Below are 66322 nucleotides of genomic sequence, written 5' to 3'. Positions count from 1 at the left end.
CAAAGAACGGAAGAAAGCTCAACTTAATGCCAAGGCCATGCACATGTTGTTTTGTGCATTTGGTCATGGAATCTATGAAGGGGTTTCTTCATGTTCAAGTGCCAAGGAGCTTTGGAATAAGCTTGAGGAAATCCATGGAAACAAGAAAGAAGAACCAACAAAGGTGGTGTCTCTAATGGCTTGTGAAGAGCCCGAGGTATCTTCTAACTCAAATGAATTTAATTCATATACGTTTGATGAGTTACAAGATGCTTTTAATAGGTTATATTCGGAGTTTGAGACCATGAACTCCAAATATAAGAAATGATTTCAAAATTTAAAATCGAAAATGATTTTCTTTTGAAAACAAAAATAGATTTTGAAAGACAAAATGAAATTTTGAAAAAGGATTTAGAGCTTTCAAAAATAAAAATTGAAAGTTTTGAAAAAGAAAATTTTTATTTAAAAGTTAAGCTTGAATGCTTAACAAAAGAAAAAGAAATCATTTTAAATAATTCATTTAGTTCAATAATGACAATATGCTCATATTGTCATTATCATGGTCATAAGGAACATACTTGTCCTTTGAAGAAAGGAAAACGTTTTAAAATTAGGCAAGTATGGGTTCCAAAAGGAACAAGAGGTATTGTAACTAACGTTCAAGGATCCAAAGCAATTTGGATACCAAAATCTACTTAAATGTCTCTTGTAGGTGTGTGGAAGAAATTGTGATGAAAATGATGATATTCAAGATGCTCTAGCCACACATGAAAAAGGAATGGGTAACCTCTAAGCTTAATGCTTTTAATTTTGGTTATTTGGTTGCTCATTTGATTTTAAGCATGCATGAGTTTTGGTTTTAAATGATTATGCATCATTGTTTTAATCTCATGTATGTTGAAAAGATGATTATGATGAACATTTTAAAGTTATATTAATTTTTAAGAATTTTTAGTTCATCATAATAAAATTTTGGTCAAAATTGGTTGTAATGCAATTGATATCTCTCTAACAATTGATATCAAATTTTCAAATACTTTGATTTTACAAATTTAAAAAAAAATTGACCTAAATTTGAATGTTTATGCATGTGGTTTAAATGAAAATGATATCTCTCTAACAATTGATATCAAAATTTTCAAATGCATAACATTTTTGGAAAAGCTTTATGCATATGAACTTAATTTTAACAATTGGTATTGCATAAAGTATTTTAGACTTGGATACATTGAATTTCATGTACTACTAACATGTTTGTTATTCTTTGTTGAAATTCAATTTTGTTTAAGTGTCATTATCCTAAAAGCTTAATATTGTTTGAAATGCATTTATTGAGGGGGAGCTTTTGATTTTTCAAATGATTTTAAATGTAAAATTTACTACTTACTCTCCAAAGTTATTTTGAACATCAAAGATTGAATTATTTTTAATATAACAAAAAGGGGGAGAAGTTATGGTTTGAAAAATTCAATTTCTTAATGAAAAAGGGGGAGCTTAACATTTTCATATGTTTTCTAACAACTAGTATCTTTTTCATTAAACATTTTACTAAGGGGGAGTTTTGCCAAAAACAATTTTTCAAATGTTTTGTTATATCAAAAAGGGGGAGATTGTTGAACTATGTTTCGATATAACAATTTAAGGCAAAATGGTTTTTGGACTTGAATTGAATTTACAAAATGTTTTTGGACTTAATTGAATTTATTCAAAGTTTTTAAAAGGTTTCAAAAATAATTCAAAATCAATTAAAATTCGGATTTGAGCCAAAAATATTTTAAGGGGTTTCAAGATTGCCCAGGGGGTATAGATTCCCCCCCCAGGGGGTACAGATACCCCGGGAACATATACCCCCTGCAGGTTTTTGCCTCCGAGAAAAACAGAATGTTCAGGGGGTACCGATTCCCCCCTATTCAACAGCCCAACGGTCATAATATTTGAATATTATGAAGGGGTATCGATTCCCTATGAAGGGGTACCGATTCCCTCAATTCTGGGCAACATTTTTTAGTATAAAAATCATCCCCAAACGACTCCAAAACATCCCCAACGGCTATATACGACTTCAAACTCATTCCGAGCTATAAATACAAGCTGAGGACACTTGAAGAAGTAAGAGAACAACTATCCAAGCAATCAAACACAAGAGAAGAATTTTTCATTCTTATTTCATCTTTCTCTTGTATATATATTTTGTTCTTGTGAGCTCAATCTTGTAAACACCTACCTTAGAGAGGTTTTCTTGTTTACTTATTTTATCCTTTTGTAAAGGGGAAAGGTTCTAGCTTATCCCGTGTAAAAGCTAGGGAAAGGTTCTAGTTTAGCCTGGAAAAGCTAGGGAGTTGTAAGGTTATCTCTTTGTCCTCAAAAGAAAGAACAAATTAGTGAATTTGTTGGAAAATCCTTGGTGAGGAGCTAAGGTAGTGGACGTAGACTTTGATTGAGAAAGTCGAACCACTATAAATCACTGTGCAATTCTCTATCTTTCAATCTTCTTACTCCCTAAACACAAAACCGTTCCGACCCTTCTTTGCAAATCGTTCCGGTTGTCGTTTCGAGCTTCCGAAAATCCTAACAGTCTTCGTTCACCCCACTAGTGCCAAGACTCCGTAAGAATAAGCCCGATGCACCTATCATCATTCATGAGACGCTTCCTATCGTTCAAGAGGCCCCTGTCATCGTTCAAGTGGTCCCGCCCGTCGTTCAAGAGCCCGATTCATTTGGCGTCATATGTCGACATATTGATAAACCACCTCCCATGCCCGATATGATGGATGCATGTTGGCTTTCGTATGAGTTTCCGGCCAGTAACATTCCTCAGCAGGAGATGGAAACACTACCGGACACAATTACGGATAATACCCTTTGGGCTAAGACCGCAGTTGATTTTTATCTATATGAGCGGAGCAAAGGGTGTTATTCTGACCTATGCCAAATTGACGATGTTATTTATTTGTTTCTTAATCAGTCTTGGTGGGGTATTTTATTAGGGGTTGAAGATAATGGCTACCTCGAAGGGGGATAAGTATTATATTCTTCTTATATTGCATTTTGATTAATTTTTTTAAAAATTATTAATAAATTCACTAATATATTTATTTTTTATAAAACAACATATTGATGCATGGGTGTCACGTCTTCTAATAATAAGGAAATTAAAGAAAAGAGGTACTCGATGGATTATTTTGCCGACGTCTTTTCACGCAGCTCACTTGAAGGATCAGAGAGATGCTTCATATAAGTTGGCTAATGGAAAAGCTAAACTTTATCCTGCATGGTGGGAGGTCGATAAGGTTAGTATTTATTTTTTTGAATATTTTAAAGGTTTTCATAAATTTTATTTGATGTGCGCAATTATTTATGATTGTAGGTGTTTATTCCTATTTTGAAACATCGCCATTGGCTTCTCGTCGAGCTTCAGCTCCCATCCCTGAAGACAATGGTATATGACAGCATGTTGAATTACATACCATTATCTTATTTGAGATATATTATTACAAAGAGATGGAGCGATCATTTGGCTAAATACTTGAATGCGATTGATTATTGGACAAAATCTAGAAACAAGAAGCCAAAGAAGTTCAAAATTACAATGATCAGATACGAGACTGCGCCACAACAAACGCAGGGAGCCAGAGGGGATTGTGGTCCTCTCGTATGCTTGTCCTCTCGTATGATTGTGGTTTCTTTTCTTTGTTTAATTGAATTTTACATTGAAAGTTGATTTGTTACAATTGATGAGGAAATAAGATTTATTTTTTGATTAATTGATTTGTAAAAGTTGATTTGTTTAATTTGATTTGTAAATAAGAATTATTTTTTGCTTGTTTAATTGATTTGTAAAAGTTGATTTGTTGTTTCTAAAAAATCCAATCTACATTATGTTTGAAGGCAAAAAAGACCTGTTGAAGGTACAAATTCGCAATGCGAAAGTCAAATTCGCAACGCGATTTTTGGTTTTCAAATTTAACTTTTGCGTTGCGAATTTGACTATCGCAACGCTTATTTCGCGTTGCGAATTTGACTTTCACATTGATCGCAACATACAACATCAAGGTATATACAACATCAAACACATTCCAAGCTATAAATACAAGCTAAGGACACTTGAAGAAGCAAGAGAACAACTATCCAAAAAATCAAACAAGAGAAAATCCCAACATGATAACAACTGAACAGATCATATCAATGTTCAAACTCAAGTTGTAGATTTTGATTTCCTTTTGCTTGGCACCATATAAGATTTGGATTTTGATTTTCTTTTGCTTGGCACCATATTTGGATTTTGATGAGTATCGGAAGCATTTTGGACTTATGATTTGGGTGGTACTCAGAAGCATTTCGGACTTATTATTTTTGTTATTATTACAAGTTGTAGCCCTCAATTATTGGGATTTTTAGTTGCCATTTGTTGCATTTCTCGTATACCACCCAGATCATACGCCCAAAATGTTTCTGACGCTTTAAAGTTGACCAAAAAATACGATGGTTGGGATTTCCGTCGCGTTTAAAGTTGAAAAAAATAATGGAAATTAGGAATAATCAATGATAACATGCATATTGGCTTGGGCTAATATTTATAGTGAAGTCGAAATTTATATTGAAATTCAAACTCAAATTGAAATTTAAATTCAAACTCCAATTACATATGAAATGAATTTGAAATGCAGTGTTAAATTGAACATGGAAATTGCATAATTGATTCATACTGTTCAAGTAACATTCTTTATGAACCATCAAGCTAAAAAACAATATTGTTTGAGTTCAAAGCTGAGTTGTGAGTTGATGGGGTTGTCACACTTGTCACATGGTTAGAATAAAGTACTCATATGGAAGAGATGGATTGTTTTGTTATACACAGCCCATCTCATCTGAATGAAAATATACATACAATATAATCAAACCAAAACATACATACACAACAAATTTATACATAACAATGTTCAAATAATGTACCCATAAAAACGAAATTAATCCGATGAAAAAGGGGTATTTCTAACGAAGTCCGGAACATTATTTTTCCAAATAATGTACCCATAACAATGTTCAAATAATGTACCCATAACAATATTTAATTGATTTGTTCTTTAATTTTCAATCTGAATTTTGTTGAAGGTAAAAAAGACCTGTTGAAGGTAAATTCGCAACGTGAAAGGTAAATTCGCAACGCGAAATAAGCGTTGCGATAGTCAAATTCGCAACGCGAAAGTCAAATTCGCAACGCTTATTTCGCGTTGATCGCAACATACAACATCAAGGTATATACAACATCAAACACATTCCAAGCTATAAATACAAGCTAAGGACACTTGAAGAAGCAAGAGAACAATTATCCAAGCAATCAAACACAAGAGAAAATCCCAACATGATAGCAACTGAACAAATCATATCAATGTTCAAACTCAAGTTACTAATGAATGTCTAACTGAAAATATATGCATTCACACATAAAATACACATAATACAACGTTTGCATTTAAAAATCACCTAAGTTAATAAGTCCCAAAAGGTGAACCCGGTTGTGATTGGCATTTTGATTGCGATTGCGATTTTGATTTCCTTTTGCTTGGTACCATATGAGCTTTGGATTTTGATGAGGATCCATTTTTTGGTAGAGGAAAATATGATTGTGATTGCACTGGTGATCCACAGGTCAACCTTCATGACCACTCTCCTTGCACCGACTACATGTCGATATCCTCTTCTCTTCACCCTTAGACGGCATACGATCGTGATTTTTTGGTCGGGCAGGTAGCCTGCTGTCCATGACTGGTGGCAAAACTGTTTGTAAGACATCTGATATGTCCCACTCAGAAAGATGTGGACATGGGTAGACAATCTCGGCATAAGTCTGTCGATATACTTATGTAGTGTAGCAATCCATACCATATGCGCTTGAATCATCTTGGTTTAGATGAAGAGCAACTTTTATAACATGGCCACATGTATAACCAAATATTTTTCATTTCTTACAACTACACGTCTTTACATTTAGATCGACAAGCCCATTTAAGTTATTATCCAATACTTCAAACAAAGTGTTTGAACATGGTTCAACTCTCCAGGACGTTGACTTCACAACACGTTTCGTTATCTTTTTTTCAGTCTATGGTGTAACACGACGTTCCAATGTTCCTGTAAATTTAAATAAATAATACTTAGTAAAATATATGATAAGTTACGAATTTAAAGAAATAATACATGCATAGTTTTTTTTCTTGTAGTATCATTGTTGAATAGAGGCTCGAAAAAACTCCATTAACATAGTAATGGGTAATTTCCGGGAATGACGACTTAGAGCGTTGATTGATTTTGCACTATTAGATGTCATGAAACCATATCTTCCTCCAAGTTGATGTACTCTTGACCATCTTTCAAACTCGACATCTTCTAGTGTTTGAGCACATTGAGGCAAAACACGTCTTAAACAATTTATATGCTTATTAAAATCCACTTCCCGATAAGCTTTTACAGCCTTCCAGTATGTCCATTTGTGATTTTTTATACCAGCAGACATTGATTTTAGATTTCTGTACAAATGAACACCACAAAGTCCATGAAAATCATCTGGGAAACACCTTCTAACAGCGTTGTCAATTGAGTTTGCCCTATCGGATATGATTGTCAGATTGCTAATAGGATATATGCAATCCCTAAGATGCCCCATAAACCATGTCCATGAATCAAAGGTTTCAGATTTGCCAACCCTGTAAGCTATTGGCAGTATCCCATTGTTAGCATCCATGGCTACTACTAATAAGTTTACTCCAAGGTATCGACCTTTCAAATGTGCTCCATCAACTATAATAACTGGGCGCATGCAAGTAATAAACGAACGAATCTACAAAATCATATACACAAGAAATATAATCATTTAAATGTGAAATGTATGCAACTAACAAAAATGAGTCAACAAAATTATAATTATTTACTAACTGCAGCACCAATGGCGATAAACAGCAACTCAAAGCATCCATCTCTATCTGTTTTGATATGAGTTACCGACCCAGGATTTTTCAGCTCTAAATTGTGATAATAAGCCGGCAGTTGGGCAAACGATGCTTCTGGCGACCCCCTCAATAATTCCAAGGCATAACATTTGGCTCTCCAAGCTTGAGAATATGAGATACTAATCTTGAACCGAGCATTCATGTCAGTTATAATTTCATGTCCCTAATATACCCTTCCATTCAAAACCATTAACTCAGCCAGAAAACCACCCAACACCTTTTTGTTTGCCTGTCTATGGTGAGGAAAAACTTGGTTTCTTAAAACATGTATGTTTATCAATAAAAGTCCTAACTTGAAACATTTCGCAATCTTTTATCCTCTTTGCAATCATACGCCACGTACAGTTTTTGTCAATCATACACCTTGTTTCGAAACGATCTTTGCTTGATTTGTTAACTCTTAGTTGATAGACATCTTCCACACATTTCGTATACAAAGCTATCTTCAAGTCTTCCTTTGTATCAAAATAATCATCTTTCTTGATACGAATAACTTTTGTGTAACAATCAACTGATATCTTTACCAACTCTTCTTCCGGTATCTGAAGTAATTCTGGCATATTCCAGTTATACTCCCGTGTCATTTTCTTCTTTTTCCTTTCTTCGGGGACTTCTTCTTCTTCTTCTTCTTCAGGGTTATATGAATTACAGAATGGATGTTCAACATGTTCATTCATAGTCATAACTTCCTCCTCATTATCATCAATAATATCTTCCTCGGCAGCGGCTGTTTCATCATCAAAATTCGGATATTGACCAATATCAAAATCATTACATGCATGGTCTGTTTCTTCTTCCATCACATCATCAAAATACGAGTATTGACCAAGATCAAAGTCCAGGTATTGACCAAGATCAAATTTCGAATACTGACTAGTACTCACAATTTTTTATGTTGGCTCATAATCGTCTAACTGGTCAATACGAAAACCAGAATTTGGTGCTGAAAGTTGATTGGATTTGGATTAGGAAAAGGTTGTGGGTTTTGAGATTGTGTTTGATATTGTGTTTGGTTGGAAAAGTGGTGAAACAAAATTTTCTTGGTGATGAAATTGAGGTGGAACCATTAAATTTTGGGTTGAAGAACTTAGTTGATTACTACCCGCTACTGACCCAACTTCACTACTTCTAGGTTTAAAAACATATAATGTAACATCATCTCCTTGAGAAACACTAATATAAAAAATGAATCGTTCAATATCTTCATTGTCGGTTAACAAATAAACTTGACCTTTTCTCAGATAAGATAGCCAAAATCCACTTAGAGACTCTAAATTCAATTTATTTGCAACACGTAACATTAGAGTTTCATAAGTTAACTTTTTTAATGACAATTTTAGTTGAAGATTCAAGGGTAAAGGCACATATTGTAAAACACCATGAACATTCTCTCATGACCCTCCAAAACACAAATCTATCCAAACATGATCAACATTAGATGATTTCATTCTAAAAATTGTAAATTAATTTACTAAACAATCGAGCTATAAACTAGATATCATCACTAACTTAGAGAAAAACATACATTTATTAAGTTGATAGTTGATAATTTGGGAGAGAAATCATTGAAAAATTATATAGAAATAAAATTATGTAAAAAAAATAGAGATGGGGAAGGATGTCGTTAGATATAGGAACATATGTCGCTGGAGAGAGTGATAGATGGAGATGGAATGAGTTGCGATTTAGGGATTTAGGTTATGAGTTATTGTTGCTGCGTTGTTATATACCCAAAACATTTGTGTTGCGAAACTAAAACCTGTTGCGAAATTAAATTCGCGTTACGAATTTGACTTTCGCATTGCGAATTTGACTATCGGGTTATGAATTTGTAAAATCGCAATGCGATTTACATATTCGCGTTGCGAAATTGGAAACTGGGTTGCGAAATTGGAATTCGCGTTGCGAATTTGTTGGTCATTTAGGCATCCAAAAAAAGTTGGTTAAATTCGTATATTATAAGGCATTTTTGGTCACTGAGGTTATTTTCTCTTTATTATATTTGTATTTACTTTATTTTGTTAAATTGTAATTTTTTATTATTTCTCATTTAATACTTACTTTATTTTGTTAAATTTGTTGGACTTTTTTTTAATGTATTTCAGTTCATTTTATTTATTACAATTTAATATCAGTTATTGTAATTTGGTTATCATTTACCATTTAATACTTATTGTAAGTTTGTTGTATTTAAAATTATATTCAAATACCAAATTGTTATTAGTTTAATAAAATTTAATGATTGTGTTCATTTTTTTAATCTTTATCATCGATTATCGAATGTCATTAACTTAAAGTAAATGCAAATTAAAGTACAAGAATTATTATTTGATAAACAAATACATCATTTCCTCATCAATTGTTACTTGATGACAACAGAAGTGGACATGTTTTTCTAGTGTGTCCTGGGTTTCTACAATGCCCACATCTTCTGTCTTGTCTAGATCTTTCTCGAATATCCATATCGTAATGAATTCGATTGGATTTTGGATGACCATGCTCCCTCAATAAACTCAGATTTGGTACAATCGGAAGCCAATCTTGAACCTCATCAGGGTCTTTGTCATTACCTATGGGGGGAAACTCAAATTCGTATACCTTAAAAACTTCAGATAGTAGGTATACGGGATCCACAAAATGGTTATAGTCTTGACGTGTATGCAAGCAAGCTGCGATCACATGAGAGCATGGATACTTCAGAGCTTGAAAAAACCCACAGTCGCATGTTCTGTCCCTTAGATTTACTCTTAACGACACAACGTCAATCCCTTGAAGAGATCGCGGTAACTCTGTGACACGAAACATTTCATGCCTTCTAGAGAAGCTTGTTACATACATTCCATTTGATGTAGCAATTTTTTTTCTGTAGATCTGCAACTAATCTAGGGTGATAGACATGACCGCCTTGCATCCAGGTTTGAGCTTGTCCCTTGAGCTTCGCAAAAAGCGCCCCCAAACGAAAATATATAGTTTTTACCAAAGCCGCTACAGGTAAGTGACGTGCACCCTTTAAGGTTGAATTGATTGCCTCAACCAAGTTGGTCGTCATGTGTCCATATCGATATCCACCATCATATGCGTTCGTCCACATTTATTTATCGATGAGGCTAATGTAATCGTATCTTTCCTCATTCTTCGCCCACAAATCTTGAAGCATTTATTCAAACGTTCGAGGAAGAAGTTCGTAACCTGATCAAAAAAATGTATAACTTATTAATCTGATCAAAAGGATTGAAAGAAAACAAACTACATCAGTTTCACTTACCTATGTGCACAAGTAATTGACGTTCATCATTCTTTTTGTATCTTCCATGGTAGTTCGCAGCAATGTGTCGGAGATAATATCTATGTTGGACAAAGGGTGATTGTCACATTGGACCCAAAGACTCCATTGCTGCTTTGATCTCAGCTTCGCGATCAGAAATGACACAGATTTTTTCCCTCGTGATAACATGTGCACGTAAATTTCGGAGGAAAAAAGCCCAAGAATATGTATCTTCTCCTTCGACAAGAGAAAAAGCAACTGGAAGAATGTTGCGATTTCCATCTTGGACAACTGCCAATAATAAAACTTGCTTGCATTTTCCATACAAGAAAGTCTCGTCGATCTGGACCATAGGCTTGCAGTATTTAACAACATTAACGCACTGTGGGTAAGTCCAAAAAACCCGGTAGAATTGGCATCGATCGCGGAGAACTCGATCATTATGGTATGCATAAGAGGTTTCGAAGTTCACAATTGTCCCAGGATTCAACCTCCACACCAGCCTAAACCAGCCTGGAAGTTCGTTATAAGATGCATCCCATTCGCCATGAAATTTGACAATGGCATTTAGTTTTTCCAACCAAGCTTTTTTATAGGAGACAGTGTACCCATACTGCGATTGTATAGGTGAAATCAACACTACAACAGCTATATGAGAGCTTGCTTTTACCATGGGCATGATGGCTTGGCATATCACTTCAGAGTCCAAGTTGGGATGATCTTGGTTGACCCCTCTAGCACAACATGTGTGAGGACCATTGTATACTGTTAGTTCCCATATGTTGTTTTTCCTCTTCATTTTCGATACGCGAACCATCCATTTGCATCCGTTTTCGCGTCGGGCACAGTAGCATATATATATTTTTCGGTCGTCGATCGGTTTACTCTGGACTGAACAGAATTACGGATATTATAATTTTTTATAGCCATCACCGCTTCTTCTTTGCTTGAAAACTCCATGCCTAAAGATAATTCACCATTATTTATTAATAAGTAATATCCATAGTCACCGAGATGAGGCATATCCGCAAATTCTGGCTCGTATATTGCACCATAATCAGCTTCATACATGTATGCAGAAGGGTCAGTTTGTGCCACATTTCCTGGAACTTCATCATCATCGGAGTTGAATTGCGGTGATTTTGGGTGAATGAATAGTCCATTCTCAGCACCAGACTCACGAAGTGGTTCTTCTGGTGGAGATGACGGTTCCTCCATGCTCTCCACATTTAGGTCGAAGAACATATTACTTGCACGCCTTCCCCTTGAACTGGAAGACATATCGACATTGAGATCGAAAAAGCTCGCAGTCGAATGCCTTTCCCTGGAGCTTGAAGCCATCGTGTCAAATAGAAACTGGAACAGATGAATGCCTTCCCCTTGAACTGGATGCGGTGTTGCCATACGGATTGTTCGTGGACCCACCTCGGTACATATCGTAAGGAGTTGTGGATGAATGTCTCTTCATTATGACATTAAAATCATTACACATTATTGTAGTCGGGCTGTCAACTTGATCAACTTGTTCAGCCAGTCCATAGTGGGACCTTAATGATTGACCCCGAACAGCACGCACTTGAACAAAATGTGCATACATCTCAATAGCGGCATCTGAATAATTACTTTGAGCTTCAACCATCATTTCAACATCATCATTGTTCGAAAGTTCGAACGCTGTATAAGTTAATGGCAACAATGATGTTGGAAATTTGTACTGCAGCGACGACATTCTTCTACTACTTCCAACATGAATCTTCCTCGAAATCTTCGTTATCAGCTCCTCAAGAGTTATGTTTCTCTTGAATAATATTTTAACACGCTCATTTGATACGAAAACAACGTCGGTTTCATCTTCTCGAATTTCACCATCATAATAAACAATAGCTGAAAGTCGCGCCATTCTTTGAGTTTAAAAGTGCGGCAATATTATATCTGCAAAAAAATAACTGAAACAAACATGATTAAATAAATTATATATGAACGAAAATATAACACAATAAATTTTTACACATCAACGTAAATAATTTAAATAATATAATTTTATATTATTACCTGCACCATAAAACTATTTCGACGTATACTCTCGCTTTTCAATTTTACAAACATAAAAATTAATTGAAAATAATTAATATAATATTTTTCAAATATTCATAATAAATAATAAGTATAATAAAAAAAATTATAACAAAATTACCTTATAACGAAAAATCACACGAACTTCTAAATATGAGAAGATTGTCAAAATTATTGACTTGTTGACGGAATTATTGTATTAATTTATAAGTTAAGAGGAGAGATGTGAGGAACATAACCGGGGGAGAAGGGTATATATAGTCATACAAGGCGCGGTACCTGCACTGCGGTATATGTAATTATGGTATAGCGCGGATCAGGGTCCGCGCTAAATATAATTGTCTAGATACACAGATATAACGTGGTTCAGGAGGCGCGCTATACCCCACGTATAACCCAGTCAACGTATAGCGCGGTGCAGGGGGCGCGCTTTACTGCTACGGATGTTAGATCGAGAAATATAATCTGACCGGTGTTAGATCGGTAAACATACCGGTCACCAGTGATATTTCGGAAAAAACACCTATAGTGTATGGAGTGCTGAAAAATCATAGTTGTTTACTGTTTGTAGTGCTTATAGACTGTACAAATGCTAGTGTTTCACAATCTACGATAGTTGTGTTTCAATACATTTGGCTTTGTGCGTGTCAACTTAAAATAAAACTGTAGGTATGGAGATTCACACAAAATTACATCATATCTTTACAAAATCTGCACTTTAAACATCTCATAAATAATCATGTGTCCTAGTTGCGACAGTGTTATTGAATCATACGTTCATGTCTTAACAGACTGTGTTTTGGCTCAGCAAGTGTGGGGAGATATGCATTATTCAGTGGTCTTTGGAAGTTTCTGTTATGAATTGCACAGAGTTGTTGTATTGGTTATTTAGACATAATAATTCCACCAAACATTCGGAGATTTTAGTCATAATTTAGACACTATGGTACGCTCGTAATCTATCAAGGTAAAGTGTTAAGCATGGAAGAACTTACTACTCTCATACCCTCCCAATGACAGGACTTCACAACAGCGAATGCAAGAATGGGTGGTCGTCATTTGCTTTCGCCTATCTGATGGCATCCTTCAAATCATCGATTGTGAAAGTTAATGTTCATGCTCGATTTTTGCACACACACAGACAGTCTTGATCAGGAGTCGTAATAAGGGATAGTGAGGGACAAATTATGGGTGCTCGTAGGAGATGGGCACCGAGAGTTACCTATGCTTTTATGGCGGAGGAGCTGGTAATTAGGGGTGTACCTAGATGGGGCGGGGGAAGGCAGTCGTCCCTAAAAATTTCAAATTCTTATATATTTTAATTGTTTTTTTTTATTTTTTATTGAAAATATATTTTCGTACTCTAAAATTTTATAAGTTCACATTTCCTAACATAAAATTATGCGTCCATCATGCTGGCAAGTAGTCATGCAATACAGTTCACAATTGATCTGGGCTTTTTATAGACGTCATCATTGAAGGAGATTCAAAAAGCATCATCGAGAAGCTGGCTTCCTCTAAGTCGGATCTTTCATAAATCAATGCCTTGACTTAGGAAGCGCGACGACGAGCAGAAGTGTTCCATGCATCCACCTTTCGGTTCACTCCGAGAGCAAGAAAACGGCGGCCTATCTTGTGGCCGTCAATGACAGGTTTGACACACTGGGTCATTTTTTGGCAAAAGAGGCGCTCTGGTGTGTTGAACATCAGGCATCGGAGGACCGACAATGGTTAGACCCTCCATATAGAAGCATTGATCTAGGAGATTCCAATGCATTTTTAGGATCAAAGTTTCAATTTTCATTTCCTTGCTTAAGCATGTATCGATGAAGTTTTTCAAAAGAGGTGAGGAGTTAGAAAGGTCAGCCGCTGTTTTTAATTTTCCTTTTTGTTATTTGTCTTGGTAATTATGTTGTGTGACAATCTAATTTAATGTTAAAAAATAATAATTTTGGAACAAATACAAAAATGTGATAAAAATCATAACATTTTAAGTTTAGTGCAACCTAAAATGTTATATTTTTACTAACATTTTCGGTTGAACCTTAAATGTTACGAAGAATATAATATTTTCGGTTGAATTAAAAATGTTTGAAAATGGATAAATTTTAGGTTGTGTTCAACTTAAAATATTATAATTTTTATCACATTTTCAATTACATCCTAAAATCATTATTTTTAACCTTAAATTAAGTAGCACAACAATAAAATATTATATTTTTTTATCACATTTTCGATTACACTTTAAAACTACTATTTTTTAACCTTAAATTAAATCATGGCTCCTTAAACTTCCCCCTCTTGTTGCTTTAATTTACTTTTCCTTATTACATTTATTATTCAAGTTTGTTTCCCCATGTGTTAGTGGAATACACCTGGCTTCGTTGGAACCATTTCATTTTCTAATACTGGCTAGGGTGGCATTTTAATTAAAAAAATATAAATAATTTAAAATTGAGATGCGGCTTTTGCGGATTTATAATTAAAAATTATCGTTTATTTTTTCACTTATCAAACAACACCCAAATCAATAGTGAATTATTGTTTTTTGTCCCATGCAATGTTTAATAATCAGCTATAAATTTAGACTTAAAATGGCTATATTTTTTGTCCACTTAGAGGTGTGTTAATTAATAAATAGAAAGTTAATAAACATTTTGTCTGCTTTTAGATTCTGAATCTCTAGAGATTCTATGTACACGTGTCGAATTCTTCTTCTTCTTCTTCTTTGGGTTAATGAGTGATTAAAGTTAATTTTTAATGGTGGCAACTAATATAGTATTAAATTATACGATTTGAATTCCATATAAGTAAACTACAATCAATTCCATTGAACTTTATTTAACGTGTCAAATATACCATTGAATGTCTAGTTTTATCATTTATAATGTTAAACTTTAATTTTTCGTTTCAATTACACTATTAAGCTGTTAAATTTTAACGGCACGATGACGTGAATTGATCTTTTTGTCATTACAATGACGTGGACAAAATTAATCGTTTTGGCAACACCTATTGATGCCTCAAATAACATCATTTTATGCATTAAACTTTAGAGATATATCGATTTTATCATTAAACTTTTATATAATTTACTTTTTTAACGCTACATTTTTTTGACCGCCGCCGACAACTTCATGTAATACATGAACTATATCATGCAGTTATCCAAAATCGCCATATCAAATCTCAAAATAATATGACGATTAGATAGACAATCGTATCATTGAACTTACATCTTCAACAATCCTTTGTGTTCCCTCTCTCAATCAACATTTTTCTTTACCCATTTGTCAACTGTATGAAAATTATAAAGGTTCATAATAGGTTTGAGATTAGGTTGCATGAGCCGGTCTATCACATCGCATGATCATTTAAATTTCATTCAACGATTACATAATATATAAGAGAGACAGTTACATATCATACGATCGATATAACATAAATTTATTGTGAGTTGCAGGCCCTCAATTCTTCATTAAAATACGATATTCATTCAAACTACAAAAATATTATATTTATTACGATTTCTCTAAACCTATAAATAATTTTTTAGTTATCATAATAGGAAATTGAAAAAAAGTTGGGCCTTAATTCATGTTTTTATTGATATTTTAGATTTTTCTGAATCCAAAAGAAATAATATTTAAATATTATATTTAAATATTTTTGTCGATCATCGTGATTACTATTTTTATTTTCTTCTTCTTCTTTTTTCTTTAAGTTTTTTTTTAATTTAAAATAAGAATTTTCTGTGATACACTTTTATATGTTCTTATAGCACGTTTTTTCTCTGCTCTTGTGGTATGTTTCTTATGGCTTTTGGTATATTTTTCCGCATAATTTTCTGATCTTGTTAGTGTTGGCACAAAGATCCTTACGATATTTATTTTCTTATTGATTTATCGGTGATCACGTATTGTCAAATCCTATCTTTGGTAAAATGATGTTTGTCGATATAATTAGAATTATGTAACGAAACAGTCTGTCAAATTATTTGGTTTGTTCATTACTCTTTTATCACTTCGTAAAAATATGTGTTCGATAGAGAAAAATAGTTTTATAAAAGTTATTGAGTTCTTTAGATGTTAGACGTTATTCTCAATAATAACTTTCTTTAGGTGCATTACAATTTTAGTTTCTTCTATTATTTTTATTAATAAAATTTGATTGCCGTTGTTAATATATATATATATATATATATATATATATATATATATTACCGGGTTTGTAATAAAATTTTAGAAATAACGTGGGGTAGTCAGTGGCACTAAAGCTTCGCATTTTTCTTTAAAGAAATAAATGAAAAATTATTAAGGTTTTATCTTCATGACGCCCATGTCAATGATTCAAGTTTAAACTTAACTGAAAAAATATAAGACTTTAGAGGTAATTATTTCTTTATATATTTGAAAGCAAATGAACCCCAGCGGAAAACTTGTTCTCTGTTTTTCTAGCAGTTTCTTTGGGTGTTTCTGGTTTTCGATATTGTTTCTTCTCCTTCTCATTCAACTCAGGAAAAATCCACTTCAGTTTCTGTTTCAGATGATCAGAGAAAGGTTTACTTTTTCATTTTAAATTCAGTTGAACTTTGTTTCTTATAAAGAAAGAAGCCGTTGCAGTTTCAGTTTGTTGTTTAAATGCTTTAGAAAATGATTTCTGTTTGGTGTAGCTGAGAAAACTCTCGGCAAAATTCTGGTTTCTGTTTCTGGTTTTTGTTGCTTATTTTCAAAGCTGGGATGTTTTCCATTTTTTTCTGGTTTATGGATTCTGTTTGGTTGCTGAGAAACTGGGGTGAGGAGAAAATGAATGTTTTGTAGAATGGAAAAGCGCTGTTTTTGGTCACTAAAGCTGAGTTGCTTTCTTTATTGGTCAAATTTTCTTGTTTTCCCTTTTTTCTTTCTCAGAAACCAAACAGAACGTAAGAAATAGTGGATCGAAAGAGTGTTTCGAGCTCTCAAACTCATATCGCAGAAACTGAAAACATTTCAATTTTTCAGTGGATCAAACTCTAATTATTCTTGAATTCTGCTACACATACTTTTTATTGCCATTTTCATTATTTTAATTTTTAGTTTCTTCATTTAATTTCAGAAACACACATCCTTACAGATTCCCTCTCATTTTCTCATGAACATTATGCAGGTGAGTCAGCATCCCAAATCAACCAAACCACAAGGAAAAGAAAAAATTAATCGAATACTTCAATATAAGGTAAGCAACACAGAGTTTTTCCTTCTTATTTTATTTAACAAGAAATTTGAGTTCGATTTGTTTTGGATTTTCCTAGAAAGTTGGGAAGAAAATGAAGAAGTCAGAGTCGGATCATAGTTTTTACATAGAGAGTGAAGAGGAGGAAGATGAAGAGAAAGTATTCAACGGTGAAGCAGTTGATGGAAATGAATCGGATGCTTCAGATTCTTCGGCTGAAAATCAGCAGCAAATTAAGCCCGACTCGTACAATACTCCGTGGCCTCAAAGTTACAGGTCATTTCTCTTACTATATCACTGCAGAATTTACTGCTTTATTTTGCATTTATTTCGTGTTTCTCGGATTTAGGTTAAGCAAGCATGTTTTATAGTTATTTAGATCCAGATCGGGCTGACTCATCTACGCTTGGAGGTTGGGATAAATTTATGAAGAGTTTGGTGACCTTTAAACGTATTTTGTTTTCCAATTTCTAAATAAAAAATTAGAAGTTGGGAGAGTTATTTAGATACAGATTGCAAGTTATTCGAGATCGACTCGGTCAAAGCTCAATCAACACTCGAATCGAATGAACTTTACTCGATTTTTTAACGAGTTACTTAATACTCTACTTGAAAAGCTCGTGAACTACTCGAAAAAAATATTATATTATAATTTTAGATTTTTTTAAAATTATATTATTAAAAATATATTAAAAATACATTATTGATAATTATAAATTTTTAAAAATATATTTTTAAATGTAATATAAGATTTTTGTAGGTTCAAATTTGAGTTTGAGTTCAAGCTTCAATCGAGCTCAAAATCGAGCTTCAATCGAGCTCTTGAAATTTTTTGAGTTCGAGCTTTTTTGAGTTCGAGCATTTTCGAGTTCCAATATTATATTTCGAGTTTAAGTTAAGCTTAATAATTTTTAGCTCGCGAGTTTTCAAGTTGAGTCGAGCCTAATTTTAAATTTTTCGAATTCGAGTCAAGCTCGACTCGTTTACAGCCCTAATCATACGTATAAATAGAGATTATTAAAATATTAAAATTTGATTAATTTAATTAATCAAATCGGATAAATTTTTATATTTAAAAAAATCGATCCATCCAACCTCATCATGTCCACATCCCTATATACAAATATAGAATGATATTAGCTTATTTAAAAAAGTATGTATATCTAATTTATTGAGTGGTTTATTTTATTTTGAATAATTTTATTTACTTTTAATAATTTTTGTTGAAGTAATAATAATTATATAGAGTGAGACGAGATTTAAACAGATTGAGATGTAAAAAATAAAAGTCTGCGCCTCATTTTAAGCTTGGGATACGAAATCTTCAACAAGCATGGTTTCGGCCTCAAACCCTGGATGTTTTTGCGCGGGAGACTGCAAGCAAATGGTTAAGTGCAATTCAAACCTTAATTAAACTAAAATATATGTCAATGATTTAGACCTGGATGAGTATCCTAACATAATTCCAAAGTGACGTACGGCCTACAAATCCATTTTGCAATTATTGAATTCTGCCGCCTGTTCTTGAATCGTCCTCTACGGGGCCTATTGCAATTTATATCGACTTCATTTTTAATATATTTTTACATTGATAAAATCTCTAAATTATTTAATTTTAAAAATGCAAAACCAGTTAAGTTATTTAACATCTGATGCCCAGTGCTAACGGCTTCTACTGTTTTTGTTTTACAGGCAGTCCATTGATTTATACAGCAGTGTACCCTCGCCGAACATCGGGTTCTTGGGCACTCCGACGCTTTCAAGATTAAGCAGTTCATATCTTTCATCGTCGTTAACCAGACGACACACTCCGGAATCGTTATCTGCGGCGACGAAGCCATTGTTGCCGAATGTTGATGATCAAATACAGCCTCATGGACGAAGCTCTCACACTTTGCTGCCTCCGATCCCGTCGAGGAGACATTCCTCAAGATTTGACGGTAAAACATCCAAAGTCTCGCATGAAATTCCACTCCCTCGACAGTGCTCTTACGGTCAAGCCGTTCTCAATGGTTAGTTTTAATTCTTTACTCGTTTCCCCAGTTTTATCTGTCGTCGAAAATATCTCAAATCTAAATAATGAAAAGTGTAATCATCATCCACTTATTAATTAACTGTTATTTTTAATTAATATTTTTTTCAAATCATATTTTATGATATATTTTAATAATTTATCGTTAACAATTTAATAATAATATTAATACGATATGATTTAATCGAAATATCAAAGGGCCACATGCCATGTCGGGGTTGTCACAGCTTTCAACTCTAATCCAGGGGCTGGCGTTTCAATAGTGAGAAATAATGAGGTGCGGCAGTTTTAATATACTATTAAATAAATTTGTTATCAATTTTATTATTATTTTTTAATAAAATCAATAAAAATTTATTAAAAATATTATTATTTTTATTAATTTTGTTATTATATGACGCTTTATTGATTTTATTAATAAATTCAATAAAATATTATCGATTTTGTTATTAAGTTTTGTTATTATTGACACTTTATCGGAATTGTTAAAAATATTAAAATTTTAAATAGAAATAATAATATTTTAAAAAATTTTACTCATTTTATTAAAAAAATAATAACAAAATCAATAATTTTTTATTAATCATATATTAAAAATATCGCACCGTAAAACTTACCTTCAATAGTTATTCAAAATGGACCACATAAACCAATCAATTTGCCGTCACATCAATTCAATTTAAACTAAATTAGTCTGTCCCTTTTGTCACATCATTACTTAAAATATTTACCATTTTGGTTTATTTGGCTACGTCAAGTTTTTTCTCTCTTTCTTTTTTCCACTTTTGTTTTTAAATATGAAGCAATAAATTTAATATAAATTAATAAACACGTTATGATTTAATGTAAAAAAAATCAAGTATGTTATTTTAATTGTATCATTATATTATATTATTTTTATATTTATATTGATTAAATATCAAGGCCGACTCTGAGTATTTTTTGACCCGAGAAAAAATAAAAGAAATAGACCCATAATTATACAAAATCTTGTAATAAATTAATAGACACTATGAAAATATTATGGGCCTTGAGCGGGCGTCCCTCCTGCCCCGGCCCAGGGCCGGCCCTGTTAAATATGTTGTATTGGTCTTATAAGTTTATTATTATTATTATTATTATTATCATTATGCTAAAAATTAACAAATAATTAAAACTATCCACTAGCATTATAACTTTTAACTCCATGCAAAAAATATATATTTATATGTTTAGGCCATTAATATTGGTTTAAAGCAATGAAAATTTTACATTTACTTTAGAAAAAAACAATTCAACTCAAACCAAATGAAATGAAATATCGCTGCTTATTTTTGTTCCCCTGTTTATTTGGGTTGAATGCAGGGATTAATGTGCTATGTGGAGTGGGGATCCTATCAACCCCATATGCAGCAAAAGAAGGAGGATGGTTGGGGCTTATAATATTATTCACATTTGCTCTGCTCTCATTTTACACTGGCCTGCTGTTGCGCCAATGCCTTGACAGCCAACCTGGCCTCGAAACTTACCCCGATATCGGCCAAGCTTCTTTCGGCACCTCCGGTAGAATCGCCCTCTCTGTAAGTCTATCTCTTCCTTTGCTTAATTCTTTGGTTAATTACAGAAACTGAATGATCACTGATGTCAATTTCCTTTTTCCTTTATGGTGCAGATAATTTTATACGTTGAGCTATATGTAAGTTCATCTGGCTTTTCTGAAATAATGTTATTGTTTGTATCTTTGTTGATTAATCCAATGCTTGTCTAGTCACACTGGGGACACAGAGAAAATATGAGCAAAGATTCCTAACTGGTGTCCTACATTTTTTGGCTTTTTGTTTATCCATGAAGGGTTTAGTGAATTTGTGTTAGATATGTGTGTCCTACATAAGTATATTTTAAGAAAAGAATGAATAAAAACAACATATCCAATGACAACTTTTTTTACACATGGTAAATGTATCATTTTTCACATGCCAGGAAAAAAATAAACTCTTCTGTTACCATGCAGGTTACAACAACATTTTTGACATAGTCCTACATACTTATACTTGACGTTGTCCTTCATATACTCATTGAGTGACCTCAGTAGTAAAATAGAGTGTTATTATCGGTAAAGGTCTCGGGTTGAAGCACGTTTGTAGTGTGTGTGTTAATTGTCCATAGGCTAGAAATACATTCGAACAAATACTATACTGTAATCACCTCAGACTATTGAAAAAGAACATTCCCATTAATGTCCCAGTAATACACCATTTGTTGATTTTTTTTTCCCTGGCATATTTTATATGCAGGCTTGCTGTGTTGAGTATATAATTTTAGAGGGTGATAACTTGGCATCATTATTCCCAAATGCATATATTAGTTGGGGTGGATTCGAGTTAAGCCCGCAACGTCTGTTTGCTTTGGTGACGACCCTTGCTGTTCTTCCCACCGTTTGGCTCAGAGACCTCAGTGTTCTTAGTTATATTTCTGGTAAGACACAGATTGATCTATAATGGTTCCAAACTGAAAATCTATAATTCCTGTAATCTATGGATATATGGAGATTTACTGGAGGAATAATGGTTCGAATTAGTTCCGAAAACAATATAATTATTATGCAATATTTCAGAAACATAGGTTAAATCTTTATTCAACTACATTTTTGTGACATGATTTTGAGTGTATTGATTCTAAGCTGGTGGAGTGGTGGCATCAATCATGGTAGTACTCTGCTTGTTTTGGGTTGGTTTGGTTGACAAAGTTGGGTTCCATAACAAAGGGACACCCTTAAACATTGCTACTCTTCCTGTTGCTGTTGGGCTCTATGGTTACTGTTATTCAGGACATGCTGTTTTCCCCAACATCTATTCTTCAATGGCAAAGCCTAATCAATTCCCTTCCGTTCTTCTTGCCTGGTAAAATCAACTTCCTTGGATCTATCCATATTCGATTCTTCGATTTCGAAAAGTATTTCAATATCAATACAAGGATATAATCTTTTAAATATATGCAAAAACATGTTATTTTTTATTTATCTTCGTTTAATTTTTTTTTCCTTGCAGCTTTGCAATCTGTTCATTGTTGTATGCTGGAACTGCAGTTATGGGTTACACAATGTTTGGAGAAGCGACGGAATCACAGTTTACTCTTAATATGCCTAAAGATCTCATTGCTTCAAAGATTGCAGTGTGGACAACAGTATGTTTTCCCTGTCACTTTCCATCACAAGTATATATCACTTTCCCTTTATATCCCATCTGTTAACTATATATTTTTTTGCAGGTAGTCAACCCCTTCACCAAATATCCTTTTCTCTCTATATTTATACTAATCAGATTTTTTTAAATAGTCTGTAATGATTACAATTTACAAGGTAGTAATTTTTCAAAATTTTCTTAGCCTATAACAAAACGCACACACAGATGTTTGGCCTTAATTTAGAGCAAACGTATGCATTGACAATGTCACCGGTGGCAATGAGTCTTGAAGAGTTGATTCCATCAAGCCATCTTAAGTCTCACATCTATGCCATCTTGATTAGAACATCGCTTGTGATCTCCACCTTGATTGTTGGTCTCACCATCCCCTTCTTTGGTAATCCTCTCTTATTCTTTGTTTTATTCATTGGATGTTGTTACATATGTTATCCGGATTCATGTACGAGCAATGAACATAAGTATATATCCGACACAAATATTTTCAAGCATCAAGTTCTATTCTACATGTGTATGTGTGTATTGAATTTTTTTTTTTCAATTGTTGCAGGATTGGTCATGTCATTAATAGGATCTTTGCTCACAATGCTTGTGGTAAGTAACCACAATTGAATTTGGGTACATTACTAATTGACATGGGACAGAAGACTAATGCATTTTTTGATGATTTCTAAAATGGCAGACCTTGATACTTCCTCCTGCTTGTTATTTAAGCATCTTGAGGGGTAAAGTAACCCGTTTTCAGGTACAATAGTATATTTGATCATGTATATTTGATACATTCTCAGGCCCAACACCCAAACCTAAATCGAAATCTAACAAACTTAAGCTTCATTTAGTTTCAGAAAACAAAGATCATTTTCGTTTTTATTTTTCTTAAAATTGTTAAAGAGAATATTTTGTATTTATATGGATTTAAATCCAAATCAATTCATTAATTAAAAAGTTGTCTTTTTCAACATTTTAAATGAGAACTATTTTTTAATGATATATATTTTTTTAATTTTTGTATAGGCAACACTTTGTATTATGGTTATTGCAGTGGGAGTAGTTTCATCAGTCTTTGGAACATATTCAGCGCTCTCTAAAATTGTTGAGAATTTGAGAAGCTAAAAGTTTCAAATATTTACCAAGTTTAATCAACTTGAGCTTCCTTGTTTGGTGCAAGACATATTCAATGGTTTGCTGCTTCTGCAATTCCAAAGTTTTGAGTTTAATTCTTGAATGTTTATATCCCTATTTCAAGTTTTGATATATTCTTTTCTCATGTAATTTAAACCTTAAAATGTTATCCAATCAAATGGACTTCGTATGATTACTTTTATATGATTACAATTTACAATTAGTTAGTGAATATATAAATAAAATTATAATTACCTTGCTTGATTATACTACTTAAATATGTTAAATGAAGGTTAACTTATAAACTCTTTAAATCTCTCTTTAATCTTAGTTTGTTATTAGACTATAACAGGAAAACAAAAGGAAATCAAAGGCCAACTTACTTTGGTCATCATGTTTCTTTTTCTTGATTTTCTTGGGGGAGAACAACAACTCCAAGTATGACAAGCACCGCCACGAAGATGAGATTTGGAAGTTGGAATAACTATAATGACAAGTGTTGGGGATGAATTGCCCTCCCCCGCAATAACTTTTTAAGTACCTTTAGGTGTGATACCAATTGAAAACGTGGCTCATCAACCCATGATCATTCACATTGGCATAAATGAATTTATCCCATTTTCTGATTTGGCATCGTGCAAGTTTGGTGAAATAGCAGGAGTGTCGGCAGGTCAAAGGCTTGGGATGTGCACAATAGCGTATGTAGCATATATTCATATAAATATTCGTCTTAAAATTTAATATTTTTATATTAATTATCTATTTTATTGATTGTGCTCGTCATAAGATTTTTAATATATATGTGTTCATCCTCAAAATTACTTTTAGATCTATCATTAGATGTACAGCTGAAGACAAGAGAATTAGAGTTTAGGCAGCGGTGCCAGCTGTAAACAACGGTTGTGGTAACAACAACAAAAAGAGAGTTAGAGAAGATGAGAGATTTATTGAATTTATTAGATAATACTTAAAATTTCTTAGAAAGTGTTTATAAATATTCGTTAACAAAAAGTTTATTATATTATTAATTGATTTTTAGCCTCGGAATTCTCTAACTTCCACTTTTGTACCAATCGGGATGCCAGAGCATCTGGCCCGTGAAATAACCCTTTTATCATAGTACACTCATATAGATAATAAGAAATATCGGGATATGACTGTCCTTTTACATGTCCAATTACCTTGTGTCCTTCAAACATTATCAACATTATATAAACCCCAATAAATATTCCTTCTCCTCCACCAGATATACTTTATTTCTCTCCGCCATTTCATTACTAAATTGAATCATCATTTTTCCGCAGTGAAAAAAGAAGAAGAAGAAGAAAATGAAGCAAGAGATCAGCGACGGAAGCTTTTGCGACCGAAACGTGGCAAACCCTTGTAAGGAGTTCGGACGGTGGTGAAGCAGGCTGGTGAAGGAGCAAAGAGCAAGGTTATAACTATAATTTTTATCAGACAGGATAAGGTTTGCTGATAGCTCATTTGTTATGGACATCTCTCCCACGACATTTTGGTTTTAAAAAGGCGTTTTGAAAAAACCAAATGAACTTGCTATAACTTTTTTGGTCAATTTTTTTTAGTTTCGTTTCTTTTATTGGGTTTAAATTCAAGATTTAGTATATGTACATTTTCTTTAAAGTTAATTTAAATCGATAATATTATTAAGTATTTCAGTTAAAATATTTATTCATTTCTTTAAAAAAATATTTTTGTTATAATTAGATACAAGTGTAGGGTTAGGTTTTTGGTTGATTTAATTAAACTCAAGTATTATATTTCACCATTTGTCATTATATTTTACCTAAAACGAAATCTGATTTGATTTCATTCATAAAAATTCTTACTCGTACTCGCACTCGACTCAACATATATGTGTGTATATATATCATTTTTATTAGGTAAAATAAAGACTTGATTGAAAAAAATACAGAAAAAGTATTATTGCAATTAGCTAAAAATATGTAGGAGATAATCATGCACTAATATTTGGGTCGGGCCGGATTAAAGCTTTTTTACTATAAAATTAAATTTGACTTGATTCGAATTTGATCTTTTAAGAGAAAAAATTAACCCTATAAAATCATAATAGAACCATAAAATCTCAGTCTCATAAACATCCCTAATCCTAACTTATTGTGTTAACATTTTTTTGTTTATATTAAGAATTATATTTTAAATAAAAATTATAACCATTTATGTTAACTAATTAATAATATTATAAAAAGTAAATGTCAAAAAGAATATAATTTTAACAGTGAGATTGCATTATGAAAGGCATAGTCTTGGAAATTTTTACATATGTAACAGTTTCAGATGTCAAAAAAGATTAAAATTTTAAGTAAATTCACATAACTAGATTTTACATTTGTCGGTTGCTTAAACCTTTTGTGATGTTTAAAAGCCGAATTTAACGATTTATCATATATTAAACCTTATCCTACAAATTGATATATTAAATATGAAGTTTAAATAAAATCCAATGGAAAGATTTTTATGAACTTTCGTGCTAATATTTTTTTATTAAGGAAAAAGTTATTATATTTTTAAAGTGAATGTTGATATTCGAACTCACACAAAATGAGATAATATAAATATTTTTAATTACTCGATTAATTAATAGACCTCTTCATACTAATCTTTTTTTAATTTAATAATGAGGGTTAATCTTATTTTAGAAAAAAAAAACTATCACAACGATAAATTGATAAAATATTCTTAGATGATTTTATATTCTATCAATCAAAGACAATGATCGTACGCCCTAATCAAATGAACCAAACAAGTTTAATGTATCATTTTTAATAATATGACAAATGATTTCTATTTACATAAATAATCTTGTATTCTATAAATCAAATACCCTTAATATGTGTCACTATTTTAATCCTAATTATAGAGCCTAATGATAACATTTAGTTTTTAACATTTGCTTAAATAATTATTTTGACATCTATTTCCTTTTCTATAACATTTTATCCACTAATATTTCAATTTTTGGTTAACATAGTTGTAGATGCTCGTTTTTATCCGGGGCCGAGTCGAAGCAGACTCGAAGCAATCACAACCTAACCCGACCTTGAACCAGTTCCAGGCCCAATTCAAGCCCAATGAACGACAGTTGATTATAGAGGAAAAGAGAGAGGTTAATGTCAGTTATCAGCAGTTAACAACCAGATGGTGGGGGGTTAACAAGTGTGAAAGAAAAAGGGGGGGTCAGTTTTAATTGGGATTTAACTAGAAAAAAGAGAGGACATCAACGAAGGGAGATCACAGACAGAGAAAAAAGAGAGGAATGAGCAGAGAAATATATTAGCCATCACGAGAAGACGAGAAGCAGGAAACTCGATTAATTATCAGCAATTTCACATAGTGAAAAGAGATACAGAAGAAAAGCAAGGGTGATCCCACAATTCAAAAGCAGATAAAGCATTAGAACTGCAAGTATTTTCGAGGTACTCTTCTGGGATTTATTTTTGTTTCCAATTTCTTTTGCGTGTGTTTGTGTCATTTGGAGAAACTGAATGGGATCAATTTTGGGTTCGGATTTTATACCGTAGTAATTAGACTGTAAAAAGATTATTAAGGTTCCTATAAAATCCATAACACTAATTTGTAATGGAATCCCTTCCATGTTTTTTTCATCGAAGCAATACAAAACAAAGCAATACCAATCATTTCTCCATTCTTTGTTCTCATTTCTATTTCAACAGAACCAAGCAAGAAAAGTAAACAGAACTATTTCTTTCCCATTTCTACTTCTTGAGACAGAAATCATACCAAAACAAAAGATTTTAAATGGTTTTCATTTTCTACTTTCGTTTTATAGAGTTTCCAAAAGTGTATGTATTCGATTAGAAGTAAAATAGTGTAAAGGGAAAGCGGTAGTGTTACCTTAGTGGGGGTCGCCGCCGGAGAGGGGAAACGCCGAGTGAGGTCGAGAGATCCAAGATTGAAGGCTAGCATGGCGGCGATGATGGTTGAAGGATGAGGAGCGACAACCAGTCTCCTTTTCTGGTCTGTAGTGTGTGTAAGAATGAGAGGGGGGTTGAAGAAGAAGAGAAAAGTGAAGGCACGTGGGTTTAGTTTAGGTTATATAAAAGTTAGGTTTTATATAATATTATTTGAGTTAATTAATTTTTTAACCATTGAATTTGAGTAAGTTAGGCTATAGTCCCCTAAATTTGACTTTTATAAATTAGTCACTTGTAGGATTTAATTTTGAATTATTTTTTTTAGTTGTTTGTCTGATTTAGTTATTTTTGTAATTTTGTTTTGTTATTTGGGTGTAAATCCTTTGTTTATGCGCGTATTTCATTTAGGTCCTTGCGTTAGTTTTAATTTGTACGTCGAATTTTATGTGTATTTAAATTTAATCATTACATTTATGTATATATACTTTTTAAATTTTTAGTTTAGCGTGTTATGCTTTTGTTTTTTATATTTGAGTCATATTTGTACATAATACGTTAATATGCATGGTTTATGATTTTTAATTAAAATATGTATACATAGTTATTTTTTTTTTTTTGTATGTCACATTGTATGCTATTTTTTTTTTAATTTAATTTAGTTTAATTAATTTTGGTATGACATCCACTTTTTGCATAATTTGCATGATAGCCTCATTTGCATAACTCGACATATTACATAATTGGATTAAGGGTAATATCCTTTTAATTTAAAATTATTTTAAGTGGGCAGTCATAACTGATTTGAGGTCCGCTTTTAATGATTTTAAATTAAAAGTGTATCCCGAAAGTGAAACCAAAAAAAATTTGATTCGTCACCTAAAATTTGGGAACGAGAGAAAAAGAAATGTTCGTTTATTTAAATATATCGAGAAAAGGTTGTTATATCTTTAAGATCTGGTCTCGATATTTGTAAATAATCGAACATTCTTTATCTTTCTAAAATGACTTGGTAATTTTAATTTAATTTGTTTGAGTGTTTTTGAATGTTTTAAATTTACATTTTTTACTTTATGGGATCAAGAATCAAAATAAACTCGAATTTATAAAGTTCATCGCAAAGACGTTAATTAATCGACTAGGTACCGATTTAGGGCGTTGTGGGGGTGCTAATCCTTCCCTACACGTAACCGACTCCCGAACTCGGATTTTGGTAACGCAGACCTCAATTTGTTGTTTTAATTAAAATTAATTTTTATTTAAAATGACAACGCATTTTTGGGTGTCCAATCACACCCTAATCAAAGATTGGTTGCGACTCTTCGAACCTTATTTGTCGATCGTAAAGGAAATTCAAATTTTTCGAAACGAGAGGTCTTTTAAATCGCATATGTTTTTAAAATGAAAAGAGACAATTAAGAATTAATGTGGTTTCCAAAATCTCACCTTTTTTCACCCTTCAAGAAAAAATCGTTTCGACAGCTTGGCGACTCCACTGGGGACCTTTTTTAGAGAGTCAGGCTAATAGTCGATTAATTAATTGTCTTTGCAATTGGAAATTATAAATTCGTTTTAATTTGGTTTTTGATCCCTTGCTTTGTTTTTAATAAGTTTTGTTTGTATTTTGATTTCTTTAATTTAATTCGATTGACGATTAAATAGTTGTACTGATCTGTTTGTTAATGATTTCAGAATAATTGTGTTTTGGGAATTGATTTTGAGTGTTTTTATTGATTGTTTTTTCCGCTTTTCCTCACACACTGCACAGTTGCATTATCATAACATGAGCTAAAACCTCGCTCCGTCCTATTTAAGTAGGAGTGAGAGACTATGCCCTCGTGTGGTTTTCACCTCCGCATGGGATAGTGGATCGCTCCTGGAGCTCACGCCTTATGGTCCTCGTGATGGTAATCACCTCCGCATGGACATAAGGAGGTGTGTTCCCTCGAAATTGAACTCGATCCCCTAAAGCCTGTGATGGGCCAGGATTGAGGGTTCGGCAGCCCAAGGGGGCACCGACAAGGACAATTCGAGAACCTATTACTTTAGAACCGAACCCAGCATAGTGAACATAGAGCCCGAATTTAGGTCGAGCCTAACCCGAACCTTAAGAGTCCGTGAGGAGGGTACACAAGGAAAAGCTTTTGAGTCATTTAATTTTGCTTTTTGAATAAATGTATATGAACTAGAAATCATGCGGTTAGGTTTACTTTTCTCGAACAAACATGCGAATTAGATATCATGCGGTTAGGGTTTTAATGTTCAAACAAAGCACGTGGTAGATGTCATGTTGGGTAGGATCTACTAAAGCATGATTGGGTAGCCAACATGTAAGGGTAGGTTTTATTTAATGATTATGATATTTATTATTTTGTTGATGATATTATGTGTGCTAACCCATTTTTGTTCTATGTCTATTTTATTTTGATTTTATTGCATTCGCATCTTCATGTCATCACAAGGTGTTAATTCACAAGTGATTGACTAATAAGAAGGCTGGTCATACTGAAACAAGAAATTCTTAACCATGTAGTCAAAATCAGGAGGTTCAAAGATATTCAGATGATCCATGAAGAAGGACATCCGATGAATGAAGAAATCTGAAGCTGATTGAAGACTTGCTTTAAAGGAGTGAAGGCCAAGCTCAGAAGATAGATACAGTTATACCAAGGACAAGAAGACCCTTCACAAAGACATGAAGATCACTTTGTATTGAAAGTAAAAATGGAGACCTCAAGATTCAATTTAAAGACATCTGACGTCATCAAAGGTGATAAAGTACGCCGATAACTTTGGGTGCAATATTAGATTCCATGAAGAGTACGGCTCAAGGAAATGAAGAAATGAAGAATCACATTTATATTTTGACTACATGGTGTACTGAATTCTTGTTGTCTAAATGAAGGTTGTTCTATAGTGGTCACTTTTAGGATTAACACCTTGTGCATGTGCATTTGCATTTGCATTCTTATTAGCATTAATTTATTTATTTATTTTATTGTTGCTTTTTGTCATTTTGTTATCTCATTTGTACTAACTTGTTTCTATATTGTTTTTTTTCTCTTTGTTCGCATTGCATGATCATGACATATTCAAAAGGTGTTGATTTGTGAGTAGTCATCATAGTAAAAGGTTTTCATGACGGACAAAGGGTTTCGTGATCAAGCAGGCTATAACATAGTCAAGAAGTGGCATCCTATGAAAGCTTCGAGAATAGTGGAGGGTTGTGTGCATAAGATCATATGGCGCACAAAGAGCACAATGAGATAAGAGAGATAAAAGAGCAAATGTCCAAGATGATGGATAGAATAGATGTTTTGTCCAAAGGAAGAGACTTCTACAAAAGAAAAGAAAGAACTCAATGAAAACAATCTCGAGGTGTCAGATACGCAATGGACTACTTTAGAACCTGTTGATTCTAGTCAGTATCAGAATCACGCACAATCATTGTTCGTATCAAAAGTTGTTTGGAAATGCCAAGGAAATAGTGGCAACTATAGAAGTTCAGAAGGATGAAAGAAGTCATGCAGTCAGAACTCGTTGGTGTTTGATAGTTTACTTCCAACATCAAGGGAAATAAAAATGGAAACTCCAATTCAACCCAAGTTGAGAGGTGGCTCATTGTGATTCCATCCCAATATCATATAAGGAATTATATGATGAACTGTTAGAGCCCGAGAAGTGGCACCGCATTATGTAAAACCTTTGCAACCTCCATATCCAAGTTGGTATGACGTCAACGTTCGTTGTGAATATCATGCTGGAGTTCAAGGACATTCTATTGAGAATTGTTCTACCTTCAAACGTCGAGTCCAACTTCTTCTAGATCATGGAGTATTGGAGTTTGAATTGAAAGGACAACCCAGTTTGAAAACAGATTATCCTGTTGAGTTTGAACCAACAGTGACCAAAGGTAAGGGTATCAGTAAGGAATCCAGGAAGAAAATTGTTTGCCAAAATACGAAGCTCTGATTCGTCATTTAGAAGTGAAATGATAAATTGAGCAGAGAGATGGAAGCCATGCGAGATGATTTTCAAAGGATCAATCAGGCTTTTAAATTGCTGGTATGGGAAATGTACTAGATGAGTGGATAACAGGAGTCGCTAAACTGAGGAATGACGCTGAACAGTGGAGAAGGAATTGTAAGGTACACGAGGGTCGAGCCGAGAAGTTTCTCATGATTTACATATTGCAGAAATAAGACGCAATAGTTGTTGATAATTTGGGAAAATATCAAGCCGAAATTCAGACGTTGAACAGATCCATTGCCAATATGGAATCTCATATCAACGCCATAAGCGGGAGAATGACGCTGAGCTAGAAGCCGTTAGAGCCAAGAACAAGAAGTTGATAAAGATTGTGGATGATTATAGTGATCTTATGCAAGAGCTTCATAACCACAATGACTTTCTTACAAGGAAGATTCAACAGCAGTGTCTACAGCTCCGAGAATCAACACTCAAGATAGAGAAAGGGACAAAGTCATGAAAGAAGTTATGACCCAAGCAAGCAATGTGGCTCAGAAATGGGTTGATTTAGCTGGCTTTGCAAGAGATTAAAGCAGATTGACAACTCAACCCCCGAGCATGAGTGGAATTAAATTGGCTTTTGAAGGAGATAGAAAAGTTCGGAGTGAAAGTTGTCCGTTATATGTAAAGTTTGTTTGATGAACCGAAACCTTTGTGTCATGAAAGTTGTTTTAAGATGATCACTCTGGAATGACACCTTTGTATTTGCATCTGGCATTTGCATTACATGTATTTATTAAGCATTTTACATGCATTAATTATAAAACACAGAAATAATTTATGGAAGGTTATGTGACAGTAATAACAATCATCCATTCATACTACTTCCTCATCGTCATGAATAAGCAAATGGAATAATGGAGCAATCTCATAAGGGATCACAAGATCAGTTGCAAGAGCAGTTAGTCGGGTCACAACAAGATACGGGGAATCAAGCATCAGGTTCTTGCAAGGCGTATCGAATCAAATGATCCAGGTACTGGTACCACAGGCTGCTAGTAAAGAGAAAATAGAGGATAAAGGAAATCAATCTCATCAGACTGGTACATCAAGAGCGATAATTTGCCCTGGAGCGTCTAACTCAGACCTAGGGACGAGCCTCATCAATTTTGAACAATTTGAAGACAAATTCAGGTGGTTGAATGAAGCCATGAAGATATGAAGATTGTTAATGCCCCTCACAAGGAGTTAGAAGCTAGAGAACTTTGTTTGGTCCCTGATTTGGTCATCCCACATGAATTTAGGGTGCCTAATTTTGAGAAATATGATGGCACTAGTTGTCCCATAATTCATCTAAAGATGTTTTGTAGAAAGATGGAAGGGTACCTAAATAATGACAATATGTTGATTCATTACTTCCATGATAGTCTTGTTGGGCCAGCTATAGTATGGTATAACCGTTTGAACAAAGAACAGATCAAGACATGGGTCAACCTAGCTGATGCTTTTCTGGGACAATATCAATATGTTAAAGGCTTAGCCCCAAAACGTCCTGACCTTCAAAGGATAAGAATGAAAGCTACTGAGAGCTTTAAAGAATATGCCCTAAGATGGAGAGGAGTGGCAGCACAAGTTCAACCTCCTTTGTTAGAAGAAGAAATATCATATATGTTTCACGATTCTCTTCCAGCTCCTTTTTGAGTTAATGTTGGGAAAGTCGACGAATAACTTCAAGGATCTTATGACAGCTGGAGAGTTAATTGAGGATGCAATCAGCAAAGGAAACTTGAAAGATACTTCTAAAAACCCAACCGATCAAAAGGAACAAACTGATGAGGTGAATGAATGTTACGTCAAGAGCTCTCAAAGCCGTAAAAGAAAATGGGTAGCGGGTTACTCGAGATTTCCAAAGAAAGTCCCAAGATCAAAAAATGCTTTGAAAGTGTTCCAAACTCCTATCTCAGATCTATATCCCCATTTGATTGAAGGTCAATACCTCACACCGAGGCCAGTGGAAGTGCAACCAGACCCTTCTGCTCATAGCTATGATCAAGATAGTGTATGTGATTTCCACTTGGGGGCATTGGGACATTCTACGGGAAACTGTAGGCCGCTGTTAAAGGAGATAGAGATGCTTGTGGCAAATGGGACATTAACAGAGGAATTGGTGGAACAGTGGATGACGAGCTCGAGTGGGGCATCAAAGAGCAATATGTAACATCCGTTTGAGTTAAGTGCCACGACATTAGATGGGTAATGAGGCCTCCTAGATAGGAAGAGATCATTTCATTCTATCATGAAGCTTTATTCCATTTGCAACATCATGTTTGAACTTGTTTTTCATCCTTTCTCAGTTTTTTTTTATAATGATGTTTAAATAAATACATGTTACTTTGAGGATGGTGAACATTGAATCGAATTTGCAACTTGAAATTCTTTGAATACCTACTGAATTAAAAACTCTGTAAATGATTAGAGTTATAAATCTTTGACAAGATGACAAGGTTGAAACCTGATAAAACAAAGACCTTTACCTTATCTCCAGAAGATACAATCGAACATCATATCCTTCTATTGCAGGGACCGATATAGCCTTCTTCTATCATAAGGAGATGAACAATAGGTTTTGTATTCAGGTATGTATAGGAGCGGACAACGTGGGGTATCTTTTGTGTATGATGTCACGAAACTGAATAGACCACACTTTTGTTGATGACGTTCAAGGATGATTATGATCTTTACAGATGGAATAGTCGAGTAGGTGAATCTAGTTTAGGTCAGTTGCTTGGAAATTGAACTCTAACGATGAAATTTTCTGACTTTCAACAACACCTAGACTATGACAGGTTCTCTTGACAAGCTTAAGAAATTGGACCCGTACCCAAATTATAATATTATATGTATACAATAAAGCTTGAGTTGTCCTCTAGAGCAATGGTTAAACGCCCCGGCTTTATGGACATAATTTAGCTAGCCTAATAAAGGTGATGATATTATATATATACAATAAAGCTGAGCTATTCCGCTAAAGCAATTGGTTATAGAGGAAACTCGAAAGCCCTGGCTTTATGAATAGATTATATTCAAACCATGACCTTGATCGGGTACCTGGCAATTTGGTGTATGCTCCACTGTGATTGTCAAGTCAAAGACTTTGTGATGAGACGAACCCTTCAGCTAGCCCGATAGAGGCAAATTACATAAAGCTGATTTCAGCTAGCCAGACAATGGCAAATTAAATCAAGTTTTTCTAAAGTTTCGGTAAAGATTGACTAAGGGAGTTAAGGAAAACCTGTTATAGTCAACTTCACATGAGCACTCAGGAATTTCATTTTTAGATCGATATTTCTGCACTGCCTTTGTTAGAGGAGTCTACGAGGCTTGAACAAATGGAAGATTTCAGAGAACTGAAATAGAAGTGTTCTATAAAGTCTAGTAATTGATTATGCAAGTGCGTCATTTTGTCCGTATCCGATTAAAATACCAATAGTTATTGATTCTTTTGATTCTTTGAACTCATGTTTATGATTTGATTTGATTGTAAGCCTGAATTAAGGGGCAATGCTTTATAAAATTCTTTCATTCTTTGATCCCTATAATAAGAGAAAAGGGAAAAACATTTTCAAATATGACAGTCTCAAATGTCAAAGGTCCTTGAAGCTTGTGAGACTCATTATGCCTCTATTGGAGAAAAGGAATAAGCAATGCCAGAACATGAAGCATTCCACAGTCTTGAAGTAGATGGTCCAAGAGAACAAAATGAATGAAGAATGAAGAATGAAACTTATAACATTTCCTTGTGACGTTGTCAGTAACCTGCCAAGAAGAAGATGGTCTCGTTATTCGGAAGGGGCATTTATCACAGCTTGTATAAAATACAAGACATTTTGTTAGAAGAATTGACCACTTTTTAAGTGTTTATGACAATGTGAAGAGACGCCTTCAAGATACTTGACAACACCACTGTGAAGTGACACCATAATGAGAACATTCAAGTTAGGATATGTTGGGCACAAAGAAATCCATGAGTACCTACTTTGGGGCATAACCAGAAACCCAGATCATGTTGGGATGACAAGATTTAGACCAATAAGATATTGAGAATGAGTCTCACAACTTGAAATGTCAGGGGAGACCGTGAATTTGAGCAGAGCTTACCTTGTAAAGCAAACCAACCGAGCATCAATCAAAGGTAGAGTCCTGAAAGAACAATTCAGAAAGCATAATTGAGCTAATGACGAAAATGGGGCAACACAGTCGTATTTCTGACCATAGCAAGAAGTTGAGAAAGAAAATGTTTTCTCCGAAATGAAGATATAAGACTGAGACGACAAGAAGATGGAAGAAGATCAGAGGGCTCGTCAAAAATGCAAGTTGGAAACTATGAGTTGTTGCATGAGCGTCTAAAGCAAACCCTTGAAAGAATGATCAAGTAGAAGAAGATCGAGCTTACCATTCTGAAGCCAAGTGAAGATTGATTCAACATTTATGCATTCAAGAAAACATCATTTGCATAAAAGAAAATGTATTACACTGATACATTTAATTGCATTAATGTTTCATGCATAAACACATGATTTTGACAGATTTTCCAGTGAAAAGAGAAGATGCAGGATGTTAAAATCTCGATGATCGAAAGGGAGAATTCAAACTTTAAACGCAGGGAATCATGTTTAGAGTGGCAGAACCTGAAGAATTGAGAGGTCTAATCCACAGAATAAGCATTACTCTGAAGTGATGACCATCAGATATAGAAGAAAAACAAAGATATTTGTGTATAAAGAAGTGAATAGATCGATTGGAAAGACTTGCACACATGAGATTGGAGCAAGTCAAATTTAAGCCTTCACCGAAAAGCAGTGAAGCAAACCATCCATAAGACCTTCGGGTAAGATGTTTTCAAAAGAATTTGAAAATAAAAAATGATGTTTTAAGAAGATGGAATTTTTGAAAACGAAGAATGCGATTGTCAAAATTTCACAATTTATAAGTCCTTCGGGCCATCAGTAAGTCTTTCGAGCATGATGCTTAAATCCTTCGGGTCATCTGTAAGCCTTTAGAGCAAGATGATAAGTCCTTCGGGCCATCCGTAAAACCTTCGGGTAAGATGTTTTCAAAAGAATTTGAAAATGAAAAATGATGTTTGAGAAGATGAAATTTTGAAAACAAAGAATGTGATTTTCAAAATTTCACAATTTATAAGTCCTTCGGGCCATCAGTAAGTCTTTCGAGCTTGATGTTTAAATCCTTCGGGTCATCTGTAAGCCTTTAGAGCAAGATGATAAGTCCTTCGGGCCATCCGTAAAACCTTCGGGTAAGATGTTTTCAAAAGAATTTGAAAATGAAAAATGATGTTTTGAGAAGATGAAATTTTTGAAAACAAAGAATGTGATTTTCAAAATTTCACAATTTATAAGTCCTTCGGGCCATCAGTAAGTCTTTCGAGCTTGATGTTTAAATCCTTCGGGTCATCTGTAAGCCTTTAGAGCAAGATGATAAGTCCTTCGGGCCATCTGTAAAACCTTCGGGTAGGATGTTTTCACATGAATTTGAAAATGAAAAAACGATGTTTTGAGAAGATGAAACTTTTGAAAACAAAGAATGCGATTTTTAAAATTTCACAATTTATAAGTCCTTCGGGCCATCAGTAAGTCTTTCGAGCATGATGATTAAATCCTTCGGGTTATTCATAAGACCTTCGAGTAGGATGTTTTCACACTAAGATGATAAGTCCCCTGTGTCATCTTAGGCCTTCTCGGAAGAATGTTTGAGCAAACCATCATATCATCAGATGAGGGAGGAAAGCGAAGATTCTCGAGTATAAAGAAGCGGATCAATTGATTAAAAAGAAATGCGTACGAGGAGTCATTAACCAATTCAATGTCCCAGGAAGAGAGAGATTCAGATGGCAGCTGAGTCCAAGAAGATTCTCATATCTAGTTGTTGCGAGACAAGCTCCCTCAAGAGAATGGATTCTCAAAGATTCTCTTAAATTTTACATTTTTCGAGTATAATGTTTTTCAAATCTTCAAGCATACATTAATTAGTGGCAACGTTTGATTTTCAGGTTAAACATTCGAAGTTGAGCCTTCATGGAAGAATAGTAAAGCAAAATCACACCGGAAGATTGTTCGAGTTCTACTCCCTGAAGCAAGAGGGAGCGAACCCGTAGGAAGAAGATTGTTCGAGTTCTACTCCTTGAAGCAAGAGGGAGTGAACCCGTAGACAGAAGATTGTTCGAGTTCTACTCCTTGAAGCAAGAGGGAGTGAACCCGTAGGAAGAAGATATTTTGAGTTCTATTCCTTGAAGCAAGAGGGAACGAACCCACTGGTTGAAGATTGTTCAAAGAAGAGTGAGCATATCCCTCATCAAGTTTCAAAGCACGAAGATGGAACTGGACAAAAACGCACCATCTTTTGATCTTTGCTCTATTCTCGTTGCACGACAATGAACAAAGAGGGGCAGCTGTAGATGCTCGTTTTTATCCGGGGCCGAGTCGAAGCAGACTCGAAGCAATCACAACCTAACCCGACCTTGAACCAGTTCCAGGCCCAATTCAAGCCCAATGAACGACAGTTGATTATAGAGGAAAAGAGAGAGGTTAATGTCAGTTATCAGCAGTTAACAACCAGATGGTGGGGGGTTAACAAGTGTGAAAGAAAAAGGGGGGTCAGTTTTAATTGGGATTTAACTAGAAAAAAGAGAGGACATCAACGAAGGGAGATCACAGACAGAGAAAAAAGAGAGGAATGAGCAGAGAAATATATTAGCCATCACGAGAAGACGAGAAGCAGGAAACTCGATTAATTATCAGCAATTTCACATAGTGAAAAGAGATACAGAAGAAAAGCAAGGGTGATCCCACAATTCAAAAGCAGAGAAAGCATTAGAACTGCAAGTATTTTCGAGGTACTCTTCTGGGATTTATTTTTGTTTCCAATTTCTTTTGCGTGTGTTTGTGTCATTTGGAGAAACTGAATGGGATCAATTTTGGGTTCGGATTTTATACCGTAGTAATTAGACTGTAAAAATATTATTAAGGTTCCTATAAAATCCATAACACTAATTTGTAATGGAATCCCTTCCATGTTTTTTTCATCGAAGCAATACAAAACAAAGCAATACCAATCATTTCTCCATTCTTTGTTCTCATTTCTATTTCAACAGAACCAAGCAAGAAAAGTAAACAGAACTATTTCTTTCCCATTTCTACTTCTTGAGACAGAAATCATACCAAAACAAAAGATTTTAAATGGTTTTCATTTTCTACTTTCGTTTTATAGAGTTTCCAAAAGTGTATGTATTCGATTAGAAGTAAAATAGTGTAAAGGGAAAGCGGTAGTGTTACCTTAGTCGTTGGGGTCGCATCGCCGGAGAGGGGAAACGCCGAAAAGAGTGAGGTCGAGAGATCCAAGATTGAAGGCTAGCATGGCGGCGATGATGGTTGAAGGATGAGGAGCGACAACCAGTCTCCTTTTCTGGTCTGTAGTGTGTGTAAGAATGAGAGGGGGGTTGAAGAAGAAGAGAAAAGTGAAGGCACGTGGGTTTAGTTTAGGTTATATAAAAGTTAGGTTTTATATAATATTATTTGAGTTAATTAATTTTTTAACCATTGAATTTGAGTAAGTTAGGCTATAGTCCCCTAAATTTGACTTTTATAAATTAGTCACTTGTAGGATTTAATTTTGAATTATTTTTTTAGTTGTTTGTCTGATTTAGTTATTTTTGTAATTTTGTTTTGTTATTTGGGTGTAAATCCTTTGTTTATGCGCGTATTTCATTTAGGTCCTTGCGTTAGTTTTAATTTGTACGTCGAATTTTATGTGTATTTAAATTTAATCATTACATTTATGTATATATACTTTTTAAATTTTTAGTTTAGCGTGTTATGCTTTTGTTTTTTATATTTGAGTCATATTTGTACATAATACGTTAATATGCATGGTTTATGATTTTTAATTAAAATATGTATACATAGTTATTTTTTTTTTTTGTATGTCACATTGTATGCTATTTTTTTTTAATTTAATTTAGTTTAATTAATTTTGGTATGACATCCACTTTTTGCATAATTTGCATGATAGCCTCATTTGCATAACTCGACATATTACATAATTGGATTAAGGGTAATATCCTTTTAATTTAAAATTATTTTAAGTGGGCAGTCATAACTGATTTGAGGTCCGCTTTTAATGATTTTAAATTAAAAGTGTATCCCGAAAGTGAAACCAAAAAAAATTTGATTCGTCACCTAAAATTTGGGAACGAGAGAAAAAGAAATGTTCGTTTATTTAAATATATCGAGAAAAGGTTGTTATATCTTTAAGATCTGGTCTCGATATAATTGGATTAAGGGTAATATCCTTTTAATTTAAATTATTTTAAGTGGGCAGTCATAACTGATTTGAGGTCCGCTTTTAATGATTTTAAATTAAAAGTGTATCCCGAAAGTGAAACCAAAAAAAATTTGATTCGTCACCTAAAATTTGGGAACGAGAGAAAAAGAAATGTTCGTTTATTTAAATATATCGAGAAAAGGTTGTTATATCTTTAAGATCTGGTCTCGATATTTGTAAATAATCGAACATTCTTTATCTTTCTAAAATGACTTGGTAATTTTAATTTAATTTGTTTGAGTGTTTTTGAATGTTTTAAATTTACATTTTTACTTTATGGGATCAAGAATCAAAATAAACTCGAATTTATAAAGTTCATCGCAAAGACGTTAATTAATCGACTAGGTACCGATTTAGGGCGTTGTGGGGGTGCTAATCCTTCCCTACACGTAACCGACTCCGAACTCGGATTTTGGTAACGCAGACCTCAATTTGTTTTTAATTAAAATTAATTTTTATTTAAAATGACAACGCATTTTTGGGTGTCCAATCACACCCTAATCAAAGATTGGTTGCGACTCTTCGAACCTTATTTGTCGATCGTAAAGGAAATTCAAATTTTTCGAAACGAGAGGTCTTTTAAATCGCATATGTTTTTAAAATGAAAAGAGACAATTAAGAATTAATGTGGTTTTCAAAATCTCACCTTTTTTCACCCTTCAAGAAAAAATCGTTTCGACAATAGTCTATGTTGAATGCAAATCGTTAGTTAATTAACGACATGTTACTGATGTAATACTTTTACATGTGTTTAATAGGTGATATAACATATATCAAGCTATCAATGTGAGTGACATGACATATGTTGTATTATCACTTTACTGACATGCCATGTTACATCAATAATATGTGTTAAATGTTAATTAACTAACAGCTTTTATTTAACAACGATTATTTTGATTAAAAAAACTAAAACATTGATGATTAAAATATTCTAAAAAATAATAAAAACTAACGTGTACATTTACACAAACATTGAGTACTAATTTTATCACCATGCCTCTATACACGTGTATATATATATATATATTTCTTTGGGTACGATGGAACCAATTTGGTTCACTTAATTGAATAATATACATATAAAATCTAACTAGTGGTGCTAGTGGCAAATAATAATATATTTCCTTGTACGATATGAATTAGAGAAATATTTTTCCATAAATTTACAATAAATGTAAATATTCTCAATAATTTAACAATGAATGTTTATATCCCTTACATACGCAATGTTCGAACTTAAGACTAAAAAAAATCTTTTAATAACTAAAATTATTTGGTTCGTGCTAAATTCTATAAATATTATTTGTACGATGCATCAGGATTTTATAAAAACATGATAGATACTACCGCCAGACTATATTAAAAATTTTAAAAAGATAAATGTATCTGTAACATCACCTGCCCATATTTAAGAACAATCTGTTATTATTTAATCTGATTCGATATATCATTTATATATATATATATATTAATTTAAATCTGAATAAGGGTACAATCAATCGGGTCCGTGAACATGAGTATTATTACATGCAGTAATGAGTCCATGATTTTTTGGGTATGGTTGAGACCAAGTAGAGTTAGAAGATTGGGTTATGACAAGATTGGGGTATTATCAAAAGAAAATGAAGAAAAGGCCAAGTGTACATTCATGCTTTTAGAATTGAATGATAATGAGGGGACCCTAACTATGCATCAAAACTCAATTGGGATTGTCTCCTAGGAGGTTGGTTAGTCCAATCCACACCTCCAAATAACATCCCACCCTGTCTTCATATGTCTGCTTGCTGCATAATTAATGCAACTTAGTCACTATCTTTTACTTTTCTTTAGCTACTTTATACATATGCCACGTTCTTCGTCAACTCCTTGCTGTTTGTCCCCTCTGGAAATGCTACTTAACTTTTAATGTCATTATATGAATTGAAAGGAAAAGAAATAATATATATTTTTCTTTTGGTATTTTTTACTTTCCCTATGATAATATATAAATTGACAAATAAGTCCATATGATTCTTAATTAAACATGACTCTCTCTCTTTCTTTCTTTTTTTCATTTTCCAATTGAACCTCAATCATGCATACTCCAAGTGCCACACGGGCAAGCATCAATTTCAGATCCAGGAGGATGCACTAAGCCCCCTAATGGTCAAGTGCATCCCCATTCTTTAAGAAAAAAATGAAATTTAGTATAACATGTTAAAGAAAAATGGAAAAAATAAATTTTTTTGTACACCCATTATTTTAAAGAAAAGAAAATTAAAATTTTAGACATCGTCTATAAATTTCTGAATCCGCCACTGGTCAGATTGATGAATGAACCGCCCTTTCTTCTTCATTGATTTGACGAAATTTTGATTTGGCAAACTTTTATTTGATTTTAAGAGCTAAGATAGATATTCGATGCTCCAAATGCCGACTTCATTCATTGCACAACACCTTTGCCTTTAACTCTCGTAGTCTTTTCTTTGATTGCATGCTGTGTCTTACCCGAAAAAGTTGCATGAAAACTCTTATAATCAAACGTCTTCACCACACTTGATCAACGCTAAAACAGTTGGTACTATACAAATCTGATTTCTTTCATGTATACAACTGTATATATTATCATTCAATTATATATTGTAATTTCTTTTTAAATTTTACATAAATTTAATATTGTTAGATGAGTGAAAATAAAATACTAATGATACTTAATAATTAGATTGTTTTTTTAACTATCAGTATTCAAACATCTATCGGTCAATTATTTCATATCGTATTTTGCAGATGTTCACTATGGGAGCAACCCTCTCAATCCAGGTTACTCCATTCATAAATGTCAGTATTCAAACTCTTAACCTTACTTAATGAGTATTGAATCCACAACCTAAGGGAGAGGAGGAGGTATCAACTAAGAGCTTTTAATCACGTGCTCTAGAGATTGTTGACTTGATTGATTTATTTTAATGAGTAAACAAAATTAAATTTAAATTTAATCTAAATTATTGAAATATCATAATTAAAACTTAATTTATTTTTGGGCCTTTTATGTTAAGGTGAAACCAGATTTCCTTGGTTTGATTTTGGGCCTTGACACCGGATTTTTGTGCTACTTAGCTGCGAGTTCTGTAAACAAAGCTCCATCTTCATGTTAATCCCGTCAATTTGACATGCCTTTTTGGTTTAATTTTATGAAATCTTCATATACTATGCTTCTTTTTATGAATTTATTTTTGGAATGTAATTTCTCAAGGACAGCTTGATGTTGTTTTTCGGGTTACAGCATCAGCCTGGCTCATGGATCGGATAAATTTTAACGTGAGAGGGAATGCTCTTGTTACAGTTATTATTATTTTTTCAATAGTATGAGCCGAGTATAAAATAATATATGTTTATAATTTAAGATAAATTTTTGATAATACATATTCCGCAGATATAACTACTTGAAATCAAAATCTCTAAAAAGAACATTTTCTTCAATCACCGAAACCACTTGATAAACTCTTATTATAATAATTATTTAATTAACATGAATAAAGAGAAAAATATTATTTTAATAAGAACAAGTTACATAGGATTTTGAGAAACCTTTTGACTTTATTTTTATTTTAACTGCAAGTTGATGATAATTGTTGATGATCTTAATTTGATTGTAATTTTATTTGTATTATAGAAATTAAATTGAAAAAGTGAATTATAGACCCTGAAATTTCAAATAATAAAAATAACAAAACTTATAAATAATGATAGATTTATGTATTAAAAAAGTTTAATTTTTAAATACGTGATTAAAAAAACAACGAAATTATTTTACAATTATTAATGAAAATCAAAAGTTTAAAAAATAAATTAAAATCCATCTACATATGCACCATTTTATTTTATTATATTATCAAAATTTTGAGAAATATTCATTTACTTTTTGTAATTTTATTTTTCTTATAATTTATTTTAAAAACTTAAAAAACTTAAAAAATATAATAAAATTATTGGTAGTTGCCAATAATTTTATAAAAATCAATTTTAACTAGCGATAAATCTATCGAAATTAATTTTAATTACAGGCGAATTTTAGTATTACTATTCAAAACACTTTAGATGCTTAAATATCTTTTTGAACTAAATATTTTCTTATTTGTACAAAAATAGAGATTAAATGTTTCTTTAAAGCGAATGGCCGAAAAACATTTATAAGAGAAAGCCCAAATTTACAATCCCCAATTCCGGAATTTAAATACATTGAAAGAAAACCCTAATTGCTTACTTGCTAGCTTCTTCTTCTCCTTCCAGACGACAAATCGAGTTTTGGATTTTGGGAATTCGCGATTGGGGAATCGAACTTACCAAATTTACGACCAAAGCTTCAGAGAAAAAAGAATGACTGATTACGAAGAAGCGCTGTATAAAGGAAACGGAGATAACCTCGAAAACAGTCATGGCGGTGGTTCTTCTCCTAAGTCTCGTTCCGATGATCAAAACGATTCTAAACATCAGGTTAGATCGCTAAAAATTTAGTTTAATTTCGCATCGTCAGATGTTTAATCGTTTCTTTTAAGTTATTTTTTTAAGGAATTTGTACGTCTTGTTGGAATTTTTCCACTGAAAACTTTGAATTTAATGCAGTTTATTTTATCCAAAAAAGCAAAATTATGAATGTATATGAAAAACAAATGTATAACATATGATTTTATTTTCAGATCGAACTACTACTTATTTAGTGTTGCATCTTTTTTTAAAAATATATAAATTGTCATTATACTTTGCATCATTTGCATTTCCTTTTCAACAAACTTCTTAAGGAGTAAATAGAAAATAGAAAGGAAAAAAAACAGAAAGTTAACAATGGAAGCCATGAAGTTTTTGTGTGTGTATATATATTGACTTTATTTGGGGAGTTTTCTATGCTTTCCCTGAATTTGGGTATATATGTACCTATCGCAAAAATTTGGCTAGTCTGACAGATAGCGTTAACTACTACATCTAATACTTAGTTTTGTTCTAACATAAACATCAGAAAATGAGCCATATTTTATAAAATATTAAATTATGGCGTTTCTTTTTATACAGGTCGTGTTTTAAAACAACATGAGTTTCTCAGAACTAAAATAAAATATTGTGCTTCAGTTTTATCGTCCCTTTTTTATCCCATTTGATTGTGGAGATAGGAGTAATTATAACCTGTTTTTCTGGGTTGGGCAATCCCATATGTTTATATCTCCGTCTAGTCATCTACTATTTCTTGCAGGTTTTTGTTCTTATTTTATATTTTTAGTATGTACATGTTATCAGATTTTCAATTCTATTTTTTCAAAGAATTTGGCTAGTTTGACAAGTGGTATTCTCAATAAAATTTTATTTCCCAGTTTTGTTCTGAGATATATGCAAGTAAATATGGGGTACGAACTTCTAGGTTTATTTTTTATAATGAGAAATAAGGTTTCTTCTTGCAAAATAACTTTCTTGATGCAGCTTTTATGCCAGTTCTACATTTGGACTTTTATCATTATGAATTACATGCAATTTTACATTGGGTCTCATAGTGATATAAATTAAATGCTTCCTTAACCATTTCAAGTATGTGTCTTAGGATTATGAGAGAGAGTCCTCTAGAAGCAGGGAAAAGGAGACAGAGAAAGGACGTGACAAGGAAAGGAGCAAGGATCGTGATCGTCACAGGGACAAGGATAGGGATAGGGACTGAGAAAAGGATCGTGATCATGAACACTACAGAGACCGTCATAGGGATCGTAGTAGGGAACGCGGTGAGAGAAGGGATCGGGGAAGAGATAGGGATGATGATGATGATTATTACCTCAGTCGAGATTATGACAGGTAATCTTAGCTATAATATGATAATTTTGATCTCTTCTTTTTTCTTCTTGCTATTATATTTATTGGTTAATGGGTTATTTTTTCTGAAATGTTATTTTACAGAAGAAGGGACTATGATAGAGACAGGGAGGATAGGCATAGGCGGCGGTACCGATCCCACTCAAGGAGTATATCTGAGCGCAGATCAAAGTCAAGATCTCGATCTCGTTCCCACTCACGCTCAAAGAGGTAGATCATAAGGAACTTGATTATTAGTAAAAATTATATAGTTTCAGTTGTATATTCTGCTCCCTGACTTCCTGATTGCAAACTTCATTCTTTTGCAGCAAAAGGATTAGTGGTTTTGACATGGCCCCTCCAGCTTCGGCAATGTTAGCTGCTGGTGCTGTGGCAGCTGCTGCTGCAGGTACATCTTCTTTTCATGGAAACAAATATTTGTGTACCTTGTTAACTGTTATTTTTGTTTTTGGATGATCTAGTGTGGAAAGTTCATGTCAAAATACTGGTCTGGTTTTGGTAAGCTGTATATTTTCTTCTGTTCTGTTATATTATATTACTTTTAAGCAGCTACCTTTGGAAGGATATAATATTGTTTTAATTTTTTTTTTACTTGATGAATAATTCTGGAACTGAGGGTTTTGGTTTTGTCTTCTGTTTGGTGTTGTTTGTTTGTTTCTATGTTTCTATCTTTGTTTTTGAGAAGGCAATGGCGTGAGCCGACTTCTGTAGCTTTTATGTACAAGGAGGAATCAATGCACCAGTTTTGATGGTATTGTACGTCTTCAACTGGCAACTATTGCCTGTTTTGGTAGTCTTGCTAAATATTTTCTCCAGATGTAGCTTGTGAAGGATTCTTTTTTTCAATCTCAAAATCTGTAAGAGGTTTGCATATGTTAATGGAAATTAGGCACAAAAGTGTTAATGCTAAATCCATTGCTATAGAATTGTGACTTTGATTTATAACCATACCCTCATAGGAAATCTGAATTTCCTTTCAGGCCAGGTTCCTGCGACGACTAACCCCACCTTACTGGAGTGTTTCCAAACATGTTTCCTCTTACAACCGGACAGGTATTTATTGCTCTCATACACCTGATATTTATGAGCTTGCTTTATGTGCTGTAACTTTGTTTAATTTTGGTTTGCTGCAGCCATTTTGTGCTCTCCCTGTTATGCCGGTTCAGGCAATGACTCAGCAGGTTTGATGGTTATGCATGTTATGTTGGGTGTAACTTTTTTTAGAAAATGCTTCAGAGATTTTTTATTTTATGTTGTGATTTCAGGCTACTAGGCATGCTCGTCGTGTCTATGTTGGAGGGCTTTCTCCTACCTCTAATGAACAGGTTCTACCTTTAACTGTTGTACCATTATTGCAGTTATGATTGAATAGAACCAACACTGACCCTTGCTGTTTATTACAGTCGGTGGCAACCTTCTTCAGCCATGTCATGGCTGCAATTGGTGGAAACACTGCTGGTCCAGGTATACTTGGGGTTTTTCCATGTATTACTTGACTGAGCTACCTGCCTTAATTTTCTTTTTATAACTGCTTATTGTTTTTTTTTTGTTTACATATTCAGGTGATGCTGCTGTTAATGTGTACATAAACCACGAGAAGAAGTTTGCTTTTGTAGAGATGAGATCTGTTGAGGAGGCTAGTAATGCAATGGCTTTAGATGGGATTATCTTTGAGGTATTTTTACATTCTTTTGGATCTGAAGTCAAATTCTTTTAATTGCTGTAAATTGTATTGATTTGTTTAGTTGTTTACCTTTTAGGGGGCACCGGTGAAGGTGAGGAGACCTAGTGATTATAATCCATCGCTTGCTGCAACACTTGGTCCAAGCCAGCCAAATCCCAATCTTAATCTAGCTGCTGTAGGTCTAAGTCCAGGTTCTGATGGTGGGCTTGAGGGCCCTGACCGTATATTTGTTGGTGGGCTTCCCTATTACTTTACAGAAGCACAGATCAGGGAGCTTTTGGAATCTTTTGGGCCTCTTCGAGGTTTTGATCTAGTAAAAGATAGAGAAACCGGAAACTCTAAAGGCTATGCATTTTGTGTTTATCAAGATCTGTCAGTTACAGATATAGCTTGCGCTGCTCTAAATGGAATTAAGATGGGTGATAAAACGCTCACTGTAAGACGAGCAAACCAGGGTGCTACCCAGCCTAAACCCGAGCAAGAGAGTATACTCCAGCATGCACAGCAGCAGATTGCTTTGCAGGTTAAGATTATAATTCTTTTATTAAAATCATATACCATCATATCTCTTGCAATTTTGGTTTTATTAGGTATGGTTTGTTAGCTAATTTGTTTATTCTTTTTGTTTTCCAGAGGCTTATTTTGCAACCACAAGGCGTGCCAACAAAGGTTGTGTGTTTGACTCAAGCACTTAATGTCGATGATCTCAGAGATGATGATGAGTATGAAGACATCGTGGAAGATATGAGACAAGAGGGTGGAAAATATGGTAAGATCCTTAAACAATCTGACGCCTCTATTTTAACATGTGACGTATCTTTTTTTTATTAATTTTTTTATTTTCTTTTGTGTTTATATTTCTGTTTTACAGCACATTCTTGTTCTACATTCTGCTATAAAGAATCAAGCCTAACATACTCAGACAGAAGACTTGCTAACCCTCTACCTATATATATTTGACACTGTTTTCTCTAACTTGTTCTTTGGAATAAAATTTGTTTTATTTTCCCTCTGTGGAATCGAATTTTTTTACACGAAATATGCAGGTGCATTGGTGAATGTTGTCATTCCACGCCCAAATCCAAATGGAGAACCCTTCGCAGGTGTCGGGAAGGTCAGTTTTGATGCCTTTTACATGTTCTTCAATTTTATTTTTCTTAACCCCCCCATCTAATACATGTTGGACACTATCATATTCGACCGAGTTTGTTCCTAAGTTGCTCCATGTATTACCCCCTGATGTTACCGACTGTTATTCTCCGGTGCCATTAGGTATTTCTGGAGTACTCGGACTTTGAAGGTTCCAAAAAAGCACAAGCGGCAATGAATGGTCGGAAATTTGGTGGAAATCAAGTAATTGCCGTCTGCTATCCGGAGAACAAGTTTGCACAGGGAGAATATGATGGCTGATTATGTAAAAAGGATAGCGTTGTGCTTGTATTGATTCTATGGTTAGGTTTCTTTTCATTATGAGGTTCTTAAAGGTCTCTTTTCATTACGTGGTTCCTAAGGAACTCTCTTAGTGGCAGCCTGTCATTTATCAAAAGATATTGGGACATATCATACGTCTAGATCAATCTGTTTGTTTAGTTCATGATTTTGATTGAATCTTTTGTTGGAGTTGAAGCGCTATGCTTTTAAACTTTTGGTATAATTAATTTGTTTTGCTTTGATTATTAAAATATATTTAGTTTGTAAAAAAGTTACGGAATAATGAGTTCATGAATTCAATATAAAATATTAAAATAGTTTGCCTAAAATATATAAATACACAACCAAATTAAATCATCAAAACTCTCATTTATTCATTATCTTACATGTTAAAATTTTACGAATCAAATACATAAATGGTTCAGTTCATGAGGATTCAATTAATCCGGTAGTCTTGAAGTGGCTCAATACGCAAGGCATTGTTGGGGTTGCATGCGATTTTCTCACATTGTCCTTCGGACTGAGCTAGCTTACATGTGTATTTGGCGCTCCTCTGGGCCGATATCCTTCCTATAATGTTATTCCTCATTCATCTACTACCATTCTTTAACTGGTATGGTGTTTGTCAATTTCATATTTTTCTTTCAAGCTCTTTCGTTGGTTCTTGTTCTATTGAGGTGACGTCTTCCTATCATCTTTCGATCTGGCACTCCATTCCATAAGGCTTAGAGTTAAATCTTCTTGCTTTGGTCTATTTTGCTTTCAACTTTGGGGTTTTAAGGTAAATTTGCATGTATGGATTTTCTGATCACGACTGATTCTTTTAGTTATAAGTTAATCGATGTTTATGGTACCGATGTTGATGTACAATAGATGAGATGGTGGTTTACGGTTGTAAAAACAGTGGAATATGAGATGGGAAGACCTATTGTTTGTGGTACACCTCTTATATTATGGATGGAGAGCCACAAGTCAACCGAGATCCTGATTCAGAGATCGAGTGTATTCTAAGAGAGTTTCTAGAGAGATCAAGATAATCCCACTTGGTCCTAGAAGAATTATATTACATACTTCGCATGTTTGATTATCACGTGACCACCTATTCATAGGACGAGCTGCGTCTATGAGGTTAGGGCCACTATGTGGGTGTATTGAACTACATGGATTATTAGTTATTGGGCCACATAAAGTGATTCAATATATGTCATGAGTGATCTAGAAATAGAACCCTTTTGGAGTTGCGAAGGATATAACAAGAAATATTACTTTGACTATTCATTTTTCTTAAGTGCTCTTGTCCCAAGATCTCCAAACATTTAAACAGCTCCACGACTCTCAACCTCTCCTTACCCCATTTCTCACACCACGTTTCCCCTTCCCTTTTCCTATCTCTAAGTCTCCTCGCCCACCATCGAACTATTTGGTTCCCCCTGCCCACACAAGAGATTCGTAAACCATAACTAAATCAATCCTAACAACAGAAGATAGAACAAGGGGGAAAACCAAGAGGCAAAAAAAGAATATGCTAACTGACACCAAGAAAGACCGCATTCTCAACAAACATCCATTTGCAGCTAACTAGGATATTGGTCATCTTTCCAATTTTTCATTAATAGTTTTGTGGCTTAATGTATCTATTTATAAACAGGAACGTAATCAATACTTCATTAATTACATGTTCATAATTCGATTCCCGCTCTATCCTATTTGAAGCTAATTAGGATATCGGCATCTTTTCATTTTTTCACTTTGCCTGCAGCTTAGTTAAGTTTTTCCAATAATTCCAACACCAAAAGCCTAAAGGGTTTGCACCATAACTCTATGTTTAACCTGTTCTGTAGGCATGCTTCATATATCCATAATCAACTATTAACAAGGGTTTCACACGATGGCCCATGTTCCCTTTCCCGTCTCCAAATCTCCTCCCTCCCATCCCTCCACAGTCTTCTTACCGACCCTCAAGCTCTTTGGAATCCCCTCCCAGATAAAGTAAACTGTGCCACTACAGCAATATTAACAACAGACAGTAGAAGCAAAAGCAACGGAAAAAAATATAGATGAACAGGCACTCACACCATGTAAAACTGGATTCTCAAGCAAAAAAACATCCATAAGCGATGCCATTTTGAATCTGATTGTAGAAGAAAGGACATAACATATTTTATGGCTTAATGCATATGTAAAAAAAAATGGAATCAGTATTTCACTATCTTTTATAATTTGATTCCCCATTATCCTATCAATGGATATAGTATAGCAGTTCTCTATCAAATAAGATTACATAGTTATGATATGTATCAATGAAACAAATATCTAACATGCCTGTAAAACAAAGTGAACAGAAGTATACCTTTTACTCTCTTGATGCTGGAATTCTTGGATTATCTTATCAACCACAAAGAAAATTTAAACATTTTGGAAACCTGTATCCAATACTCACACTCGAGTTCAAATAATAGGTCTCTCGAGTCATCCTCAATATTAGGGGAACATTATTCCTTGATAGCAAGAACTTAGGTTAAATTCATCTTTAGCTATTACATATCATATAATACCAATTACATATATTATTTAGGTTAAATTCATTTTTAGCTATTACATGTCATACCGATTGCATATATTATTTAGAATCAAAACAATTTATCTTCTACAGCAACACGTATATGTACGGAAAATGTAGAAAATATACAAAACCGATATATAGTCCCATCAAATTTGTTCATCGCATCCATAACAAAGGTCATAAACCAATATATGAAAACAAGAATTAGGTGCTATTACTTGTGCTGGGCCTGCAGTTATCCTTGGAGAATCGCTGCCGTTCGATGGATGGCTATGATGATCAGGACAGTCGTCATCATCGCTGTCGTCTTCATCAAAGGATTTTTCTTTGTGGTAAATGCAGCAGATCTTAGAGCTCTTCTTGTTCATGAATTCGTTGTCGATTGTTCCTTCTTTCCAAGTAACTTTCTTTTTCCTCGGACGGAGTTCGAGGACGAGGGCTTCTTGAGGTCGCGACAAGGAGGAGGAGGAGGCAGCTGAGCTGTTATCGATCGTCACGGTGGTGGTGACGGAGGAGGTCGACGGTGATGCCCTGCTTGATGCCATTGCTGGAGAGATTACCGCCATTGAATTTCTTTCTTTTATTTTATGAAATCGGCGTTGAATTTCAATTGCGATGTTGTATTTGTTATTTTGTGCGTGCAACATAAGCGGCTATGTAATTATTTATTCATGGCTTAAATAGTCAAAAGTCCTCCAAAAATAAAAATAAAAATAAAAGTTAATTAAATAAATAAGTGTTAAAATTTTATTTTTTTGTTTAAGTGTATATATTTTTATTTACAGTACATATTAATAATTTATTTCATTATTATTTAAGATCAAACGGTTAATATTCAATAAAAAATAATCATCCAATCATCATTTAATACATTATTTGATTTATAATTTTATTTATTTATTATTTAAAAACGTATAATTCTTAAATTTAAAAAAAAATAAACACTGCTTAAAAAAACTATAAAATCTTTCTTCATTCTCTTCATATGTCATCGTGGAATGTCATTGGTTTCATCATAAGGTGTTCGTGTGTCGTCTATTGATTTATATCAATACAAGTCATTCGTTGTTGGTTTCACGATGTCTCGTTCGTCAATTTACAATGACAATAAAGTGAAGTAATCAATAATAAAGGCCTGGTAATAAATGAGGTGGGTGATATTGATTTGACGATATGAGAAGGGGTTAGGAGTTTTATATATATTTTTAGAAATTAACTATTTTAATTTTTATAAAATAAATAAAATTTAAAATAATTTCACATGTATGCTTTTATTTGGTGGCAAATTTTTTAACAGATGTCAAGTGTTCAACCTTAAAATGATAATGAAATGAAATATTATTCGTTTAGTCATTTACTTTGACAAAAAAAATGTTAAACACCTCAAGTAAATTAAAAATATATGTTAAGCACTTATTTATTTAATAGGTAAAGTATATAAATAGTCCTATGATTATAGGATATTGTTTTGTTGAGTCTTCCAATTATTAAAAGTTACAAAATGGTCCCTCAATTATAGGGATTATTTTGTTGAGTCTCTCGACTATTAAAAGTTACAAAATGATCACCCGACTATTCAATGTGTTCCAAACTCGTCCTTTTTCGTTAAAAAAATTAACGGTAGTTTAAGCTAGACTTTAACCTGTTGATCGAGATATGATAAAATTTGATATCATAATCTAAAATGACTATCATATCTCATTTAGCATGTTAATGACAAGCTAAAACGACCGTTAATTTTTTATCGAAAAAGGACTAGTTTGGATCATAATGAATAGTTGGGTGATCATTTTATAACTTTTAATAGTCGAGGGACTCAACAAAATAACTCCATATAGTCGGGGGACCATTTTGTAACTTTTTTAATAATTGGAGGACTCAACAAAGTAGTATCATAAATAAACCCTAATTGAATATAATATTCAATTAAATCCCTTAAATTGTAAATTGTAATCAATCGAGTTCTTTTTCATTAATGCTACTAATGTTTTATTAAGTGATGATATGAAAGGTAATGTAACAGATGATGTCGCAATTGACATGAGATGAATGATGGCGTGGTAGCTGATGTGAAAAAATTATGTCACTAGAGAAAGAGAGATATTCATAAGAAGAAAATAATATCAATTGTTTATTTTCATTCAAGGATCCTAAAATACTGTAAAATTAAAAGTTTCATATTATTTATAAGTGAATCTTAACTTTAATATATATGATAAATGAAAAACAACAAACAAATTCAGAATCAAAATTATAAAAACCATAGATATCCAACTTGAAGAAAAGTTCTTTGATTCATATATGTAGGTAATCTTTTTAAAAAGACCAAGAAAACAAGGATAACATCTCACATACATGTTTACAGGTATCGAAACTACGCAGGAATATATCCTGAACTATGTTTATTCCCATTGTAAAGGCTAACTACATCGGATTCAAGCACTGAAGTAATGGAGCTCACATCTCAGCAACCAGTTTCTCTGAATCACCGGCTTCAGATAGTGTACTCTTGGTCCATATTTTCAGCATCTCCAATGCTGCCTTGGGCTGGTCCATAGGAACCATATGACCCGCATCGTGAACCTGTTTGATTATCATGTAGTTATATCAGCACCGTTGCAAAGATAATCGATACAACTATAGATTAATAGACGGATATGGTCAGTTGAGAGATGACCTTAAGGAAACCGAGAGGTCCGTGAGTTTTCAAGACTCCGGCTTCTGAGCCGTCAACTATAAAAAGAACCTCAGGAGATGCTACAAACTCCTTCTGACCAGACCATTGCATAGCATGAACCCATCTTGAATTGCCTGTTGAAGTACAATAATATGTAGCGATATAAATAAAAAAGTAATTACCCCGATAAATATGCTATTATCTCTTCATTTTTCTATAAATAATTATGTCCAACATTCTTGTCGGATGTATAACGGGTAAGGTAGGAGGATATGACCCATGAAATACATTAATAAACATAGAAAGAACATAACACAAACGTGTTGGACACGTGCTCATATCCGACACTTGTACCTGAATCCAACACTACGGATATGCTCTTATCCCTAGAACATGAAACAGAAACTACTTACCAAGCCAGTTGCAAATGAGATAATATTCCCCAGCATATACAAGAAGCTTTATTCCATCCTCAAGGAGATTGGGAATGGGAGCTTCGAGATTCCTCATCCAGTCAACTAGCATGGCCTGATAGACTGTAGGGCTGCAGGACACAAAATCTATATTCCCAACACCAAGGGCATCCCTAACAGATTTCTTGTTAAGAAATGTCTCGATGTTCGAGAAGTCATAGCAAAGGCCCCCTTCACATTTCTTTCTAAGATCATAGTACTGAAGACAGGAAAGGATCAGAGCATCTAATTTTATTCAAAGAATCACATCAGAGCATGATTACTCTTCTCAACAGCTTATTTGCAACAAAGAGTTTCATTATAGGTACATTGTTTAACAATGGGAAAAATTATTGAGGTATCATTTGCATATAAATTCGGAAAAAAAGAATATCAATGACATAAAGGTCATAAATCTGGCCCTACTCTACCATTAATAAACTGTTTTTTTACTCCTTTATTTCTCCTCCTTTAGACATTGTTTACACATCTAGACATCTTATACAAAATATAGTTCAACACAGCAAGAAAAAGAAGCCCATTCTACTTTACAAGATATTGAGCAAATAATCAAAAACAGAAAAAGAAAAAACACAAGCCATTTATGCAAGTAATTCATAGTATATGTTTCTAAGCACTAAAAGATGGTGTCACTTGAGCAAAGCAAATAATTGAATAAAATAATAATGTAACAAAAAGAGAGAGTAGCGATTGTTCTCTGCCTCTCACTGAACAAGATACCAAATCAAAATTTATAAAATAAAAATATAAAATGTCCCTTACATTAGTATCGCCAGCAAGTTTCATGATTTCTTCGATTGTCGAATTGCAGACAAAATATAAAGCCATGCAAGAGATTGTACCATCAGTGCCTGAAAATTTTTATTTCCAAAAAAAATGTTGAGGAGACGAGCAGCAATGGTTCAATTTGTGATACACCTTAATAGTGTAAAAAGAAAAATAAAAGAATCAATCTCTATATCCAGGCTTTGGAGTTTGAAACAGTAGACCTGAATATAGTGAATGGTCTTAGGAATTTGGATGCAAACTTACCGCAAAGTTTTATAGCCATCTCACAAACGGGAACCATCTTGTTGATACGATCATAATCAGACTTCTTAATTACCCCCATGTCCAAAGCATAATCAGTGTAAGCTTTACAGTGGATTGCAGGATTTGTCAGGCCATTACCAATAGCAAATCCCTGTTAACCACATTGTCGTTGAAGCATGCAAAAGGAATTAGTTCCAGACAAAGTTGTAACTTTGAGAAAATTTAAAAACAACTTAAAGAAGCTTTCACACCATATAATTAGTAACACACCTTTAGGTTTATATGAATTCCCCCCTTAGCTTTGTTTCCTTGGTGTACTCGGCCAGCAAAAGCTGGAATGTAGTGCCCCGCATATGATTCTCCAGTTATGTAAAAGTCATTATTTGCGAACTCAGGGTGCTCCGAAAAGAATGCCTAGCATAATAAAAGAGAAAAACCCAGTCAAAACAACTTATTTATTTCTCCTCAACAATTTCATAATATGAACTATAAATAATTCAGTAGACAAATAATTATGCTAAAATCATCTTCCAAGATAAGCAGACACCTGTAAGAAATCATATAGGTCATTGCTAACTTCATCTTCGTTATGACGAATGTCTCTTTGGTCAGAACTGTAACTAAATCCAGTACCAATAGGTTGGTCCACATCCAGAAGGTTCGATGCCTACAACAAAAAATGGAGAAAAACAAATTTAATCACTCGTCAGTATCTCAAAGGTGGAAACTACTTGATATTACACTAGTATAAGAAAGATAAGAAATTAATCATTGATTGTGCAGATACCAAATACTAAAGAAGAAGAAAAATACCTTGTCCCAACCATACTCGTTCCAAACAAGAGACACGTTATCAGCAATGGTGAAGGGACCATTGTCATAAAACACGGCCAGTTCGCTACCACACCCTGGCCCTCCAGTCAACCAGATAACAACAGGGTCCTTTTTGCTATTGCGTGATTCGAAGAAGTAGAACATTCTGCCAAAAACAGCAAGATGTTAACCCACTACAAAGGTAATTCATTAATGATATGATTGGGACGATGAATTTGAAGATTTGGATTTCGACTTTCAATATGACTACATATTGAAAGGTACAAAAATACTAGAACTTCAAATTGCCAAATATCATTAAGAATTTCAATTTCATCACTAATAAGCATCTAAAAACTCATGAATTTGAGAAACAATCATGGATGTTATGTTTATATTTGTTTTACCACACAACTTACATACACTATTTTTAAAATTCAAATCCATCTTTTGAAAACAGAAAATAACTAGAACTCAATGGATCCCAAATCCCGGCTCAAACTGAACACAGAAACTAAGAAAATTTCCCAATTTAGAGAAATGTTACTCCGTTCAAAATCAGTATCAAAACATTCTCATTTCGCTTCTCTATATTTATCTAGGATTTTTTTCCCACAAGATTCACTCAAAATCGACAAGAATTCATTTTTAAGTCAATGAACTAATACTTCGATCTTTTACGATGACGGTCATTGATGCTAATTTTGAGGCATGTTGTTTGTCTTTTCGAAATAATACTTTATCATCGTTCGAAATTTCGATCAAGCATCACAAATCTAAAAAACCCCCCAAAAAATCCCAAAAAAGTAGATGAAATACTAATATTTTAAATGTGTTCCGTGAAAAATCAATTATATGAGAAGAAAGATGAGTGAACCACAAATATATTTTGTGTCGATCTTGTTGCGAAAGGCATCCGGTAACAGATAATGATTGATTGTCAACCATTGACGAAAAAATACAATGCCAAAAAATGAATTGTTTAATAGTTATTGGCAAAAATCAATGCACCTTAATTTTTTTTACCTCAGTGGTTAAAGAAATCGTGGTTGTTCCTAGAGGTCAAAGGTTTAAGCATCAACGACTGTAAGGATGATTGAATGTTCATTGTCCAATAGTTGAGAGTATTTAAAACATATACTATTTCGTAATTACCTTTAACTTGCACTTTAAAGTTGAGTGTTTAAAACAACATTGTTTTAAATATTAATAGTCGCATTAAAACGATATTGTTTTGTCTATGACATCACACCAATTGAATTTTAATGTCCCCTTAACATAATTGAAGTTAAAACTAAAATTCAATATTATAAGTATAAAAATTAAAATTTTAGCAATATAAACAATACACCCCTTAAAATTTACTTATGTTTCGTGTAGATTTTTAAAAAAATAAGTATGATACAAATACTCTTTTTGTAATTAACAACAACAACAACAAAACCCTATTCCCATATGCAATGGGGTAAGGGGGAGGTAGAGTAGTAGGCTGCCTCCAACGCATGGTTAAGAGCAGATTCCGTGGAAGACCTCCGGCAGTCAGAAAATTAAAAATAAAGATAAAATGTAATGCATGTATAAATAAATAAGTAAATAAATATTTGAACAGTCTTCATATACAATCTTCATATGCGCGTCATATAATAGGAAATAATCCTTGCTAATAAATCCCTGCATAATAATCTCAGTACATAGATAGAAACCTAACACTCGACTAAGAGGAAAATGTGACAAAATCTTTCTTAAATTAGGTGTGTTGAAAATTACGAAAAAGTAAATGAGACAGATTTTAAAGTGACAATCTTTCTAAGTAACATCTTTCTAGGGTATCTGTTTGATGTTATTATGGCATTGGTGTTGACGTGTGGTATCTTTATGTACGGCAAATTTGAAGTGTTTTATGATTAACAAAAATATTTTTTTCACTAAATTTAATTAAAAATATTAACAATATTTTAATAATAAATAATTTTATTCAAAAGTTAGTATATTAAAAATTAAAAATTATTATAATAAAACCTTAAATAAATCTATAAATATTAATATAAAATTTTAATAATTTTAATAATATATAAATTTAAGATTATATAGATTCAAAATTTTAAAATAAAAAAAATTGAATTCAACTTAATTAAACCCAACTTTAATCCACAACTCTAAACAACATTAGAATATGTTATCAAAAAGATCTATGAGAACTGTTTCTTAAATCCGAAAGAGAGTCACGATTGTCCATAATATTAAATTAATAGTTTCAACATAATATTTATATTAATTATATAAACATAAGACATATGTAATAATTTAGTTTTTTAGGAAATTGTTTTAAAATAAAAAAATCGTAAGAAAATGAATGTGAAGATAAAATTAATCGTATATAAAAATTACTCTAGTTTATACATAACACGAAACAGTAATATATAAATATTAAAATAAAATAATATTAATGTAAACTATTTTTTTATAATTTTATTTATATCATTAATAATATTCTATCTATTACTTAATTAATTCAAATTTACTTATCACATTCAGTGTCACAGACAACGTTAGTTTTTTCTAAGACTGGTTTAGATGAGTGAGCGAAACTTAATTTCATTCGAAAAATCAATTTGACTCAATAAAATAAAGATAAAATTTGAATGATAAAATATGAATCACCAACTCGATTAACTCAATTTTTTAACTTGAATTTTAGTATGTTTCTTTTAAGTTTATTTTCATTTTAAGTTTATTTTTTGCCAAATTTGAATCGTATACTCCTCTAACACTATAAAATATCTATATAAAATAAATTATTATTTTAAAAAAATAAATTCTCTTTTTACAATTTAGTCCTTCAATTTTATATTTTAGTTATTTTAATTTTTTATAAATTCTTTCTTCCATCTATTTCCTTAACCCTTTATATTTTCATCAATCTTTTTCTCGAAATATTTTTTTTACAAAATAATATTTCCTTTGTTTATTATGCGCTGATCGGTGATTGGTTGATCGAACTGGGTGACCTTGGCGCAAAGTGTAAATATGGATGGCCACTCAAACACTTATCAACTGAAACAGAACGCTATCAAGAAAATTGAGAGCCAAAGCTTTTGAACTGCGAAACTAGTGAGGAAAAATTAAAAAAAGAAATGGCTTTTAGTGTTGGGTTTCGTTTGAATCTTCTGGGAAAGCCTCAATCTTCTTTAATTCCTTCAGTTTCTTCATTTTCTGCTAAGAATGTTGTTTTTGACCGAATGAAGAAATTCCACAGCTCCATTGCACTAACAAGAGCATCATCTGAAGGTTTGCTCACCTTCCAAACTCAGTTCCTGTTTTCTTAATGTTTTTAGACTTTCATCCTTTTTGTTTAAGATGGGTACTATTGTTTTGAACTCTGGTTAAGGCTGTTGATTCCCCTTGTTTTATTGGCGTTAATTATCGTGTATTTTCAGAGGTGGACCGAGACGTGACCTGAAAATTTCAAATTATGACATATTTTAGATATTTTTTCTATTGATAATATGTTTTCATCTACTAGAATTTTAGAGTATTCAGAGTGCGAGTGTCAGAAATGAATATAGTATGTTTCTTTATTGGTCGGAAACATATCCATACATGATACTCGTCCTCAAGTCTAAGCAACATTGACCGAACCAATTCAATCTAATTTGTTAGCTTCTTTGCAAATTTCTCATGCTTAAGAGTTTGTCTTTGATGTGTTTTTGCAGGACTACCCAGTGAACTAGACGAGGATTCGAAGTTTGTTCCGTTGAATGCTGATGATCCCACATATGGTCCACCTGTAAGTTCCGGTCAGTTTCTTATCTCATTTTTTAGTGAATCTTTGCTCTATATCAAATAATAACCATTCTTATAGAAATCATGCACACTTGAATTTGAGTGTAAGTGTTGGATTTTTATTTTTCTCCTATTTGGAAAGTTCTGAGAGGTTCATATCTCAACTCATAATATCAAATTATGCATTGGATAAAGATATTTCAAAAAAACGAAAAATCAAAGCAATGGAGAACTAGACAATGAAGTTTCATCATGCATCATGAACATAGACTATGTTGCTTGGACCCTGGTACAAGCATCTGATATTTATTCGTATCTAAAACTGGCATGTTCAATTTTTCCTAAATTTTCTCATATTCAGGAACTCTTTGAAAGGTCTACCCAACACCCATATCCATATGTGTCAGATACGGATACTTAAAAACAATTGAAGAGCTAAGCAACAAAATATAGAACATAGACACGGTCTGAACCCATTTGACATTTCTGGGATTTTTAATCTTTGCTTGTTTCGTAGGCTTTATTGTTGCTCGGATTTGACGTCAGTGAGGCTGAGAAGGTAATGTTTGGTAACTTTTGCATGTCAGTTTGGATGAAACTTCATTGTCTGTGGTACATTCGTTTTAGAGCTTTATTATTGTATGCCCATGGCGAACTACGTAGATTGTTGCATGGCAAATATTTTTAGGCGTTTCATTATCTTATGAAGGGTAAAGCGGAAACTGAGGGAGGGAAAATCCTCTCCTCCCCCTCTGGGGGTGGTTTAAGACTGTTACAGTGACTTGAAGTTGTGTATCTTAATACGGGTATGTGTTTGATATAGGTAATGCTCGTTATTTTTTACTAAGTTTCTCGATGTACGTAGAAGATTGTACTTCCATACTCATGTTTGAATTTGTCAAAAAGTATTGTATTTCCATATCCATGCTTGGATATGTGCTGGACAAGGGTATTCATTCAAGGAAAATGAAGAGTCGGAGTGAGGTTTGTGGAAGGTTGAACATGAATTTAAGACCCCTTTCTTGGAGGGGGTATGCAGGGGGGAAAGGTCTTTAAATTATATCCTTTTTAAGGATTTAGTTAAAGTCACCTTATGGTATATACTATTAGTACATTCTTGCATGTTCGAAATAAACCCATCTAGTATAGTCACGGCATGCACCTAGGCGTGTTACGCCTTACGTAGTAGTTAACGTGCAGCTTAATGTGTGTGTTTGTGTTGGACTAATTCTTAGGATCGTGGCCTTACTCATCTTGCTAATTCCCCATGCCTTCTTTGAACAGATACGACTGTTCTTGAAAGAATTGGATGGTGAATTCTTAGAGGTAAGGATTTAATTATTGTCGTTACCTTTGTTGCTCTGACTCTTCATTTTTTTCTTTCTAAAGAATCCATATTTGACACCTGTTTTCGACACATATTTGGATATGGACATAAAAGCATGAATTTCCAACTACATGGAAAAACTTAGAAAAATTTGAACATACCTGTGTTAGACATATACCCGTATACTACACGGACCTCGAATCTGGGTAACATGCTCTTTACATTTTCTTTTCCTCTAAATACTAAAACCCCTCATGAAGAACTTTTTATAGAAAGCCACCAAAAATTTGCATTATTATGTGGAGTTCATTAACTTTCTCAAAGCAGAACCCTTCTCATGCCTTAAGGATGTGTTCTTTTTGAAATTCTACTATTGCAAACGTCTCATCTTCCCCATTGATTTCCACATGAGAAGAAAGGTTATGATCTTCATTCTTGCTTGTGGTGTCAATTCCATCCTTCCTGGAAAGTAGAATGTTCATGTTCTTTTCAAGTTTCATGTATTTGAAGTATTATATCACCATACTCATATTCGGTGGACATTAATAATTTAAGAAAAATGAAAATTCGGAGTAACATATATTATGAGAGCTGCTTCACATATGAGAAACATGTTGCAATATATTTTCTTTTCTTATTTAAATGTTCATATGTTCAGATTATTTACTGTACTGAAGACATGATTAATGGTTCACTTTGGGAGGCCGTGAATACTAGGCAGCCTAATTTGGAACAAGTGAAGGTTGATTTCTTCACGCTTTCTTTTTTCTGTTTTTCCAGTCATTTTCCTTGGCTCATAATCATGTTTAAATGTGATTTACTACATTACATTCTGCAGATTGCAAAATCACTGCCAAGGATCTGTATTTTCTCTGGTCTTAGTGGTGAGGAGATGATGATGTTCATCGATGCTTTCCCCGAGACTGGTATTCAACATTTTTTTGCCTACACTAAGTTTCCATTTTAATCCTGAAGTACTTTTCTCAACACATACCCCGATATATTTGTAAGCAGGATTACAGCCAGCTGTATTTGCTGCTCTTGTTCCCAACAGTGCTGATAAATCTGTTGCTGAGTTGATAGATGAAATTATGGGAGACCATGAGATGCTGGTGAGTCAGTCTTCCCTGTGCAATAGATGAATCTGTTGTACTTTCCATGAAAAATGGAAGTACCCGAATCCTAAGATCGTTATCCTGCTACATAACTTATGTTTTCGAGCGCCTTCCATGCAGGCTGCACAACGATCAGGTTCCGCATAACATGTACACTACCCCAACTGCAGTGGTGTTTTTCAGGGATTTAAATCCACTCCCCTGATGCCGAGACAAAGCAGAGCAAACCAGCTACTTAAGTGCTGCAATATTGGCTGTAATCTGATGATCAAACTCCAGTAGTTCACGGTTCTAATATTAAATAATGGAAACTCATCTCATATTTTTGCCAGGCTTGCCTGTAATTTGTAAACAACAGTTCTTCTTATCTTTAAGTTACTCTTAGTCCTGCCACCCTTGCAAGATCTTGAACAGGAAATCTTAATTCCTCTCCACATATACTTAAACAGTGAAGAACGATAGCAAGGTTCATGGCATTTCAGTTTACTTCTACATTTTGGGCAATCTCTCTGAAGTAAACGAATTTAACTAACTGGTTTTTTATGGAGTTTATGCATGTGAAATAGGAAACAAACAACTATATTTCCCACCAAAATTAATATGTGATTTGCTTAACTATGCATTCGAGGTAACAGATAAATCCGCAACAAAACTATGAAAAGTTAACACATCTATGAATTCCTGAAAATATAATTCAATACTAACAAAATTAGCATCTCTCATTCAAGTTTCAAATAAAAAAAGCATAACGACTGGTGTTATATCGTTCAACTAGAAAAAGTCTATAGTACTACAACATAGAAAGGAGGGAAAAACAACAACAGGAAAGAATTAGGGTGTAGAGGGTAGACAGAATCAAAGATTACGCTTCCCCCTGATCTTCCCCTTACCACCGGAACGGCGCTTCTTTTTGGCTAATTTCAATTTCCTTTTGTTCTTCTTTCCTATTCCACCCGCAGCTCTCAGGGAGGCCTTGGTCTTGCCATCGTCACTGTCATCCATCTCCACTGCCATGGCGTTGAGATCGATTGTTGTTGTCGTTGTGGAGGCGGGAACTTCTTCTTCCAGTTGCATAGAAGCAGAGACCGGAAGCTTAGGGGCAGCGAGGGCAGCTTCAATGGCGGCCATCTTGGCATCATCTTTCTTCTGGTAGAAGGGTTCCACTATTTCCCTCCTTATGGCTCTCAGCCTCTTCTCTCGCTTTGATCTCATCGACTTCGCCATTTTCTCTCCTTAATCAAAAATATTCCTAGGGTTTCTATCGATATATCATCGTAGTCAGGAAACTAGGGCTTTTAATATATAGCGAATCAGTCTCTAGCTTCTTGTTTGGTTGTAGGGCTGCCTTTATCCTAATACCTTATCCCCTCCTCTTTGTTAATACGGTTTCTTCCAACGCACCGTTTCACATATTATTTATGGCGCAAGGGTAAAAATCAATTATAATATCCTTTCCCTTATTTATTTAATTTTTTATTTTCAATATTAATTGTTCTTTCATTTTTTAAAAAGAAAATTATATAAAGTACATCAGAAAAAAAAAGGAGAGAAACAATGAAAGAGGAGAGTGATAAACAAAGCTGTTGAATTATGTTTCGATATAACAAATTTAAGGCAAAATGTTTTTGGACTTGAATTGAATTTATTCAAAGTTTTAAAAATGTTTCAAAAATAATTCAAAGTCCATTAAATTCGAATTTGAGCAAAAATGCTAAAGGGTGTCAAAGTGCATCCATGCACCCCTGCAATGCATCCATGCACTCCATTTCGAATACACTTAGTGCATCGATGCATCCTGCTGTGCATCCATGCACGAAGGCTGCAACAGCTAGTAACGGCTAGTTTATTTGAATTTAATGAAGGGGTATCGATGCACCATGTTATAGGCAGCCTTTTTGAGTAGAAAAATCATCCCCAAACGGCTCCAAAACATCCCCAACGGTTATATACGACATCAAACACATTTCAAGCTATAAATACAAGCTAAGGACACTTGAAGAAGAACGAGAACAACTATCCAAGCAATCAAACACAAGAGAAAAGTTTTTCATTCTTATTTCAACTTTCTCTTGTAAATATTTTGTTCTTGTGAGCTCAATCTTGTAAACACCTACCTTAGAGAGGTTTTCTTGTTTACTTATTTTATCCTTTTGTAAAGGGGAAAAGTTATAGCTTATCCCGTGTAAAAGCTAGGGAAAGGTTCTAGTTTAGCCCGAAAAAACTAGGGAGTTGTAAGGTTATCTTTTTGTCCTCAAAAGAAAGAACAAATTAGCGAATTTGTTGGAAAATCCTTGGTGAGGAGCTAAGGTAGTGGACGTAGACTTTGGTTTAGAAAGTCGAACCACTCTAAATCGCTGTGCAATTTTCTATCTTTCAATCTCCTTACTCCCTAAACTCAAAAACCATTCTGACCCCTCTTTGCAAACCGTTCCAGTTGTCGAATCGAGCTTCCGAAAATCCCAACAATTGGCATCAGAGCCTAACTCGTTAAGAAGGTTTAACCACCTTGAGACGATCCTCGAAGAAGCTCTACCAATTTTCGACGCAACCGACAAAGAAATGACTTTTTCCTCCGGTGCTTATTATCTTGAAGAATATCCTATTATGGATTCACAACCGGTCAACAAGCCACCCTTTTTCAATGGAGCAAATTATGCACATTGGAAGAATAAGATGATGTACTTTATTCAATCCTACAATCTAGGAGCTTGAAACTCAATCATGGACGGTTACTCCTCTCCACCCGACAAGTACAACGATTAGAGTAGAGAATAGCAAAAAAAATTTCAGCTTAACTCTAAGGCTATACATATTCTATTATGTGCTTTAGGCCCAAATGAATATGGAAGAATTTCATCTTGTTCTAGTGCCAAAGAGATTTGGAATAAGCTCCAAGTCACTCATGAAGGAACCGACAAAGTGAGGGAATCAAAGAAAAGTCTTCTCAACCATAGCTACGAGAACTTCAAGATGAAACCCGATGAAGACATCAAAGCTATGACGAATAGATTTTCTGTGATTGTCAACGGTCTCAAGGGATATGGAGAAGTAATCCCTAATGAGAAACTTGTGAGGAAGATGATCTACTCTCTTCCAAAGGAGTGGCAATTGAAGAAGACGACCATTGTCGAAGCAAGAAACTTAAAGTCTCTCACTCTCGACGAGCTAATTGGTTCCCTTCTCACTCATGAGATGATGGTGAAGGAAGATGAAGAAAGGGAAAGAAGAAAAACAAGAAGAAGAAGGAGGTAGGCATTGCCTTCAAATCCACCAATGAAAGCCATCAAGATTCAAGTGATGAGGTGGATGAAGACGATGATGAACAAGAAGAAGAGATGATCAAGCTCTTGAAGGAACTCAAGAGATTCATGATTTCCAAGGAAGTGAAACATGAATCAACCAAGAAGAAGAGTCCCCTGGTATGCTTCAATTGTCAAAGAAAGGGGC

The 66322-nt window shown here is 33.6% G+C and overlaps 5 protein-coding genes, 1 long non-coding RNA gene and 1 pseudogene across 6 annotated transcripts; 3 read left to right on the top strand and 4 right to left on the bottom strand.

Moving 5' to 3' along the window:
* Positions 1 to 17344: 17344 nt before the first annotated feature.
* LOC120219143 (amino acid transporter AVT1C-like) lies at positions 17345 to 23984 on the top strand. Its single transcript, XM_039216015.1, has 13 exons — positions 17345 to 17538; positions 17615 to 17811; positions 19228 to 19547; positions 20912 to 21126; positions 21219 to 21242; positions 21841 to 22021; positions 22227 to 22446; positions 22594 to 22729; positions 22814 to 22833; positions 22980 to 23125; positions 23297 to 23340; positions 23429 to 23491; positions 23761 to 23984. The coding sequence occupies exons 1-13, from the start codon at positions 17455 to 17457 to the stop codon at positions 23857 to 23859; spliced, it is 1749 nt and encodes a 582-aa protein (XP_039071946.1). The 5' UTR covers positions 17345 to 17454; the 3' UTR covers positions 23860 to 23984.
* A 20407-nt stretch (positions 23985 to 44391) lies between these two features.
* On the top strand, positions 44392 to 49217 carry LOC120219142 (annotated as a pseudogene).
* A 2499-nt stretch (positions 49218 to 51716) lies between these two features.
* On the bottom strand, positions 51717 to 52274 carry LOC120219048 (protein phosphatase 1 regulatory subunit INH3-like). Its single transcript, XM_039215899.1, has one exon. The coding sequence runs from the start codon at positions 52219 to 52221 to the stop codon at positions 51802 to 51804; it is 420 nt and encodes a 139-aa protein (XP_039071830.1). The 5' UTR covers positions 52222 to 52274; the 3' UTR covers positions 51717 to 51801.
* A 1745-nt stretch (positions 52275 to 54019) lies between these two features.
* On the bottom strand, positions 54020 to 56815 carry LOC120219141 (serine carboxypeptidase 3-like). Its single transcript, XM_039216014.1, has 8 exons — positions 56651 to 56815; positions 56385 to 56504; positions 56108 to 56251; positions 55838 to 55988; positions 55568 to 55656; positions 54746 to 55004; positions 54333 to 54466; positions 54020 to 54238 (listed from the first exon to the last, which is right to left on the bottom strand). The coding sequence occupies exons 1-8, from the start codon at positions 56813 to 56815 to the stop codon at positions 54113 to 54115; spliced, it is 1188 nt and encodes a 395-aa protein (XP_039071945.1). The 3' UTR covers positions 54020 to 54112.
* A 2842-nt stretch (positions 56816 to 59657) lies between these two features.
* On the top strand, positions 59658 to 63195 carry LOC120219041. The gene is made up of 8 exons (XM_039215894.1): positions 59658 to 59938; positions 60364 to 60437; positions 60951 to 60992; positions 61718 to 61759; positions 62419 to 62502; positions 62599 to 62686; positions 62775 to 62872; positions 62996 to 63195. Exons 1-8 carry the CDS (start codon positions 59785 to 59787, stop codon positions 63020 to 63022), a joined length of 609 nt encoding a protein of 202 aa, XP_039071825.1. The 5' UTR covers positions 59658 to 59784; the 3' UTR covers positions 63023 to 63195.
* Positions 62632 to 62872, bottom strand: LOC120219042. The gene is made up of 2 exons (XR_005525279.1): positions 62751 to 62872; positions 62632 to 62710 (listed from the first exon to the last, which is right to left on the bottom strand). It is a non-coding gene; the product is annotated as an uncharacterized LOC120219042 (long non-coding RNA).
* A 345-nt stretch (positions 63196 to 63540) lies between the features above and the next one.
* On the bottom strand, positions 63541 to 64162 carry LOC120219140. The gene has a single exon (XM_039216013.1). The coding sequence runs from the start codon at positions 64097 to 64099 to the stop codon at positions 63731 to 63733; it is 369 nt and encodes a 122-aa protein (XP_039071944.1). The 5' UTR covers positions 64100 to 64162; the 3' UTR covers positions 63541 to 63730.
* Between the last annotated feature and the right edge of the window lie 2160 nt (positions 64163 to 66322).

This window comes from Hibiscus syriacus, unplaced genomic scaffold (genome assembly GCF_006381635.1).
Source record: "Hibiscus syriacus cultivar Baekdansim isolate YM2019G1 unplaced genomic scaffold, ASM638163v2 tig00110204_pilon, whole genome shotgun sequence".
NCBI lineage: Eukaryota > Viridiplantae > Streptophyta > Magnoliopsida > Malvales > Malvaceae > Hibiscus > Hibiscus syriacus.
This window is presented reverse-complemented; position numbering and strand designations above follow the sequence as displayed.

What these genes read in the sequence shown, in the direction of transcription:
- LOC120219041 (XM_039215894.1), top strand. Translation starts at nt 59,785, where the DNA reads ATGGCTTTTAGTGTTGGGTTTCGTTTGAATCTTCTGGGAAAGCCTCAA. An exon ending in ACGTCAGTGAGGCTGAGAAG is followed by an intron (nt 60,993 to 61,717) that starts GTAATGTTTGGT and finishes TTCTTTGAACAG; the next exon opens with ATACGACTGTTCTTGAAAGA. An exon ending in CTAATTTGGAACAAGTGAAG is followed by an intron (nt 62,503 to 62,598) that starts GTTGATTTCTTC and finishes TACATTCTGCAG; the next exon opens with ATTGCAAAATCACTGCCAAG.
- LOC120219140 (XM_039216013.1), bottom strand. Translation starts at nt 64,099, where the DNA reads ATGGCGAAGTCGATGAGATCAAAGCGAGAGAAGAGGCTGAGAGCCATA.
- LOC120219143 (XM_039216015.1), top strand. Translation starts at nt 17,455, where the DNA reads ATGAACATTATGCAGGTGAGTCAGCATCCCAAATCAACCAAACCACAA. An exon ending in AGATTGCAGTGTGGACAACA is followed by an intron (nt 22,730 to 22,813) that starts GTATGTTTTCCC and finishes ATTTTTTTGCAG; the next exon opens with GTAGTCAACCCCTTCACCAA. An exon ending in GTAGTCAACCCCTTCACCAA is followed by an intron (nt 22,834 to 22,979) that starts ATATCCTTTTCT and finishes TTTAGAGCAAAC; the next exon opens with GTATGCATTGACAATGTCAC.
- LOC120219048 (XM_039215899.1), bottom strand. Translation starts at nt 52,221, where the DNA reads ATGGCGGTAATCTCTCCAGCAATGGCATCAAGCAGGGCATCACCGTCG.
- LOC120219141 (XM_039216014.1), bottom strand. Translation starts at nt 56,815, where the DNA reads ATGTTCTACTTCTTCGAATCACGCAATAGCAAAAAGGACCCTGTTGTT. An exon ending in AACTTGCTGGCGATACTAAT is followed by an intron (nt 55,005 to 55,567) that starts GTAAGGGACATT and finishes TCCTGTCTTCAG; the next exon opens with TACTATGATCTTAGAAAGAA. An exon ending in TCTCATTTGCAACTGGCTTG is followed by an intron (nt 54,467 to 54,745) that starts GTAAGTAGTTTC and finishes GTACTTCAACAG; the next exon opens with GCAATTCAAGATGGGTTCAT.